Consider the following 72,089-nt stretch of genomic DNA (forward strand, 5'->3'; position numbering starts at 1 on the left):
AAAGCATGGCACAGTAATATTCCGTTACATTCTTTTGTCAACTTGTTTAGTCATTCCCCAATCAATGGACATACACATTGTTTTGAGTCCTCTCTAACACAAAACATATAGCTATGACCATTTGATTATTTGGGTGTATGTGGGATTTTGTTCCTTCAGATAATATAATTCAAAGAAGGAGACTCTGGAATGAGCAAATATTCATTCCAAAAGAGTAGGTCGCAGAATCTCAGAATTTGAAGGCAGTTCAGAGGACATTTAGTCCAACTTTAAAAGTTCTTTCATGTCCAAAATATGGGGCTCTTCTGCAGATGGAATTAACGCACACACACACACACACACACACACACACACACATGCACACACACTCATGTACCCCTCAAGTTCAATCTTTACCCACTGCCCTACTTATTAAGAAGCAAGGAAAAGTATCTGTCTTTGTCTCTCTGACTCTCACTCTCTGTCTCTCTCTCTGTTTCTCTCTCTTTCTCTCTCTCTGTCTTTATCTCCTTCCACCAACTTAAAGTTTTTCAAGACAAATGACCAATTTTCCCATTCTTCAGTGCCATCTTTGTAAAACAAGGGCAAAACCTATGGTCTTCCTCTCCTCTCAGTTGGCCCAGTTGGCGACCTCTTCCCTCTTTTTCTTCTCTAGTATCTACTATGTACCAATCCCAAAAATCACCATGCCAGACTTCAGGTGACAGTCCCATTTATTCTCCCCATTCAAATGAGGAAGGTCGTAGAATGGGAAATCATCTCAGGACCTACCACATTGATTTCAATCATCAAAGCAATCCTCCATTGCCAAGCAAATGTTTTTGTCCCCACTTTATAGATGAGGAAAATGAGGCTCAGCACAGTTGAATGACATGCTTGAGATCCCAGAGCTAGTGAAAATTCCTCTCAGCATCGTGCTAGTAAACGTTTAACATTCAGCTCTCAGGGTAGCGATGGTGGTGGTGGTGGTAGAATGTACATTCAGCACACTTTTAAGTTTAATCTGCATTATTAAAATTTTCTCCATCACTTTCTTAAGTTTAAGCAATCAAGAAAACAATAAATCAAATCCTAATATATAGTGTTGTTAATTTCCAAAGTGCAAACACTCACACTGAAAATTTAACAACCAGCTCTCCCCAGCTGGCTCTAGCATATCCTTTATTCCTTCCATTCTACCTAGGTGGAGGGCACCCTCCAAAACAAATGTCTCCACTGATTATGAAAGTCCTGCCAAAAGTATTCCTTCCATTCTACCTAGGTGGAGGGCACCCTCCAAAACAAATGTCTCCACTGATTATGAAAGTCCTGCCAAAAGTACATTAGCTCCTCAGTGTTTCGCTATTTCCTTCTTTTAAAATGCAGATACATATTAGTGGGAAGAGCCATTTTTTAGCATTAATCAGTTCATTCAGAAGTATGTTCCCTGTACCTTAAGCCACTATGGCCTAAGGTTGACTGGAAAGACTAGCTCAGAGCCAGAAATGGATGACAAAATTTTTCTACTTCACAGCATTGAATGAGCTAACTTTAGCTCTCACCCGGGGGGATATCCAGGGCCCCCGGGTATTTTCTGGCACAGCACCCAGTGCCTTGGCAATTCCTGGCAAAGACTGTGACCAGAGAAAAGAAAAGATGGCCCAGAACCAAGACCAATAGCTCAGATATTAGAACTTCCTCTGTGTTCATTGTTCTAAATATGGTGCCCCAGATATGTAAACCCAAAGAGGAAAGACTGTTGATGCCAAGAAATTCTAAATATTTACAGGGTATCAAAAATGCCCCTGAGAAAGAGCAGTCACCATGGATTTGATAATGCGTTCATTCCCACGTACTGTGGAGCTCCGTTCAGTCTGCAATTTAATTTAAGGAAGGTATTAGGAGGTAAAAGGGCTTTGCAGAGATGCCCTCTGGGCAATGTTTGTTGTCAATCAATCAAGAAGCACTCATTAAGTATTTATTATGTGCCAAGTATTGTGCTAGGCACTAGAGATATACAGAAAAAAAAATGCCACCCCTGCCTTCAGGGTGCTCACAGTCTAAGGGGAGGAGACAACGCACAAGATATATACAGTATGATCTTGGTGGAATCCCCACTTGCAATGGGGAGGCCAAGGAAAGATCTCTTGCAGAAGGTGGGGCTTGGGTCTACTAAGTGCAAGGCACTGAAAATAGCCAGCATTTATGCAAGGGCAGCTAGGTGCCACAGTGGATAGAGTGCTGCATTTGGAAACAGGAAGATTCATCTTCACGAGTTCAAGTCCAGCCTCAGACACTTACAAGCTGTATCACTCAGGCAAGTCACTTAACCTTGTTTGCCTCAGTTTCTTCATCTGTCAAAATGAGCCACAGAAGGAAATGGCAAACCACTCCAATATCTTTGCCAAGAAAACCCCAAATGGGACCACAAAGAGTCAGACACAACCGAAATGGCTCAAGAACAGTTATTCGATAACAATAGCATTAATTTAGCACTTCAAGGTTTTCAAAGTACTTTTTATGTGATCTCGTTTGATGCTCACAACAGTACTGGGAGGTGTATACTAGCATCATCCACATTTTATAGGTGAGGAAACTGAGGCTGGGATAAGGTAAGTGACTCGTCCAGAGTCACATAGCTAATGCCTGAGGCTGGATTTGAACTCAGATCCTCCTGGCTCCAAGTCCGGCAGCATGCACCATGTGGCTGCCTAAGTGACACTTTGCAATTTATAAGGCATGCTCCTCTTTTACTACAGTATCTAATTGGATCCTCAAAAGAACCCTATGAGGTAGGTACTACAGATGTTATAGACCTACTTATTACAGACAAAGAAACTGAAGCTTAGAAAAATTGAGTGATTTGCCCAGTCACATAGTTGGCAGGGTTTGAATCCAGGTCCCTCCTGATTCCTGGTTCTGCACTCTCTGCTCTAGAGCAGGAAGGTGTTACTTCCTCATGCCATGTTTGTCAAAAGGTCATGAAGCATGTGTGTAGAGCTGGCCTGTCTGCCTCCAGCCAGAACTGAAGAACTCTGCTTCAGTGATGAAGCAATCCCCACCATTGGCCAATGAATGGGAAAAACTGCTGACTTAGTGGACTTTAAAAGGGAGTGACCCAGGCCCACACATTCTCCTCTTCCTAGCTGTCAGTCGTATCAGGACTGTGCTAGCCTCCCCAGTAAGGAGTGGGGAAGGATTGCTCTTCCACCCAATGGTAAGGAGAAGGACAGAGGAGCCACTAACATACTTGGGAGAGCCAAAGACCAGGCCTCAGGGGCCTAGCTGCCTCTTCTGCTCTGTGTGCCTCCTCTAAACATAGGCGCTAAAATGTGCATCTCCACGTGGATGTGTCCAGGCTGGGAAACAGCCTTTTGAGTTCAAGAAACTAGAGCTCTTTGGTCAGATTTATTTGGCCGGTGACAAGAATTTCTGAATTGTAGATGACCACTAACAAGAGGATGAGTGTAAATCCTGGCCTGACTTGTAAGAAGACATGGACCTGGAGGGAATTGTTTGGACAGTGCAGAGCCGAGGTGAAATGGAAATTGTCTCTTCAGCAAAACCAAGAAATGATTTATGTTTTGAGGGTTTTATATCACCATCTTCCAGGGGAATATAACAATACTTACTAGTTATTATGTCTTCTTTGGAGTCTTTTTGTCACTATTTACCTATGGCCTTTATGTGTGTTAAGCATTTTTTGTGTGTATAGAGAAAATCAATAATATTTATTAAGCACCTCCTACATGCCAGGTACTGTGCTAAGCTGGAAAATAAATATTGTCCCACACCTCATTCATACTGTTCATTGAGTATCTGTTTTTCCCCCAAGCCCTTTATAGAGTCCCTAGACATGAGCCACCCCTAATCTATAAATAGTTTATTTCCCCCTCACCCAGCTTGGAGGTGTAATGGAGAAAAAGAGATCACCCCCTTCCATTACATTCCTTACTGCCTCTTCCAGAACTGAACCCTATGACTGTATGTGGGTCTAATGCCAAGGGGCCCCTTAGTAGAGAGGAAGAAAGCACAATATTACAGCCCATGGGCCCAGCAACAACAGTGCTTATAATTGTTGGGCTTGGGTTCTCTATCACCCAAATATTCCACAGCTTTTTTTTTCCTTTCTGAGTCTGCTATTAGTATGTTGATTAATAATAATGTTAATAAACATAATATAGGGAGAAGAACGTTGGATGTGAGGTCAATGAATCTATGTTGAAATAACAGCTGTGTCTCAGTCAATATACTTTGAGGTTTCACAACTGAGCCAAGGGACATGCCACCATATTCATTTGTTAACTAGTTATATTGGCTATTTATTAAGAATCCATGCAAGATATCTTTCCCTCAAAGCTACCCCTCAGGTTCCTGGACTTCCAATCCTGGGATACGCAGCTGAGAATAGTAGAACCTTAACCAATGGGGACAGGTGTGGTCATGCTCAGGCTGTTGGTCCTGGCTGAGAAAGGCTAAGGATGGATGCCGGTGTAAGCTTTTTATAAAATTAGCAGTATGACTCGATGAAAACACATTGATGGGTTCAGGGCACTGAGAAATAACCCAGAAGGGATTAAGCTTTGTAGAGCAGGTAAACATTGCTGTTGTTCAGTCATGTCCAACTCTTCATGACCCCATTTTCTTGGCAGAAATACTGGAGGGATTTGCCATTTTCTTCTCCAGCTCATTTTACAGATAAGGAAACTGAGGCAAACAGGGTTAAATGACTTGCCCAGGGTCACGCAGCTAGTAAGTGCCTGAGGCTGGATTTGAATTCTTGAAGATTAATCTTTCTGATTCCAAACCCAGTGTTCTACCCACTGTGCCACCTAGATGCCTGTGATGTACTTATCATGTCTTGCTCATAACCCATTCTCCACATTCTCTTAAAACAGGATCTCTGAACTCATATGGATCTGAGTTCAATCTTATTGATTGCCGCATCTTGCCGCAGGGACCTCTATAGTAACTCCTAACTAGAGTGCTAGCCCAAGATTGAAATTGCACCCCCACCACCACCACCACCAGGGGAAGAAGAATTCAGCATCTCTGGAAAGTTGACCCTGCTCTTCCAGGCCTTCACAGTCTGGCTGCTCATAGTTCCAAGTCTGTTCTTCCACATCATTGCTCCTTGGTTCCAGGCTCTCTTCTGGCCACTGGGGCTGAGATTTCCCGTCACGTTGGCTTCCCTTTCTCCCTCAGTCACCCTCCTTCACTCAGCTATTGATGATTCGCAGACCACGAGGCATTATTCTTTCTCTTTGGCCCATTTGTTGCTTGGTATCATCTAGTCTCTCCCTAACGATGTCACTGCTGTCTACTTCACACTGTAGTAACTACCAACTCCATCTTTACTCTCCTTAAGGAAGTATGTAGCTCCTTTCATATAAGACATACCTCTGGGCCAGTTACGACGCCCTAGCTCTGCTTGTGCCCCAAAGCCCTCCCACCCCAATGACTCCAAGTTCATCTCAATGAACAGTTTCTAGCCCTCACTCCTAGCTGAGTCCAGGCAAATGAAATGCGTCTACCTCTTCTTTCCTGAAGGAGTAGGCACCGTGCTCCCTACCCAGCTTGCACCTGCCTGAGTCTTTTTTTTTCCCTAGGCTAAGGAAAAAATACTCACACCCCCTTTCATTTAGCTATCTGATTCTCAACACCAACACCCTACTATCCCACCCCCATAACTGCTGTCAGGCCAATGCAAATTATTCTGAGGCTCAAGAAAGTTGCTATAACCGGAGAGAAAATTGTAAATCTGGCAGCTGTGTAAGTTATATGCATATGTCTCATCCCCTATTGGGCTACAAGGGGTGGGCCACATGGCCACATGTGGCCTCGAGACCTCAGGTTCCCCACCCCTGCACAAGCTCTCAAAAGGCAGAGACTCCAAATTCTGACTAAATTCATTTTTACCACCTTGACTTTTAATAGTTAACAGCTAACATTCATATGTCACTATGTGCCAGGCACTGTGCTAAGCATATTACAACTATATGATCCTGCAGCAACCCTGGAAGTTGGTTGCTATGATTATCCCTATCTTACAGGTAGGGAGGCAAACAAAGGTTAAGTGACTTGCCCAGGGTCACACAGCTGGTAAGTGTCTGAGGCCTCATTTCAACTCAGGTCTTCTTGACTCCAGGCCCAGAATTCTATTCACTGAGCCTCTTAGGTGACTTACATTAACTCACTTTCCTCTATTTGACCCAGGTGATATACGTCAAATAGAGGAAAGATCCCAGACTAGAAGTTAGGAGATGTGAGTCCTGGTCCTGATTCTGTTACTAACCAAATGTGTGGACTTAAGCAAGACTCTTAATAGTCATCGGGGCCTTAGTTTCCTCTTGTGTAGAATTAGGCAGTGGTGCTATCATGGGTACCAGAACCTCTAGACTGGATGTTTCCTAAGGTTCCTTCTAGCTGGAAAATTCTAAGATCTTAGTCCCCTTTAGCCCTCCCTAGGTTCAAGTGGTTGCCTCTTATGGAGCTAACAAAGTTATTTCCCTCCTGGAACCATCTCTTAGGAATTTGTGCAACAGGGATAAGTACCAAAACTGCCCCTGGGGAAAGCTACAAAAACCCACCCAGAGTCATTGAGACACTAGCACAAGATTGCTGATCAGATGACCCTAGCTTGGGGAAGAGAGGCTGGGAGGGGGAGAGCTTGCCATTGTAGTCTAGAGCTAGCATGGACTGGCCAGGGAGAGGAGATTATTAAAATTTCAGTGTGAACATTGGCACCTCCGAAATCACTGGGTAAATGCTACAAACTGGGACTTGATTTATTCTTTTGTTTATTGTCTAGACTTAAGAAAGTGATGGAGAAAACATTAATAATGCAGATTAAATTTAAAAGTGTGCCATGTTTACATTTTAATTTTCCAGTTAAACATTCACCAGGAAAGTCCTGAATTTCCCCCCAGCCTGCTATCAGGTAATTTTCTATGTTAACTAAATATTCTTGTTAACTAGGTGCTAAGCTCTTCTGCTTTCTTGCTGCTAAAGAGTTGCCAGCACACTCTTAAATTGGCATCCTGGTGCAGAGCCCAAACCTCTCAGCCCTAGTTACATCTCTGATTTCCCCTGTAGCAGGAGTATACTATACTATTCCTTTTCCTTCTGCAATTCGTTCCATTACTATCATTTGTAGCTACTTTTCTTTCTTCTTTCTACTTTGTGTTCATTCTGCTCTCCTTTGCACTCCATCTTCTTCATTTAACCCCTTTTCTGCTTGAGGGCCCCACCTTCAATTTTGCCTAATTCTTCCGCCCCTCAAGTGGTCTTCCTATTTATTTAGCAAATGTTACCACTTCAATTTCATTTCCCCTTTCACTCTGGGACCCGGAGGCTGACCCAGCTATGCCTTGTCTCCAATTTGTTATGACTTGATTTGGGGCAAATTATATATGTCCTTATTTGAAAGAGAATAGACATTTCACTTGCCCCCCTTTTTTTCTTTTTATAGAAGCCACCACCGGATCCCAAGTTTCCACTCCTCAAATCCTATTTCTGGGACCCCAGTGCTCAGAATCTTCAGCCATCTTTCATATCAGCAAAACTCTGTTTCTGGAACTGAATGAAAAGCACCCTGACTCATGGTTAACCTTGCTCTCTCCTTTTTTTTCTTTCTTTTTTTTTAAGGCAATTGGGGTTAAGTGACTTGCTCAGGGTCACACAGCTAGTAAGCGTTAAGTGTTTGGTCTGAGACCGGATTTGAACTTGGGTCCCCCTGACTCCAGGGCCGGTGCTCTATCCATTGCGAACCTTGCTCTCTCTTTGCCATAACTCTCATATTAAGCCAGAAAGCTCAGCTATTGTTTGTTCAATTCAGGTTTGCATAGGGCTTTCCCGGGGCTTGAACCAAACCTGTCCTTGTCTGATTACCACCTATCTCTTCCTTCTGGAATAGAATGTCTCCTTCTGCTTAAGACAAAAGCATCTGCAAGCTATTTTTACCTCCTCTGACCAAGGGATGCCCCCAGCAGCTCTGACCCTTTCCCCAGGGAAAGCCTCTCTAGGCTCATTTCTCAGTCACCAAGGCACTCAGTAGTAGCTTCTTTCTTTTCTAGCAACGGTGATCTTGGTTGGCAAGTCTTACAGAGGCAGCTTAGGATAGCTGAAAGAAACCTGGGTTGGAATGTCACCTCTTAGAGTTCCTGGCCATGTGACCCTGGGCAAGTCCCTTTACCATTTCCTCATTTGGGAAATGGGGCCAATAGTTCCTATCTCAGGGTTGTTAAAGTGATCAAAGAATATAATGCATGCAAAGTATCTGGTGAACCTTAAAACACACTGTAAGTGCCCTGCTGTTGTGATATCAGACCTGTAGTTATTGTGTTATTGTATTTTGTTGCATTTTATCTTTGTTGTCCAATTTATTTTCACTTCTAATTCACAGGAGTTGCCATGAGGATTGGACAAGAATTGGTGTGTTTAGCAATTTAGCAAATATCAATCCAGAGCCTTCTGTGTTCGGAATACTGTGCTAAGATCAGGGTATGGTGGAAAGCTTGGAAACAACATTGTCTCTGATGTGTCAGAGCCTGTGATCTGGCAGAGAGAGAGAGCACCAACACAAAAATTATAATACAAATTAATACGTTAAGTCACAAAGATGGGTAGATAAGATGTGTCATGTGAGGGCTCAGGGAGTCCAAGAGGCCTAAGGATCATGACACATGAGAGGCCTTGTTGAAAGAGATAAAGTTTCATCTGGCCTTCAAAAGATTGGTAGAGGCCAGTCATCCGAACCTGTGTCTTGCCACTGGACTCTGATGTCTCTGGAGGAGAGAGTGAGGCTGGAGACTTTACATAGCTCTGCCTCACTTAAATCCAGTTCACTTGCAAGTCAAGACATCACCCTCATGATGACATTGGTCCTCGTGGAGAATGAAGGATGAACAACAAACGATTGGTAGGAACTCAGCAGATAGAGGGAACAAGGCACCATTGAAGGTAGAGGGAACAGCAGAAGCAAAAGCTCGGAGATGGGAAAGTAAGCAGTGGTCTGGCTTGGCTGGAGCATGCAACATCTGGAGAAGAGAGAGGAGATAACAGCTGGAAAGGCAGGTTGGGGTCAGATCTCAGGGGCCCTTAAAGTCCAGACTGAGGAATGTACAATCGTAACTCTGACATGCTGTGGTTTTGATGTAGGAGCATAGATTTGGAGCCAGAAGGGACCCCACAAGTCCAATGCCTTCATTTTACAATGAAAGAAACTGAAGCCCAGGAAGGTTGGGACTCAGCCAAGGGCACACATCTGACATGCATCAGAAGCAGATTTTGAACCCAAGTCTTCAGACTCCAGAGCCAGTAGACTGACTCTCCATTGCATCATGTTGTCCCCTTGAAGCAGACCAGCCTCAGAGGAGTTATAATAACAGTGTTAAAGATACTCTATTTTGCCTCTCCTCAAAAGGTCCTATAGCAGGGATTCTTAACATCGTGTGTGTGTGTGTGTGTGTGTGTGTGTGTGAGAAGTCTATGGACCTCTTCTTGGAATAATGTTTTTAAGTGCATAAAATAAAATACATAAAATTAAAAAGGAAATCAATTATATTGAAATATATTTTGTTGTTGTTATTCAGTTATTTCAGTCATGTCCAATTCTCCGTGACTCCATTTGGGATTTTCTTGGCAAAGATACTGGAGTGGTTTGCTATTTCCTTCTCCAGCTCATTTTACAGATGAAGAAACTGAGGCAAATAGGGTTAAGTGGCTTGCTCAGAGTCACACAACTAGTAAGTGTCTGAGGTCAGATCTGAATTTAGGAAAAGGAGTCTTTCTTACTCCAGGCCTGGTACTCTATCCTCTCTGCCACATAGCTATGAAATATAATTATCAAAATATTTTTTAAAAAAACAAATTCAGAGACCCTCCTGAAATCTACTGATGGACCCCTTGGGGGTCTGTGGGCTGCAGGTTAAGAGCCCTGCTCTATAGGCAGATTGAATAGTAACAAGAAACAACTGAAAGGCTTTGATCAAATGGGTGACGGGATCACATAAGATCACATTGGCATCTCCATGTATAAGAGGTCAAAAGTGGAGCTGGGGGGCAGCTAGGTAGCACAGTGAGTAGAGCTCCAGCCTTGGAGCCAGGAGGACCTGAGTTCAAATCTGGCCTCAGACACTTGACACTTACTAACTATGTGACCCTGGGCAAGTCACTTAACCCCATTGGCTAGCAAAAAGAAAAAAAAGTGGAGCTGGAAAGCTTCTGCACCAAACTAGTGTCAACGAGAAGGGAACAGAGGGCTTGGGGGGCAGAATCAATGCCAAGGTAGAATCATAAAGCTTGGAAAAAGATCAGTGGATGAAGGGTGAAGGAGAAAGGAGAACCATAAGTAAACTTGTTTTAACTGTGTACCATACAAACGCAAGTTATTCTATCATTATTATCATTATTTAATTTTCAATGATTAATCCTTTGAAATAGAGATCAGAAAGTAGCAGCATCAGAGTTACAGGGCAGCAGACAGTCTATGCCCCTAGAAGGTGAGAGGACCCTTTCTCCCTCTAATTAACTCTGAAGACTCTTTAGTTTCCCAAAAACAGGGCTTCCTTTTTAGCCTTAGATCTCGATGAGATCTCCTCTAGGGGAGGATGACTGTCCCCTACCTGAAATCACAGCTCCTGGTGAGACGGAGGAGGCTGACACCCTCTCTCTCCTTCTCCCTCAAAAGGAAGAGTGAGCTAAGTCTCAGAGATAGAAAAAGTCAAGGCAGCTAGGTGGCCCAGTGGGTAGAGTACTGGATTCAGAGTCAGGAAGATTTGAGTTCAAATCTGGCCTCCGATGCTTACCAGCTGTGTGACCTTGGGCAAATTACTTAACCTGTTTGCCTCAGTTTCCGCCTTTATAAAATGAAAATAATCAAAAATTTCCTCAACTGTAAAATTGGGGTAACAATAGAACCTACCTCTCAGGGTTGTTGTGAGGCTCAATTGAGATAATATTTGAGAAGCAGTTAGAGCACATGGCACATAGCGGGCACAATAAATATGTTAGCAATTATGTGAAGTCATCTGTAAACTCACGTCCAATGCATCTGTAACTGTCTGAAGTTAGCCATTCAGACCACAGTAAGGATTACATAAGAAGTAGGTAGGAAGCCCTCCTCAGAGCTCTCCCCAATCCAATTCCTGCACAAGCTTAATTTTAGAAAATAACCCAGGGACTCTTGTATCTTCCTGGAGGGCATTTTGGAAAGAGAAAAGGTAGTAGATCTGTACTTTGTAATTATAATCCCTCTAATATTGTCCACAACTCAGCATGGTACACTAGAAATAACATTGGTTCCAGAGTTGCAACATTTGGACTTCAATTTTGTCCTTGGTGCATATGATGTCTGTGATGTTGAGTGAGTCATTTAATCAGGTAACATCAATGGATAGTGTTATTAATACATTGCTATGTAAAAATATATTATATGTAATAACATAGTAATGGATAATGTTCATAGAACAGGAACGTATTTCATTCTGATCCAGTTTTCTGTTAGGATTGACATGATTCACACGATTTAATAGGAGAGACTGTCTTCTTATATACATTCTCATCCCTCTCAGGTCTAGAACCAATAAAATTCTATTCAGGTACTTTCTATTTTCTAAGCCTTCTTTTGCTGACATTAGCATTTTGAGAGATTCAAATGCCAGGATCAGCAAAGCTTCTTCCAAAGCTTCAGCCATGGGAAATCTGAACTGGGAAGATTGCTTCCCTATGGATTATTCTTTCAGGGGATTAGCTACTCAAATCAAAGAGGAAAGTATCTAGTCCAATTTATTTATCATCACAATCTAATAATATTAAACTACAGCCTCTGGGAGAAGCTAGGGGAAATTTCATTTGCTTTCCTCCTCCTGGGCTGGCTGACATTTAAAAGCTAATGAAGCAGGATGAGAAAGACGCTCAAAGGCAGGGCCTGGAACTCTGATGGCTTCCTCACTTTTGCCTAACAGAACCTCACAGTGATGGAACCCATGAAACAATGGTGTTATATACAGTCCTATCTCCAAACCCTATGCCCAAGTTGGGTGTTAAGACAGAATGAGGTGCTCTGGGTTGGGGTAGGAGGATAGAATACGGTAAATCAGCATAGAGAAGTTTGGGGGGTGGTTTGCATGTACTTAAAAGAAGCACCTAAGAGACTGGATTGGATGGAAGGAAAACATGATGGGGCACTGGGCACACTGACCGTAAATCTGCTGAGCGTTCAAACCAAGCACTTCCTCTTCTTTCAGACCTTTTTTTAGTTACTCTGGCTGGGTTCCTAATTACCATCAGAGCAGAAGAGGAAGGAAACAAGTACTAATCTACATGGGTGGACGTGTCCTTTTAGATCAGATTGGTTTTTGCCTACATTTTAATATTTTCTTTTCCTCTTATTCCTTTTGAGTTGCATGCAAATTTAATTAACTGACAAGTCCCACATTTCTGAATTTGGTGGCATAGAGCCAGAATACATGCAGAGCACTTGGAACTTCAGCGTTTCTTAAATGCTATCTGATTTTTAATTAAACAGAACCTGTTCCATTGTTTTGTCTCCTTTCCTGGCCACTGCTTCCTCTCAAATCTGATTTACTAGGAAATATTCAAATTCCATATCTTCTCTGGTTCTTCTTTTAACTAGGTGGTATACCATTGATTAAAGCTAAGGTGACTTAAAACTTTTCTTTCTTTCTGATATGCTGTCATTTAGGCAAGCTGACTCTTCATGAACGCTTTTGGGGTTTTCTTGGCAAAGATACTGGAGTGGCTTGCCATTTCCTTCTCCAGCTCATTTTTACAGATAAGGAAACTGAGGCAAACAGTGACTTGTCCAGGATCACACAGCTAGTAAATGTCTGCGGCCAAATTTGAGCTCAGGTCCTCCTAATTCCGAGGCTGGCATTCTATCTACTGTGCCACCCAGCTGCCCCTCTTTCTAATAGTATAGGAGACTAAATAGCCATTTCTGTCTGACTAGTATAGGTTTGTGCCTTGGGTTCAGCATGCCTATCAAGTCAAAAGTTAAAGAAAGTGAAGAGACAGAGGAGGATATGACATAATGTCTCAGCCACCAGAAGCTTGGACTGAAGGTTTCAAGGTCAGAGACAAGAGGACCAGGAGAAGTCAGATAATGAATAGGGCAGAAAGAGTTTTTCTCCAAGTTTAATTTACCCTTGTCTATTCCCCTGAACTCCATAAGGAATGACTTAGCCATGTCAAAGAGCCATCAGATGTCTCTGAATATCAAAAGTAAAAGCCTTGGTTCTGTAGCTACTGGCTTCTCCCAAGCCCATGTCCTGTGCCTCAAGGAAGAGCTGAGACCCAGATCCACAATTCTATGTTGTTCTTAGAAACACCAGCCCCTATATATCCTGTAAGTTGAGTGTCAACTGTGTTTCTTACGTCCCTTTGCCTATTCAGAGGGTAAGTGGTTGGGATCCTAAATAAACAGACCTATGTCTTTCTTAGAACCAATAAGGTATGCCTGTATTATTTAGATGAGCTATCTATATGAATAGGTATAACTAAGTCTTATTTGTATCTGTATCTAGATAGAAAAATATCAATATAGATCAACATTTCTATGTAGATATACAGCTAGTTCTATATAGATGTCTATAGAGATATATTTATAAAGCTATATATAGTTCTATTAGTTATATCTATATAGAACTAGCTATGTATCTAAATATGTAGACATATAAGTATAGACATGTTTATATTTATTTTACATTATATAATATATATTTTATGATATAATATATAAAATGTATGATATAATATCTTATATATTTATATACATATAGAAATATAGACATTTCTAGAGCAATATATAATTCTATGAGGTATATCTATATAGATAAATGTAGCTCTATAAAGATATCTATAAATATATGATATCTGTAGATATTTATCTTATGTACCTATATATATATATATATATCTATAGAGATGTAACTTGTCTAAATATATATGCAATATATAGAAATAGATATATGTATAGGTGTCTACAGATATCTATAGAGATATCTATAAATATTTATCTATCTTTATTTCTATCTACATATATCTATATATACATATATATAGATACTGTTTGTCTAAATATATGCAGGCAAGATAGATATAGATACATATATAGATATCTATATATTACCTATATTTATGGATAAATGTAAATAAATAAGATATATTTATACACACACATATACATATATCTAAATATAGACAGTTCATGGGTAACAGTATAATCTCTGTAAGTTCTGGGGGTCCTTATCCCAATTCACTTTTATACACATGACTTAGCTCACACACACACACACACACACACACACACACACACACACACACACACACACACACACACCCCTTCACTCCCCAAGCATGGTGTGCTATAGCCTCCTGCTCTTACTCTTTTTCTTACAAAATCTAGCAAGGTGGGTCCTCAGAGCAAGACCACACCTTCCTATCAGGGGTCAGGCGTGAGTATCTTTGTCTTACTGGCTTGAGTCTGATTCAGATGTGTTTTTACAGTTACTATCTCCTCTATATCATCAATACTCTCCAACAACTAATACCTCCATATCATTTGACCAATTAACATCCATTAATTAGCTTTTCCAAAGGGATATTTGCTGAGAAACTATAGCAAGAGCAGAAATAGGAAACATCCCCCATGGATTAGGGCAACAATCTTCCCTATACCACCTCTGTCCCTGTGGAAAATGGGCTTAAGCTTTCTGGTTATTGACTGATCTACCTGGCTATGTTGGTAGGCTGAGTTCAGCTTCTGGAAAACTATGCACGGTTTCCAGCTCCCAGATCTCCTGAGGCTCTTTGAGCTTTTGAGCCTGTGGCCTGGGAGAACACACTCAATCATACTCTAGTATGTCCCTCGTCTGATACTCCTTCACCTCTCCCAGAAAGAGCAGGGGTTTTGCTCCTGACATCATACCAGCTACTGGTATGCTCCATGACAGCTACAGGCGAGTGAGAATCTGATGACTTTCTCTTACCTAGAGCCCCACAGCAGCTCAAACTACTCACTTGAATGACAGGGAAGGAAAAAGACAGAAAGATCAGCCATTTGGTGCCTTTCGAATGAATGCCCAGTTATGACTCAGCAGCCAGTCAAAAGTCCTTTTCTTCACCCTGCAGGAAGCAGATATTTTTGAAACTGTTATGGAATGCCTGCATGTGCTTTGCAATGGAGAGCTGGGCCCCTCTAGTCTGCATCATCAGATCCTTCCAGAAACTGGCTCACCAAATGTACATGTTTCACATCCCTGGTACCTAGGGATAAATAAATACCTGTTAACCAAATAGCCTACATGTCATAATGAGGCACCAGTGAAAAAATATGATCCCTACGTAGACAGCTAAGTAGCACAGTGGACAGAGTGCCAGGCCTCAGGTCAGGAAGATCTGAGTTCAAATATGGCCTCAAACACTTACAAGCAAGTCCTTAAACCTGGGCAAGTCACTTAAACTAGTTTATCCCAGTTTCTTCATCTGTAAAATGAGCTAGAGAAGGAAATGGCAAACTATTCCAGTATCTTTACCAAGAAAACCTCAAATGGGATCACAAAGAGTCAGACGTGCCTGAAAAATAACTGATCATGAACAAAGTTCATTAAGTGAATGAACCTCAGAGAGGTTAAGTGACTGCTCAGGGTCACATAGGCAGGATTAGAACCTTAATTTCTTTTGAACTCCAGGTTCAGGGATCCTTTCATAAAATTGCCATTATTGAATTTGTTTAACTCATACAATAAGAATTTGATGAAGAGGAGATATTCTAACACACGCAGTTTTCAGAATTTTACTATCAACATAAGACATACTCTAGAAGACATGCAGATGTGCTCCAGGATCTGAATACACTCTGTGCTGTGTCTACATGGGCCCCCTCCTTCATTCCTTTTTCTCCTGATAAGGCAGTCTACATCTCCCTAGTCCTTTTGGCCCAAACTCAGTCTTGACTGGTTCACAATTTCTCTCTCTCTCTCTCCTCTCTCTTTGTGTGCGTCTCTCTCTGTGACTCTGTATGTCTCTGTCTGTCTGTCTCTCTGTGTCTGTCTCTCTGTGTCTCTGTCTGTTTCTGTTTCTCTCCATGTATCAGTCTGTCTCTCTCTCTGTGTCTCTGTCTCTCTCTGTATCTGTCTCTCTCTCTCTGTGTGTCTCTGTCTCTCTCTGTCTCTGTCTGTCTCTCTCCTCTCTGTGTGCATCTCTCTGTGACTCTATGTTTCTGTCTCTCTGTCTCTATCTCTCTGTGTCTCTGTCTCTCTCTCTGTCTCTGTCTGTCTATCTCTCTGTCTCTGTCTCTCTGTGTCTGTCTCTCTGTCAGTCTCTGTTTCTGTTTCTCTCTGTGTATCTGTCTGTCTGTCTCTGTCTCTCTCTGTCTCTGTCTCTGTCTGTCTGTCTCTCTCTCTCTCTCATAGGTGCTCTACTTGGTCACGGAATAAGTGGCTCCTCCCCAACTCAAAAGTGAGCCACTTTCTGCCAGCCCCAGAAGTATCATCACCCAGTTGCCATCTGGACCCATGCTCTTCCCTATTGAAGTCAAAGGCTCTGCTTCCTCCTTACTACCTGTGTGCCCTTGGCTAAGCAATTTTGCTTCTTTCTGGAACTCAGTTTCTGTAACTATAGGATGTGAGGGTGAACTCCATCCTCTCTGAGACTTTCCATTTCTTGGTCCTCTTGTAACACCTCATTACAACCATTAGCTCTAAGCCTAGAGGCAATTAAATAGTTCCTAAGGTCCGCAGGATTCTTTCCTCTAAGACTTGAGGGAATTTATTTCCAATGAAATGTCATAAATTATGTAATTATTCTGAGCTCCCAGTTTAAAAAAAATTCCTAATATTAAGCAGGGGTTGGGCTCTCTATTTAGATTTATATTTCTATCTATCTTTAGTTAACCCTTGGCTTCCTTGTGGTTGAGGAAAATGTCAGATTATTGATAACGTTTGGCTAACAAAAGAAGAGATTATATTATGGTGTCTGTGGAGAGGCACTGGAAGGGGAAATTGGTGAAAGAGCCAACATTTCCATGGGATTCCTCTAGGTCCTTACACTGATGAGTACATTGGCGGTGGCAGCCCAGGTCTTTTGCTCTTATATATGTCCCTCCTTGATATTTCTGTTCTCTCCCATAGTTCAGCATTCACCTTCTCTTTCTCCTTTCACTGATTGCCTTGGGACTAACCCGTTCCTAGATCAGTTTTGCATGGTCCCACTCCCTCACCTTCCAAACCCTTGGAATCCCTGGTTCTGAAGTAGCTCCCTCCTTTTAAGATAAACTTCTTGGAGAGTGGCCAAGACTTTCACCCACTGGCTTTGTTTGAGTCATCTGAGAAGTCTTCTTACCCAGCAGGCAATTACTTTTAAGTAGAATAGAATAATAATGGATCCCTACCCTCCCATTTTGACCAAGGTTAATTCAAATGTAAAATGGTGGTTACCTACTCCTCCTCTTCTCCCTCAGCCCTTGACACCAAGGAGGAAATTAGGACTTCCCTCAAATCTTGCCACCTGCAGCCCAGCTTTGTTAAAAGAAGTTCTCTTTGTAGATCATAAAAAAGGGAAAAGGACCCACATGTACGAAAATGTTCATAGCAGCACTTTTTGTGGTGGCAAAGAATTGGAAATTGAGAAGATACCTATCAATTGGGAATGGCTGAACACATTGTGGTATATGAATGTAATAATACTATTGTTCCATAAGAAATGAGCAGGTGGATTTCAGAAAAACCTGGAATGACTTGTATGGACTGATGCTGAGTGAAGTGAGCAGAACCAGGAGACCTTTGTACACAGTAACAGCCACATTGTGCTATGACTGACATTGATAGGCTAAGTCCTTCTCAGCAATGCAAGGGCCTAAGACATCTCCAAAAGTCTCATGATGGAAAATGCTATCCACATCCAAAGAAAGAACTATAGAGTTTGAATGCAGATCGAAGCATACTATTTGCTATTTTTTTTCTTCTGTTTTGTTTTGTTTCCTCTTTCTGATAGTTCCTCCTATTGGGTCGAATTCTTCCTTACAACATCACTTATGTGAAAATATGTTTATTAGGAATGAATATGGATAGCTTATATCAGATTGTGCACCATCTTGGGGAGGGAGGGGGGCAGGAAGGGGAAGAAAAATTTAAAACACAAAAGCTTATGGAAGTGATTGTTGATAAATCAAAATAAATTAATTTTAAAAAAGAAAAGAAAAAAAAAAAGAAATGATGAGCAGGCAAACTTCAGAAAAACCTGGAAGGATTTGCATGAACTGATACTGAGTGAAGTGAGTAGAACCAGGAGAACACTGTACATAATAACAGCAACGTTATGCGGTGACTGACTTTGTTAGACTTAGCTCTTCTGAGCAATGCAATGATTTAAGACAATTCCAAAAGACTCATGATGGAAAATGCTATCCACATCCAGAGAAAGAACTATGAAGTCTGAATGCAGATGGAAGCATACTATTCTCTGTTTCTTTTGTTGTTTTCTGTTTTTTTCTTTCTCATAGTTTTTCCCATTTGTTCTGATTCTTCTTTCACAACATGACTAATGTGAAAATATGTTCAATATGATCATACATGTATAGCCTATATCAGATTGCATGGTGTTTTGGGGAGGGGAGAGTGGGAGTCTGATTTAGAACTCAAAATCTTATAAAAGTGAATGTTGAAAATAAAAAATTAATTGATTGATTTAAAAAAAGAAGTTCTCTTTGTATCTGGAGGAATTAGTCATCAAGGGACTGTTTCTGCACCACCACTACCACTAACCCCTAGATATACTCCCGACCCCACTGACACATTGCTGGCCCTCAATGAGCTATATCTCTTATTCCTCCCTCCTCATAACTTTGCCGTAGTTTTCCTTCCACCAAGATATCATTCTTCCTTCCTCTTTTATTTTTCTGTCGAATTAATCCCCTCTGTGGTGATCTTGTCCCACACCTCCTTCCACATGTCTCCTTCTTACGTTCCTATACCATATCCTATGATGTCATCCCACCTCCAATGAAGCCCTTGGAAGTGGTGGGTGTAAGTTCTGGGAGTATGATGGGGCACGAAGAGCAATAGATCCAGAGGAAATGGAAATCCTGCCTGCCATTTCTCTCTGTGTGACCTTGGTTGTATGCTCTGGGACACAGATTCCTCACCCAGAAAATAAAGTTGGTCTTAAACCAGGGGTCTTAACTTTTTGTATATCATAGATGCCTTTGGCAATCTGATAAAACCTTTTCTCAGAACATTTATTATTGTTTTTAAATTCATAATTGAAGAAGATGTTTAGTGTTGGTTAGGAGTTAGTGAAAATACAGATGCAATTTTTTTCTCATCCAAGTTCACAAATTTCCACACACTCCCCTTCCCCCTCAAAATCCTTTCCTGGGTTAATGAACCCCGAGTTAAGATTAGATGATTTCTATGATACTCTGTGACTTAAAATCTATGCTCCTAAGTGTTAAAAGTCCTTCTTTGTTTCTGCCTCAGGATTTCTCAGTTCATTGTCTGTCCCTAGAAGCTGTGCCTTGGAAAGAGATGGAAAACAGCAGTGCGTTCCAGTAGTACATGGATTTAGGAGTCAGACAGCCAGGGGTCCAGTTCTGATTCTCCCAAGAATCTCTGCTACTCTTTGTGAAGTGGCTCTTTTATGGCCAGAGTATTGGATTGGGACTGAGTGAGAGCTGGGTTCAAATCTAACTTAGATACTGACCAGCTATGTGACCTGGGATAAGTTACTTGACTTCTCTGAGCCTCATCTGCAAAATTAAAAGGTTTTACTGAATCCTTTGAGATCTTTTCTAGTTCTAAATCTATGATGCTAAGCCACCAGTTTTCCATCAACCCACCATAATTCACCTTTTAGCTACTATCAGGTCTGCTGGCACCATGCATTAGCCATCTAACCTTAGGCAAGTCACTTAAACTCTTGTGACTTTCAGTTTCATAGAACATGGAAGTGGGGGAGAATTTAGAGATTATCTAATCTAATCCCCTCATTTTACAAATGGGGAAAGTGAGGGCCAGAGAGGTTATGACCTACCCATTATCACATGGGTAGTAATTGGTAGGACTTGAACCCAGGTCCTCTTATCTCCAAATCCAGTGCTTTCCTTTTCTGGAAAAGGGGGAAAAGAGAGACAGAGAACATTTTCTGAGTAAAATATAGCTACAAGTTGCAATTGTTATTTTTTTTAGAAGGAAAGCAAGCACTACAAAACGGACATCTCCAGTATCGTGTGCAATCCTCTATTTCTCTGCTATGCATGTGACAAAGCCCATTTCATTTGGTGTTTGCGACATTCTGCATAAAAATCCATTTTCAAAAAGAGAAGGAAGCATCATACAAGTATTAGTCTGAATAAAACTTTTCCTTCTGAAACCACCCATTAAGGAACATTAAATGAGACATGCTATGGTGAGTTGATGTGGGTGGGGAGTGAGGGGGAGGGAGAAGAGAAAGGAGGGTTTTAGAAAGGAAGGAAATACAGAACATCTATCCTCTACACCCACCAAGGAATCCCCCAAACAAATCTGAGGCCCAGACTGGGGTCAGGCAATAGCTTTCCTTGGATCTAGAGACGAGTGAGGAAAAAGCAAAGGAGAAATGAACTACCAGGCCAGGAAGGCCTCTTTGCCGCCTGCTGCTCAACCAGGCCTGGAAACCTCTGGGTTCCAGATGAATGCACTTGTAATAAAGTGTACTGCTTTTCTTTCTGTTTCACTATGTAAAATGCTTCATTAGGGAACAACATTGGGTGCCTGCTTGCTTGCTACTTGGGGCTGGCAAGATAGCAAAAAGCCAGGAACAGGAAGTAGTGAGTGAGCTATAAGGAGGCCTCCACTGTTCTGACTCACCATTAACCTTTTCCCTCCATCCTTTTGGCTGGTAAGAGCAAAAACTTTGGTAAGAACAAAATTTCCACACGGAAGAAATGCCCATGCCAGAAGGGGAGATGGGAAGTTATATGTGTGTTAGCCTTATCACAGAAGTTGAAAAGTTGGCTAAAGGCCATCCTTGACACCGAAACCTGTTTTAGGTTGTTGCATTTTGTTTTTTTTTTCTTCCTCTTGGAATCATTTGCTTCTCAGGAGTGACTGTTTGCATTCAGACCATGGCATGTGTGAAAAACAATCTTGAACCAAAAGTGATTGGCAGTTCCTTGGTTTAAAAATTCATAAACTGCAAAAGTCCTTCAGGGGTATCCATTAAGGTCTTCATATCCTGAAAGTGCTTTTAGAACTTTGAAGCCAGGAGATTGGCTAGATCAGGGATTCTTAACCTGGAGTCCATGAACTTATTTTTTAAATATTTTGAAAATTATATTTCAATATAACCAATTTCCTTTGTAGTCCTTTGCATTTCACTTTATGCATTTTAAAACATGATTCCTGGTAAGGGGTCCATAGGCTTCCTTAGCCTGCCAAAGGGGGTACAGGACACAGAAAAAAAGGTCAGGAGACTCTAAGCAGGATGGTCTCTCAGATTGTTTCTATTTCTAAATTCTGTAATTCCATTAATCCCCTTATTCTACATATATGGAAAGATTGTCCCAGGCAAATTGAGTTATTGAAAAATCTCATAGCTTTAGTGAAATGGCCTAAATCTCCTGTATCTCAGTCCACTACTCTTTTTATGGCACTATTTTCTTTAATGAATCGTACTTTGATGCCTTTTTTGAGATGCTAAGCATTATTGCTAATTATGAACATTTTATTCAAGTCACTATGTATTTGTAAAGTAAATATTTATACAATCCCATCTCTGCCACTTACTACCTTGATATCCTGTGGCTAATCATTTAACTTCTCTGTGACTCAGTTTCCTCATCTGTAAAATAAGGAGGTTGGTCTAGATGGCATCTCTTGTCCCTTTCAGTTCTAGATAAATTATACTAGATGCTACCATATTCAACATTCTACATGGCATTAGGAAAATGTCTAAGATATATTCTGCAGCTTTGTAGGACTTGATAATTTTGTCGGAAGCCTGAATGGGTAGAAGGTCTCTACAGAAGTCCTAGGACTGAAAGGCAGGGCCAAGATGATGGAGTACAAGCTGGGACCCAGCTGACTTCTCTCAACATTCCCCTCCAAACAACTTGAAAATAATACCTTCAATCAAATGTGGGAGTGACAGAGTCAACAAAAGGTCAGAGAAAGACATTTTTCCAGCCCCAGACCACTTAGGAGGTCTGCAAGAGAAGTCTACAGGCATTAGGGTGGGCACAGACACAGGATGTGGCAGAAATACTAGCGGTGGGCTTGGAGGTGACAAGGACAGCAGCAGCAGCTTCAGGTGCTCTCAGCCCAGAGATGGTAAGGGGCTGGACAAGCGATCAGAGAGATATTACAGGGGATCCTTCACTGGCACTGGGTGCAACTGGCATTGATTGGCAACTCTATTGCCCATAAGCAATTCTGGGTTGTAGTTCCAGGGTGGAAAGGAGCTCTGGGGGTCCATCACAAGGGAGCAGAGGCCTTGGTCACAGTTCTAGAGCCAACAGGAGAACAAACACTCATGGCTGCAGAAAAGTAGCCTTTTTGTGTAAAGACCAGAGCACAGACCAGGAGAGCAATAACCACACCTCTCCCAGGATCACACATCATGGAAGCATGAAAAATTTGCAGGACCCTGGAACTAGTTCTGAAAACAGCAGCACAGAAAAGCCTGAAGCTTGACACAGTGTCTTCCCACCCTGAGGTAAGCAGATCCTAACTTTATGTTAAAGTTCAAAGTGAAGAAATAGGACGGGAAAATGAGCAAACAACAAAAAAAGAACTTGACCATAAAAATTTCCTAAGGTGGTAGGGAATACCAACATATAAACTTAGAAGAAGACAACAATGTGAAAATAGCTACAAACAAAGCCTCAAAGAAAAATGTTAATTAAACCCAAAGCCAGCAAGAATTCCTGGGAGACTTTAAAAGAGAGAGAGAGGGGCAGCTAGGTGGTGAATGGATAGAGCACTGGCCCTGAAGTCAGGAGGCCCTGAGTTCAAATCTGGTCTCAGACCAGACACTTGACACTTAACTAGCTGTGTGACCCTGGGCAAATCACTTACCCCATTGCCTAGCAAAAACAAATGAGAGAGAGAGAGAGAGAGAGAGAGAGAGAGAGAGAGAGAGAGAGAGAGAGAGAGAGAGAGAGAGAGAGAGAGAGAGAGAGAGAGAGAGAGATGAGTAGTAGAGGAAAAATTGGGAAAAGAAAAAAAGTGATGCAAGAAAATTATGAAAAGAGAATTAACAGCTTGGTAACAGAGGCAAAAAAAAATACTGAAGACAATAACACCTTAAAAAAAACAGAATTAGCCTAATGGTAAAAGAAGCACATAAATTCACTGGAAAAAAAAAACTTCCTTAAAAGCAGAATTGGCCAAATGAAAAATGGGATACCAAAGCTCACTGAAGAAAATAATTCCTTAAAAATTATAATTGGGCAAGTAGAAGCTAATGACTCCACGAGACATCAAGAAACAATCAAATAAAAAGGAATGAAAAAAATAGAAGAAAATGTAAAATATTTCATCAGAAAAACTGACCTGGAAAATAGATCCAGGAAAGGTAAGGTAAGAATTATTGGACTCCCTCAAAGCCACAATCAAAAAAGAGCCCAGACATCATATTTCAAAAACTTTTGTGAAGGAAAACTGCCCTAATATCTTAGATCCAGAGGGTAAAATAGAAATTGAAAGAATCCACTGATCACCTCCTGAAAGAGATCCCAAAATGAAAACTCCCCAGAATATTATAGTCAAAATCCTGTACTCTCAAGTCAAAGAAAATATTGTAAGCAGCCAAAAAGAAACCATTCAAATATTGTAGAGCCACAATCAAGGTCACACTAAATTTGGCAGCTTCCATGTTAAAGGGATGGAGGGCTTAGAACGTGATATTCTGGAGGACAAAAGAGCTAGGATTACAACCAAGAATAACCTACTTCGCAAAACTGAACACATTCCTTCAGGAGAAAAAAATGGATATTTAATAAAAAAAAAGAGGACTTCCAAGCATTCCTGATGAAAAGACAAGAGCTGAATAGAAAATCTGACATTCAAATACAAGACTCAAGAGAAGCATAAAAGGGTAAGTATGAATGGGTAATCATAAGAGACTCAATGGAGTTAAACTCTTTACATTCCTATATAGAAAGATGATATATGTAACTCCTAAGAACTTTATCATTATTAGGGTGGTCAGAAGGAGTCAGGATAAAGAGAAGGCATGGGTGTAACTTGATTATGTCAGGATGATCTTCAAAAGAAAAGAATGTAGGGGTAAGAAAAAGGATATAGTGGGAGAAAAGGGAAGGGAGAAGTAGAATGAGACAAATCAAATGTAAAGGAGGCATGCAAGTCACTTAACTCTGTTTGCCTCAGTTTCCTCATCTGTCAAAATGAGCTGGAAAAGGAAACGGCAAACCACTCTAGTATCTTTGCCAAGAAAACTCCAAATGGGGTCACGAAGAGTTGGACATGCCTGAAATGACGCAACAATAAGAATGATGATCATGTGGCGTAAAGTATAGAGGAGAAAGAAGACCAGTCAAGGGAAACCTAACAGAAAGCTTTAATGACCATACACTTACCTTACTCACATATCTACTCCTCTGTGAGGCCACAAGATGTTAACAGAATCTCATGAAAATAGCTCTTGTGCTCTGAGCAGACAGGTACTCCACTCATTATCACTTCCATCTCCATAATATGGGGTGGCCACAGATTTCTCTGAAATCTCTGCATTTCTCTGTTCTCAGAAGTCTTCCTAGGACCGATACTATATAGCCATATTTTGGCTATACAGCTACACAGCTATACAGGTGGCCACCCAGAAATGTGCCTGGTTTTTGCTAGGATGTAAGGTAGAAGCAAAACAAACCACTTTGCATGTATCTCAGCAACATGTGGAAGAATAAATAACAAAAACTTTCTTATGAACCTGTGGAAAGGAAAAACATTGGATGCCGGGGTACCCTTGGTTGCCACCTGATGCCTGAAGGTCCAAGGCACTTTGAGTAGAGAAGAGCACAAGACAAATGAGTGCAGGGGTTTGGAATCAGTGAATGTGGGTTCAAACTTCAGCTCTGCCATTTATTTACCCTTTGACCTTGGCCAAATTACTTAATCTTTCTCAGCTTCAGTTTCTTCCTTCATACAACGAAGAGATTAGATTAAGTGATCTCTAAGGTATCTTGCAATTCTAAATATATTACCCTTTGCCCTTTTCTCCTAAGAATTTATTTCTTCACATTCTGGCCTGAAACTGGTCAAATCATTAGGGCAGAAATGAGAGTCAACAAGAAACTGACAGAGGGTGCTAGTATGGGCATTGTTTCAAAACTGACTCTCTGGGGGTAGAGCCAAGATGCCAGAGTAAAGGCAGGGACTCACCTGAGCTCTCCTCCAAATTCTTCCAAATACCTGTAAAAAATGACTCTAAACAAATTCTAGAGGAGTAGAATCCACAAAAAGACAGTGAAACAAATTTCCAGCCCAAGACAACCTGGAAGATCAATGGGAAAGGTCTTTTGCACCAGACTGAGAGAGGACTGTAGTCCAACACAGTACGTGCCAGCGTGGTCCGGAGCCCCAGCAAACCTGAAGCAGGGCTCAGGGACTGAATGTCTGGCAGCTGTGGTGGTTTCTATACTTCTTAGCCTATAGATGCCAAAGACAACTTAGAAGGTCAGCAGGAAAGGCCTGTTGGACCTGGGTGAGAAAGGAGCACAGTCCAGTACAAGCCCAGAAGGAGATTACAGGGGTCTCTTTGCTAGTGCTGAGGCAGGACTCTGTTGCTTTGCCCATACTTGGATCTGGGTCAAAGTCCTGGGTAGCAGTCCTGGGGCGAGAAGGGCTACTAGCATAGCAGAGCTTGTGGCAGCAGTAGAGAGGGTACCCTTCTCACAGTTCTAGGGCAGAAAAGAGTGCTTGTGGTTACTCACAGACCAGAGCACAGGCCAGGAGAGGAGTAAACACCCATCCTTAGATCATACCACCTTGGAAGAACTGAAAACTTACAGGTCCCTAGAAGTATCTCTGAAAACAGCTGCACAAAATCCCTGAAGCTTGGGACAGTGTACCCTTCATTCTGGAAGCAGAGTCCTGCCTTAACAAAGAGTTAAAAAGTCAAGTAATAGGCTGGAAAAATGAGCAAACAATGGAAAAAGTATCCTAACTATAGAAACTTACTTTGATGACAAATAAGATCAAAACACACACTCAGAATAAGACAACAAAGTCAAAGCTCCTATACCCAAAGTCCCCGAGAAAAATATGAATTGGTCTCAGGTTGTGGAAAAGCTCAAAAAGGATTTTGAAAATCAAGAGAAGTAGTGGAAAAACTGGGAAGAGAAATGAGAGTGATGCAAGAAAATCATGAAAAACAAGTCAACAGTTTGCTAAAGGAGACCCACAAAAATGCTGAAGAAAATAACACCTTAAAAAAAATAGCCTAACCCAAATGGCAAAAGAGGTCCAAAAAGCCAATGAGGAGAAAAATGCCTTAAAAAGTATAATTGGCCAGATTGAAAAGGAGGTTCAAAAACTCACTGAAGAAAATAATATCTTGAAAAATAGAATGGAGCAAATGGAAACTAAAGACTTTATGAGAAATCAAGAAATTATAAAACAAAACCGAAAGAATGAAAAAATGGAAGACAATGTGAAATGCCTCATTGGAAAAACAATTGACCTGGAAAACAGATCCAGGAGAGATAATTTTAAAATTATTAGACTACCTGAAAGCCATGATCAAAAAAAGAGCTTAGACATCATCTTTCAAGAAATCATCAAGGAACACTGCCTTGATATTCTAGAACCAGAGGGTAAAAAGAAATTGAAAGAATCCACTGATCACCTCCTGAAAGAGATCCCCAAATGAAAACTTCCAGGAATATTATAGCCAAATTCCAGAGTTCCCAGGTCAAGGGGAAAATATTGCAAGCAGCCAGAAAGAAAGTATTATGGAAACACAATTAGGATAACGCAAGATTTAGCAGCTTCTGCATTAAGGCATCAGATGGCTTGGAATATGATATTCTGGAGGGCAAAGGAGCTAGGATTAAAACCAAGAATCGCCCACCAGCAAAACTGAATTGTTCAGGGGGGAAAATGGAAATTTAATGAAACAGAGGACTTTCAAGTATTTTTGATGTAAAGACCAGAGCTGAATAGAAAATTTGACTTTCAAACGCAAGACTCAAGAGAAGTATGAAAAGGTAAACAGGAGAGAGAAATCATAAGGGACTTATTTAAGTTAAACTGTTTACATTCCTACATGGAAAAATTATATTTGCAACTCATAAGATTTTTCTCATTATTGGGATAGTTAGGAGTTTATGTAAAAGGGATGTATGTGTGTGTGTGTGTGTGTGTGTGTGTGTGTGTGTGTACATACACATTATACATATAAAGGGATGATATCGAAAAAATAAAATTAAGGGGTGAGAGAGAGGAATGTACTGGGAGAAAGAGAAAGGGAAACACAGAATGGGATAAATTATCTCACATAAAAAAGGCAAGAAAAAACTTTTACAGTGGAGGGGAAGAGAGGAGAGGGGAGAGGGAGTAAGTGAAACTTAACTCTCATCAGAATTGGCTCAAAGAGGGAATAACATACACACTCAATTGGGTGCCAAAATCTATCTAACCTACAGGAAAGTAGGGAGGATGGGGATAAGAGAAGGGGAGATTTGTAGAAGGGAAGGCAGGCTGGGGGAGGGGGTAGCCAGAAGCAAACACTTTTGAAGAGGGATAGGATGAAAAGAGAGAGAGAAAATAGAATAAACAGGGGCAGGGCAGTCAGGATAGGATGGAGGGAAATATAGTTAGTCTTTCATCACATGACTATTATGGAAGTGTTTTGCATCACTACACATGTATAACCTATATTGAATTGCTTGCCTTCTCAATGAAGGGGGGGTAGGGAGGAAAGGAGAGAATTTGGAACTCAAAGTTTTAAAAATCAATGCTAAAATTGTTTTTACATGTAACTGGATAAAAATAAAACACTAAATTAAAAAAAAACTGACTCTCAACCTCCCTTCCAATCACCTTGTTTGTGCCTTTTAACTCTTAGCACAAATATGTTAACTTGAAGGGCATTGCCATGTTTTAGTTTTCTAATTGCTTTTTATGAATACACATTTCCAAATCCCTTGAATTGAATGCCACTCTGAGCTAGGGGTCTGTGCCAGCAAAAACTCACTTGTTAGAAGTAAGATATTAGGACAACATAGGGAATGGGCTTTTCATTTCATTGGCATAGGGGACTGCCAGGTGAGGAAGATCAGCACTTTCTCTGTGACTAAAAAAGTCTTAAGGAGTTGCTTGGAACATAAGTGACTTGTCCAAGGTCGCACAGCTAGTATATATCAAGAGTTAGGACTTGAACACAGGTCATCCTGACCCCATGGCCAGTTCTCTATTATACCATGCTACAAATTCTACAGTCAACACATCACATCAGGAAGGTACTTTAGGATGAAGTTGCCTCATGGTATAAAGAAACTGAGGCTTAAGGAGTCAGAGACAGCCTTAATTCTTTACATTTTTTGTTAAATGTTTACTTGCCCGAAATTAAATTTTTTGTAGGTCCTGGGCTTACATCTGTTAGAATAGCCCAAGAAAATATAGCCTTTCCTTCCAGGAAGGGTCTCCCCTTATCGGGTACAATTTGTTGACTTCTTCCTGGAGAGAAGCTGCCTCTACAAGCAAGGTCAGGCTCCTATACAGCTTTCATTTACACAACAAGGTAGGCAATGTTGTTTTAACATGTAATTGGGAGAAACATAAAATACTATTTTTTAAAAAAAGAATATCGGCAACCTAAGCAACTCCACAGACTTGTAGGAGCACACTTGCAGGTAAGAAGATAAAGATAACCAGTGCTAATTGATAGTGCTTCCTTGGATGTCAATATCCCAACCGTGGTCAAAGAGAGATTGGATTCATAATTTCTTTCATTCCTTGACATTAGAATTTTGGTCTTCTGGTCCACTCTCTCAGTGGTTTCCAGACCAAGTGTCTGTGGGATGGTGAGGAGAGATGGTTGGCCTTGTGATTTGTTTAATCTTGAAAGGGTTGAAGGCTGAGTAATGATAGACATATACAGGGTTAAGAAAATTAATTCTGCTACTTTTAATCTTTCTTTACTTTAACTTGGGAGAGATTAGTGGGCCTTACCTAAGTGATTTGGCTCTGAACACTGTGCCTGTTAAGACCTAAGATAGAGCTGGGGGAAAAAGAGGAGGGGGAAAATCTTTTTAACATGAAATTACAGAGGAATAAAAAACCATGGAATCTAAAATTTATTCACATTTTTTGTTCATCTACTGAACATTTCAGTAATAGCTATTAATAAAGATGCCCTTCAATGATACTTCACTGCCAAAAATTGTTACTCAAGGTAGAAATTTTATAGGACATAGAAATGTTCCAAAACTGATTCTCTCCCTAAGAAGCTTTAGCAAAGAAGAGCCAAGATCCTCTGCTTCTCTTGGTCTATTCTAGGGGGCTTTCCCTCCTTCTCTTAGGGCATTTTCCTGTTTAGCAAGGCAACCCATATTCCCACTCCCAAGCACACAGGTCTTTCCAGTCTCAGCTTTTCCTCTTTCTTGAGCTGGAACTGGGCCCTGCCATGATAACATCATTGTCTCCTTCTTGGCCACTTTCACTGCCAACCTGTGCTGAAGGAGTTGGAACTTCCTTAATTCTCTTCCTTATCCTGGTCAATTTTAAGAGGTTTTGTTCCCATCTTTCTTCTCCTCCTGTGTCACTTCCTTCCCTCCATTGCTCCCCAAGTTTTTATTAACTGTACTGAAATCATAGCCGGTACTAGATATATTTTAGCCTTATATATCTTACAGAGAAATAATAAAGATATCTAACAAAGCTTTGACCTCAAAAACAGAATTCTTAAAGACTAGTACTATCCCTTTGTGTATAACAGATATTCTCAAAGTTATTTAGGGGGCAGGGTGTTTCCAGAATTGATTTGATCCAACAGCTTTCATTAAAATCTGGTGCTCAAGATCTCAATTTGAGTTCTTAAAAGACAGAGTGGTATCTTGTGTCTCCAGATGAATGAAGGAGAAAGAGTAACAGAACAGATTCAAGGGAAAAACAGGCATAAAAGGATATGAGATGAAACAATCATAGTTAAAAAGAAAAACCACATACTATAGCTAAGACAAAATATGGAATTTATTCAGAGATTTGACCAGTCCACATTGGGCAAAATACTTTGTTTCATCTGCATTACCCGAAAACACGTTTTAATAATATTCTTAAATATTTTACAATGTCAAAAGTACAGGATTGTTCTTTAAAGCATTTGATATATAACATACACAGTATGCTCTCTCCGAACTCAAATGCTTAACACATTTGAGCATTACAAAGGTTTCAGTTTTTCCTAGAAGTTCACTCATTCATCCCATTGGATGTACAGAATTATGTGGTTTACACAGTTTTGCCAACATCCAAAACGTTGTGTTTTAAATGTATTAAGCATAGCATGTACAATAAGAATTGTTTCCATAGGAACATAACAGGACTTGTCATCAGTGACAGGTAGCTAGGGATACATTCAATCAGCCATTCCAATACACTGGCCAAGTTTACTGGTGGTTAAAACAGTACTCTGGGCCTTTCTCACCCCTCAAAAAAGTCAATGCAATTTTTGCCAGAATCTAACGTCAATGGCTCAAGGAAATACTGTTTAAAAACAACAAACATTCTCCAATAAATGAAGATTTCTTATCCAACTGAGAAACAAAAGTAGTAATTTCTACATTAACATATTCTTATAATTGTCCAAAACTGAAAATACCAAAGTGCACAACAGATGGAACCAATCACCAGAAAGTCATTCTTCTAATCTTCTCAACTTTCTTATTTGGGGGTTATCATCAGGGACATGAGAACATTTCTTCTTAATGTGTACCAATCTAGTTTCAAAGATTAACTGCATATGGGTGCCGTAGAGCCCATACCATCCAGCTAAAAGACTTGTGGTACTACCGACGTAGTCACTATGTAGAGTCATTACTAAATCTCCTAGGAGGAGATTTAGTTAGGAGACCCTAACTTGGAGCAGACGATGCTGGCATTCAGCCATATTCTAACGTAGGAGGCCCCCGGACAAGGTTGAAATAGCCAGCCAGGGCTCCGAGGTCGATATAGAGAGATCGTTGCCTCTTCATTGCTTCAGATTCTTCTGTGCTCCCAGTGCATGAAGAGGAATCTGTGAACACAACAATTGGGGGACTGTCAATTCGCCATCCAGAACAGATCGGATGCACATTTAGCCAACAAACACAATCACTTGGGGTCTGCTGAGAAGTCTTTTAAAAATCTTATTTTATTCCAAAAGCTTGAGTATTCTTCCTCAACTATCCATCTCAGATGAAACAGACCAAACGGCAATTCAAAAAGCAAATGGCTATGAGATGGTCTAGAGGAACCCACCATGCAGAGACTTCTTAGAAGAGTAGTGGGGGAAAAGGTCAGAGAAAAGTCCATGGGACTTTGAGGAGAGGCACATGGGGACAGAGTATGAATCTCAGTAGCTTTTAATACAAAGAAAATGATAAACACACACTGTTCTTAGAACAGTTTCTAAATTGAGAAGTTCTCTGTCAGGGGAAAAGATTTTTAGCAAAAGATCAAAAATGCCATTTGAATTCAAACTCTGCTTTGTAATCATGGGCCACTTAGGATATTATCCCATGGGTTAGGGCCTGAGGACATTTACTGTGAAAGCCTATAATGATACTTTACCAAAACCCAAACTATTATGGCTCATTTACTTAAAGTGAACAAGTGGACTATCTGTTGTATGAAGTCAGAAACCACTCAGGACAGGATTGGAATATCCAGACGTATGGACCAACCCACAGTGACCATCTACCAGAGATGCACATTGTGATTTTCGAGTAAATTGATTCTCAATGAGAAAAAAAAAACCTGTTTCTAAAATCCTAGCTATGGCTACAATAGCTCATGTTCTGCTTTTATTCCACAACTTCAAAGAAAGAAATCTAGAAGCATCCTTAGAAGAAAAGCAAACTTGCAGGCGACACCCTCCTATAATGTTCTCTGTACCTGTAATGTTCTCCGGCAGCTCCAAATCCTTTCTCGTTACTCTTTTCCTCTCAAAAAGGGCTGAGTCCAGACTCTGACAACGTGGCTGCTCTTCTCGGGGAGGGTTCAGGGCCTCGTGCTTCAGTAAGTCTGCTGCAGTTGGACGATGGTTTGGGTTCCTTTCCAATGCTGCTTCTATCAGCTCTCTCATGCCTGGGCTAGAGTCCTGAGCAATGTCTTCCAAAGGGGGTGCTTGCTTATGAATCTAATAACAAACCAATTTTTTTTTTTTAGTTTCTAATGAGAGAAAATGCTCTAGGGACTAGTCATTGGAAATTACATTCTGTCACCAATTTCCCCCCCCTCACTGCCAACAAAAACAACAAATATCACTCCCCAAGAGCATAGGTTTAAATTCAAACACTGGATTCATCATCTAAAAGCACTGAATTTACAAAGGGGACACCTTGTTTCTATGCTGTCTCCAACACAGCCGTGGCCTCAGCTTACCTCTGCTGCTCTGGCAAAGTCTCTACACTCTTCTCCTTTGAGAAAGGAGGGTGGTATTGTTTCTCCTGGATCCCAGACCATCAAGTGGATCAGCAGTCTAACCTCTATATCACTTATTAGCACAGGGCTTAGTAATCTCTTCTGTGTCATAGACCTCTTTTGCAATGTGGTAAAGCCTACAGAGCCCTTCTCAGAAAAAATGCCAGTTTCTACATTTATAATTAAAGGAAATGCTGAATTTCAGTTATAGATTGGTGAAAATAAGGTTGTCTTTTTTTTCCCATCCAAATTCATGGACCTCCTGAAATCTTAGGTCCCCTTGATCTCAAGTTAAGCACCCCCAACTTGAAGAGTTCAAAGTGCACAAAGGACATCTCCGGCTTGGAGACTGGGGTCATTTCAAGGTTGCTGCCAAGTACTTTAATTTTGTGGGATAAAAAGAAATGATCTTTCAAGGATGGCTGATTCAGGCCCAAGAGGCCCTTCCCTTTTATATTACTTATTACTATTATTATTAATTTTCTCCAACATAGGACATGCTTGTAGCTCTCTTAACACCATTTCAATACTCTATGACAGCCTGGGAGCTTGTCTGAGCAGGAGTTTCCCAGCCCAGGCCGAACCATGCCTCCCGTGGCTGGTTTGATGGTGTATACTTACTATGTAAAGGTAGGATGGGTAGGCAGAGCGAGGGTAGCGTTTCACCCAGGGAGGGGTACCCGTCTGCATGTGAATGAGGGTGGCCCCCAAGCTATAGATATCGGCTTTTGTTGAATGACCTCTGCAGAGAATCACTTCTGGGCTCATGTAAATCTGGAGGAAAAAAAAAAAAAGGAGGGGGGAAGGTGAGAATCAGCCCGATGTTCCCTCATTTGGTTATTTTAGTATTTATTTCCCTGCTCCATTTCTGGGAATTCCCCCGCCTTATCATTTCTATCAACCCTCTACCCTCTGCAAAAGAGACAATGCTTGCTTCTTCTAGGTAAGGAAAATAAGAGACACACTTTATTTGGGAGCCAGGCAACCTTGGCTGGAGGGAGTAAACTTAGCCTGACAAAGAATGTCTTTCAGCCACATGCTGAAAGTGCTGCAGATTGGGTCATGAAGACAGCTGATGCCAAGCAAAGGACGCAGGATTTCCATCTTGCTAGAAGCAACGACATACTGCACTTTATGGTTTTCTTAATGAGTTGGGGGGCTTTTTGTTTTTTATTTAATTTTTTTTTAAGACTTGATCTATCTTAGCCTGCTACTTTTCCCACTTGGATTGGTTCAACACTCCTGAAATATCCCACCCACCTCTTCCATCATGCCTAGGGGCTCACCATAGTAATATTGAACTTTTATTATCAATTACATAATTAATATTAATACAGAGTCAGTAGACTCAACCCACTGCAGCTCAGAACTCCTGAACTTAAGAGATCAGCCAGTCTCAGCCTATGGGATAAAGTATTGATTACAGGTGAGCTGCACCACCACACCTTGCTTTCTGGATGGGCTTTTTAAAATTAAAATATGAATTTCAATTCTTATTTAAAGTGGATAACCCACAAATCCTTCTTAGACCAAAGCTTAACATTAATAGCTTTTTGATTACTCACACAGGGATATGAATGCCCCTAAAGTTAGATAATCCTTAAATCATTTCTACTTGGCTTGAAAATGGGTTTTTTATTTACATTTTAATATAAATGTGTCTAATGTTCTGGGAATTAAGTTCTATCAAAGACCTAGCTCAAGAAGAATGACTTTTCCCCATCCTGACTCCTGCTCAACTGTTTCCTGAGGCCAAAACACTGAGATAAAGACAGTCTTCTTTGAGCACCCAAATTAAACAGAATCTACAGTGATTCCAAATAACCTGGGACAAGTACTGGTGAGTTAATGGATTTCAAAGGGCTTCCATATCCTCTAAGAAATGAGCTTGAAAGTATACGATGATTTTCAATAACAAAGCCAAACTGTCTGGGGCTGGGGATCTTAGTAAGATCCTATAGATGTCAAGAGGTCCATCAGCTTGGATGGAAAAAACAACATATACCCTTATTTTCACTAATCTTCTGTTTCTTTCGTAAATCCTACATATTTCACTTTATGTGTTTAAGAACATTATTCTGAGAACAGCTCCATAGGCTTCCCAAGATTGCCAAAGGGTTCCATGACACACACAAAGTTAAGAACCTGTGGTCTTAGAGTTGGTCCTTATCACACTTTAATGATGGCTTAGTGACTGCACTGTTGGTATAAGAGAGTCACTGCACTTTGGGCTACAGTTTGGCCTGGAAGCTGGGAGGCTTGAGCTCTAGCAATGGCTGTCTCTAGTTGTGAGACCTTGGAGGAGAGAGAACCTCTCTGGGCCTTGTTTGCTCATCAGTAAAATGATAGGATTGAATCAAAGAGAAACTACTGGAAGGTCCCCTCCAGGAAAAAAAAAATCAGATTCTTTAAAGTAAATTCTTTCATTTTCTGTGTTTTTGGAACGGAGAAGTTGTGTCTATAAAAGGGAAAGGACAAATAGATGCCACCTCTAAACCACAGTGAGTCTGCATTCCATGGGTATTCTTCTGGGCCCTCCACGCAGTGGTCCACAGAAGGTGACTTTTGTTGCTTTGTTTCATTTTTTAATGATCCTATGGCCAGCCTTGACTGAATTCTAATATAGGCCCTCTTGTGCAATTACACACAGCAAATATAGTAGCAACCTACTACCTAGTTGTGTGCTAGGCTAGATGCAGGGGGATAAAAACATTCAGTAGCCATCCTTGTCCTCAATGAGCTTATTGACTAGTAGAGGAAAGGACAATTGTTGGCATTCATTGACTAACTTAAGGTTTACAAAGGACATCATACATACATGATTCCATCTTCATGATTCCTTTTCATAGATGAGAAAATGGAGATAGTTTAGAGGGGTTCAGTGACCACCATGGTCACACCAGTCAATGTCTGCTGCAGGTTGCTCACCCACTCAGTGATTTTATGAATCAAGGTACTCAATGCTCATTCTACTACGCCACTCTGTGCTGCCTCTCCCCAGCACAAATATAGTTATAAACACCAACAACAATCTGTTTCCTCTAGGATAAAGATAAAGTATAACTTCTGTTTGGCTTTGGGAAGAATTTTAGACTCTTCCCAACTTGGCCCCAATCCATCTGTTCAGCCCCATTTTACATCATTTCCCTGCCTGTACTCTGATCCAGCATAACTGGTCTTTCTGTTTCTCATAAACAGCACTCCATTTATTTGTATTTATTCTTTTTAACTTATTCTGTAAATTATTATATAAGTGTTATTCTCTCTCCCATTAGGATGTAAGACTTCTTGAAAGTATGGATTGTTTCATTTTTTGTCACTGGCACCCCTAGCAAAATACACAGTGCCTGGCACATGATAGGGACATAACGAATGCTCAGTGATTAATGAATTGATCCACCACATAGGTTAAAACCAAACAAAACATTTTAACCAAAAAAATATATAATCTTCTAGAAGAAGAAAAAGGTGGGATGGCTTCAAATTAATCATCCTAATGCTGATTAATTTCTCTCACATATTTTAGCTTCTGATTTTTTTCCCAGTTTTTTCACTAAAATGGAATGTTGATCAGGATAACTGGGTGGTGCAGTGGATAGAGCACCAGCCCTAGAGCCAGGAGGACCCGAGTTCAAATCTGGCCTCAGACCCTTGATACTTGCTAGCTGTGTGATCCTGGGCAAGTCACTTAACCCAAATTGCCTCACTAGAAAAAAAAAGACTATAACTATAGTTAGGGGCAACTAGGTGGTGCAGTGTATAGACCTCCGGTCTTGGAGTCAGGAGGACCCGAGTTCAAATGTGGCCTCAGATACTTGACACTTACTAGCTGGGTGACCTTGGGTAAGTAACTTAACCCCAATTGCCTCACCAAAAGAAAAAAAAAAGAAAGAAAATGGAATGTTACTGTCCAGATATATTATTTCTTCAACTTCAAACTTTCCCTTCAGAGTCAAAATTTGACAACTGTAGTTTTGATACTCCCAAGATACAGACTAGTTCTGGCATTTGGAGCTGAAAAATCTTCAAGAAGTTTTCTTGCAAACCATTCTAGCCAATCCATAAGAAGCAATTTACTGTTGCAGAAAAAAAAAAGATAATCTAAATACTATCTAGTAGCAGAACACTACATTGCTGGATTTCTAACTCAGACAGGCATTGCCCTTTTTCACAGAAGATTCCCAGAAAAGGTCTGTTTTTTTTTCTCCAGCATTGCAAAATATTTAATTTAATCACACTACTGGGGAGAAATAGTAGGAGGGAGGGGAGCAATGTGTGTAATTGAAATCTAGAGGTTTTTCCTATGTTTAATACCATAACTAGTTTGGTTTTTTAATTATTTTTTCTTTACAAGTCCAGAGAGAGAAAAAGTTTATGAGGCTTCATATTTTTAAACTAATAACAAGATATCCTGAAGCATTTTCCAAAGATTTGCCCAGGGTCAGACAGCAAGCATCAGTCAGAAGCAGGAGTTGAACACAGGTCTTCATGACTTAAAAGATAATTTTCCATTCATTTTTTTTTTCATATTAGGTTGTAAAGAAGAAGAAAAAAAAACTTGCACCAGGTCAAGAACCTAAAAGCTTCCTTCTCCTCTAGCTCACAGACATCCATGCACAAGCTCAAAGATTTTATCGTTTAAAAATAGTCCCTTTGGAGTCCAGCATGATGGTGCATACCTGTAATCTATATTATTAAGGGAGGCTTTTGCTAGGGGGATTGCTTGAGTTCAAGAGTTCTGAGCTGCAGTGGCCTAAAGCCCATGAGATATGCTCCCTAAATCTGCCACCCATATGACAAGCTGCCAAGAAGCCATCAGGCTGATGAAATAAGGACAGCCCATCCCACCTCCTAATGAAGAGTCAAAGCTTCCATGCCAATGAGTCATGAGTTGAGTGACCACTACACTTTCAGCCCAGGGGAGAGAGACTCAATTGCCAACAAAATAAAAATCCCTCCTTAAAAAGGAGGAAGAAGAGAGAAGGAAGAACATCTCACTAGGAGATACTCAAAATGGTTATGGCCCATTAAGAAATTTATTAATGGCAAATCTAAGCATTGTGAGATATGAAAGACCCTGAGGACATGTCTCCAATTTAGGAAATTCTGTTCCTTTTTGCTTCATGGAAACCTTAAATATTGTTGCTATTTTGTTTTTGGCTCAGATTTGCTCATTATTCACTATTTAAATTAAATTCAACCATAATCCCACATGTACTTTAAAGAAAACTAGTGATATTATCAACTTACAGAACATTATTTCACAGGCTTTTCCTGCCCTTTACCTTCTTTCACAGGGATTCTAAAACCTTTACCAAAAAAAAACATCAGAAAGACAAAGTTATTTTCCTGGATATGTAATTACCTCTGTTCCCCGAAGATCCTTAGGAAAATAGATCTCTTCTGTCATCTTAACACTCAGTCCGAAATCTACCAACACAGCCTTCGTTGACATGAAAACGATGTTGCTGGCTGCAGCAGAAACAAAATATCTTTTTAATCTGAAAATGTACACGTATGTTATGATACAACAGTACCCAAAGAAACATATCATAGAGCAAACAAAAGACATGGGCATCTGGTGTAGTTGTCAGAAAAACGCAGGTGGAGGGGCAGCTAGATGGCACAGTGGATAGAGCACTGGCCTTGGATTCAGGAGGACCTGAGTTCAAATCCGCCCTCAGACACTTAACACATACTAGCTGTGTGACCCTGGGCAAGTCACTTAAACCCATTGCCTAGCCAAAAGAGAAAACAAAACAAAACAGAAAAACGCAGGTAGAAAAAAAAATTCAGATTCTAAGCCAAGGAGGAGGCCATTTTGTATGTAAATGACCAACATACACCAACAAAGTGGTCAGCGACTCAAGCTTCAGATTCTCAGAGCCAAAATGTAAATATGAATGGTGTCACATTGTGATCTTATCATTCTTCTGAAAGAGGAAACAACAATCCCAATTCTGACCCTATAAAAGCTGAGCCTGGCAATGGAGCCTTACGCATACATCAAGTTTTACACTGGTTCTTTTTCAGATTTGCTGATTAATGTTGCTAGAAAATTTCAAGGATCTATGATGTTATCCACAAACCTATTCCCTTTACGAAAACAGATGATAAGCCTGCTCTGCCTTAACAGATTGTATTCATGGGGTTTGAATTGTTATAGCCAGAAAAATATCTGTGCTTTAATGGCAAGCTCTCCAGCAACGAGTTAGATTGGGCCGTGGACAACATCACCTGTTTTGAGGTCCATACTCCTAAATCTTGCCAGAGCTTGTGCTCCATTGGCATAGTCTTCAGGAATCCAGGGTCACCTCCATACCACAATGTGGTTATCAGAGTAGGACATTATGAGTTCTATCTAGTTCTAGATATTATTAGGAGAGTTTCAAACATTGAATCTATTTGTTTTACATGGCCCCAAAAAAGAGAGATGAGAAGAAACCTCTCTTGATTCCTCTGCAAAGATGAGAGATCCACAGGGGTGGAATGATACATAGATTTTCAGATTTTTTTCCTGATGTATCAATCAGTTTTGCTCATTTTTTCCCCTCCTCCTCCTATTTTTCTTTTTAAAAATCCTTTGTCATATGTGATGGCTCTTTAGGGCTGGAAGAGCAGGAGGAATACAGGGGGAAAGGCAGTATAAAAATAAAAGATACCAATTTTTTTTAAATAAAATTTGTTTGGGGGTTGGGGAGGCATATCTCTTAAGGACATTTAATGACTGAAAGAGTAGTAGAATAGTGGCTAGGGTGATCTTCTTTATGTCTTATCAAATTTCTAAATCAGTGCTGTGGCATTTTTTCAATGTGGAAGAGCTCCATGGAGGAAAGGGGGGAAAAAAATCAATGGAAACATATCTATTACTGCTACCAGCTCTCAGAGAAAATGCTAGCTCTGCCTTTAAGGGACTTAAAAATTTAGGGGTAAAAAAAATTTGTGTCCTGTCAGAGTATTATGAGACCAACCCAACAAATATTCCAACAAATGATAATATATTAAGTAAGGCAATATGAGGCAGAGCTAGACGAGGAATCAGGAAGATGAGAGTCAACTCTGGCCTCTTGACACATATTAGCCATGCAATCCTAGGCAAGTTATTTAACCTCTCAGTACCTCCAAGCAGTGTTCCAAGATTATTGCAGAATTACTTCCAATAAGTAAGGGTAAAATAGATTTTGTTGGAAAAATGAAATCACAGATCCAGTCCTACCTCTCCCTCCCAAGCCCGTCCCCCGACCCCTTCCAAGACTACAAAACACAACTTACGTTTAATATCATGGTGTATTACTTTCTTTGAGTGAAGAAAATCAAGTCCCTTCAGGACATGCTTCGTGACCCAAATAATTTCAAATTCTCTCATAGGTCCACAGCTCTCCAACTTCTCCATAACAGATCCCCCCTCACCTGCTTCCATAAAGAGGTGGATAGTTTCACCCCACAAAACAGCACCATATAATTCTGCAATATTTTCATGATGGAAGCAGGCCTGAATTTCAACATCTGATGGTTTGAACTGATCTACTGGGATCTAAATGACAAAAATAGGAGGCAGATTAAGGACAGTATAATGCTAATTTCTTCACTTCTTGCAATGGGGATCTAGCAGAGAATCAATCGAGATAAACTAGGTAGCCAAAAGGCTATATTTAGATGGCCAATGAAACAGGACAAATAATTATTATTATAATTATAACAATAATGACTAAGGCATAGGCTAGCCTCCACAGAGCCAGACGGGAAAATCCACATAGTGCTATGCAGCTAAGTCAGACTTCCCACGAGTGATGGGTCACTGCTGTTTATCTCTCCCACCCCCTGAAAAAGTGAAAGAGTGGTCATCCTCACAGTTCATCAGACATGCTGACTACCCTCTAGGATGGTCTGAACCTGTGTGGAATCCCATAAGGTCTGAGGGAAAGTGTTTGCTTCAGGTAACATTGACCTACCCTGTAGGTCAGGATTACATAGAGAGATATAGATAGATAGATAGATAGATAGATAGATAGATAGATAGATATAAACATATAGATTTATATAGATATAGATTTTTATATTACATACACACACATATATGTATGTATGTATGTGTAATCCTGTTTTTGAATACATATATATACACACATATACATACATGTATGTGTATATACACACACACACACACACACACACACATATATGAGCTGTGTAATTTTCTGACCTAGACTGTAATCTTTCATGATTAAATATATGGGTACTCCAGCAAAGGAGGACTTTTTCTTCTGTGCCACAAAAGTATATTTTGATTAGTGGGGCCAGAACAAGAAATATTACTGTTAGATTTTAGATAGAACCCTAGATTTGATGCCCTTTTCTAATTTTAGTATAACAAGGGGACCCAAATCAAATCAATTGCTTCCTATAAGTGTTGGGCTCTCAAATGCTAGCGGAATTAGACAGTCCTTCACTGGCTTTTCAGAATGATGTGAAGATGTGTCCCATACAATAGGGCAGCCAACAGCTCCAGTCACTGGTGTTTTATGGTGATATGCTTCTCAATACAGAGAGAAACCAATGAGGCTGATCACATCAATTTCATATCTTAGCATAAGTTGGGGACTTAAGATACATTTACAAATTATGTCTGTATTTATAAAAGTATTTATACATATAATATATACATATATAATATAAAATTTAATCTATAATATAGTTTAAAAGCATTAGATAAATAAAAAGCATAGATAAAAATATGACAACAGTCCCACTATTAAGCATTCTCGTATACATGCATCCTTTTAAAGTTATCTACTTCTTTGACACTAGCTGTGTGACCCTGGGCAAGTTACTTAACCCCAATTGCCTGAAAGTAAAACAAAAAAAACCCCCAAAAAATAAAGTTATCTACTTCTTAGATGGGCCCAAGTTTTGAGAAGTCCTACAAATTGAGGAAAACAGACAATCCAGTGAGTTTATTCTCCCAGCCTCTGATTATTTCCCTGCCCAGTTCTCATCCTCAGAAAGAGGAAGAAGGGGTCTGTGGGCTCAGAGTCATGGAGTCAACCACAACTTGTAATTGTCCTACGCCTCCCCCCAAATGTGGGAGTAATAACAGCACTGAAGCTGTGGGTAAACAAGTGAAATCCCAGCTCTGGGCTAGCTGCAGGCCCTTTCTTTTTGTCACAGTTAGAAGCACACAGATTCATAGTCTGCAAGAATTTAGGTAGCGAGTGAATACAGATGTTTTTAAATGGGTCATCTCATAGATGGGATCCAGCCAAAGAAACTACAATCCAGTGAAAATATTTGAAACACGCAAAGGGGGAAAATGTGAATGGGAAGGAGTATTTTTTGCTATAAATACATACCAGTTTACATGCCATTCTTTTTTTTGTTCTCCTATCTTGTGCTAAGTATACTTTTCCAAAAGCTCCCCGGGGAATGAAATCAGAGCCAATATTCCTGTAAGTTAGTTTCCACGGAAAAAGGAAAACATCAGCATCGATCTGGTACCTTCCATTTTGGGGGATGATGACCTGTTAAATGATTTTAAAAAGGGCAGAGCTTCAATTAAAAAGATCCTTTTGGATACATGCTACAACGTACTGTATGTCTGAAGAGATGCCACTGACCATATGTGATCACCATGACACACTGTATACAGAAAGCTATATTTAGAACCATTGACAAGGCAAAGGAAGCATGTGAAAACTCATTCCTGGTGAAACCTGCTCAAATTTCCATCTAGCATGAGTAAGCTCTTTTAAATTACAACCTATAAAATTATTTTCACCATGGAACACCACTGCCATACCACGCTGATTGGCTTGAAACAATGACTGCATAAACAGAGCTGCAGGTTGATTTGTTTTTAAGTAGAATATGATAACCTGTTAGTCTACATAGCTATTACTCACACATGATGCACACTTCAGAGATTAACTAATGGTCACAGAGCATTCTAAAAACAGTAGATCAAGGTGAGACTGAACCATTTTAAGAAAGGCACTACCCTAAAGAATGTTATATAGAACAATAATGTAAAAATATTCCCAAAGGGCGGTTTCTGCATAAGCTATCTCCACCCTCTGGGACATGAAAGAAGACAGCCATTTCTGCACCAACACTGGGAACCAAATTTGAAAGTTAAAATCAAACCATAACAGGCTACACATGAAGCCTTTAGTAAATGGGCCTAAATACACTTCCACTCTTCCCAAAAATCAACCCTGCCATAATTTTTCCCAAATGTAATGAATTTGAATCAAAATATTATTAAATAGGAGTCATTATCTTTCATCATGACATTTGGATTATTTAGCTCCAGTAGAAGAAAGATTGTAGATGGGGGAAGGGGAAAAGGGTTTGTGACTAATAGTACTAAAAAGCTAATGAATAAGGGAGAGAGAATGAGAATTCAAATTATATTTCACTGTGTCTAACATTCTCATGATCATGACTTTGGCCTTCTGTATGGGTACACTATTAAAAACAGTCGAGACCAAATAATTAACTTTAGCCAACATTCTCCAAATGATGCACCTACTGGGGCAGAGAATAAGTCTAACACTATAGAAATCAACATCTATTGAGCACCTGATGTGTGCAAAACTTTGGATCGGGCCACTATTGGGGTTAAAAAGCATAAAACACAACCTTGGCCTCTTGGCAAAACCAGATCCTTCCATGTTATAAAATAGTATCTTGGGGGCTGGCAGGAGTTTTAAGAAACCATTTAATACTATACTAGGAATACAGTAAGTGATTAATTTACTTCATCTTACAACTTCATACAGAATAATTCTTGCCACCTTTATTGGAGGTGCAGTTTTCCTGTTCTTAAAAAATTAATAATAATAATAGAAATTCCATAAGCTCCTTCAGTAAATGAATTTGATTTTTAACAATCTTCTCTATCAGAAAAACACTACTTCTATCTCTTCCTAATTCCTTATGCTGTAGTTTAAGTCCATCTCCTCTTATTCTACCCAGAGAGACAGAGAACAAGTAGCTACCACCCTCTAAATAAGAGCCCTTTACTTAACTGAATGCCATCATTAAAGTATCAACATCAAAATATATTTACCAGGGGCCTAACTTTATAAGGTACCAACCACACATCAGCCTTCTGCTCTCCTGGATGAATGATCCAGGATGTGTGAAAAACACAACCACTTTAAATTAATGCATATTTTTAAGCATTTTCTTATTTATGCAGATTGCTGATATACATACTAAATTCTAGACTCAGGATGAATTTTGAAGATGACTTTGAATATCATCTCTTCAAAAATCTTGGAGAAAACTGAGCAAAAACCTTGGTTGAGGGGCAGCTAGGTGGTACAGTGGATAGAGCTCCGGCCTTAAAGTCAGGAGGACCTGAGTTCATATCTGGCCTCAGACACTTGACACTTACTAGCTGTGTGACCCTGGGCAAGTCACTTAATCCGAATTGCCTCACTAAAACAAACAAACAAACAAATTTTTAATAACCTTGGTTTGTTATCTATACGCTACACACTTGTCTGGGTCAGGGATGTCCAATTCAGTCACTCTCTGTCATGACATAATTATAACATCTGCCATTTATAGAACACCTTAAAGTGTATAGAATTTCTCTTTATTCTCTCACTTGAGTTTCATGAGAGCCCCACGAGATAGGTACCAAAAATATTATTATGCCCTTTTTATGAAGAGAAAACTGAGTTTTGGAGAGGATAAGTAATTTGCCTATGGTCAGAGGGCTAATATCTGGGTACCTAGATAATGCAGTGGATAAAGCACTGGGCTTGGAACCAGAAAGATTCATTTTCATGAATTTAAATCTGGTCTCACACTTAGTAGCTGTGTGACCCTGGACAAATCATTTAATCCTGTTTGCCTCACTTTCCTCATCTGTAAAATGAACTAGAAAAGGAAATAGCAAACCACTCCAGTATCTGTGCCAAGAAAACCCCAAATGGGGTCACTATAGAGTCAGAAATGATGGAAATGAATCAACAACGACAACCCAGAGAGAGAAGTGTCAGAACTAAGGCCATGTCATTCACAACATCACGCTACCTCCCAAACGTAAATAAATATGATATTAATCTTTGTTTCTCTTCAAAAAGACTGACTAATCAGAAAATACATGTTCTGGATCAAAGGGTCCATAGGCAGCAATATCTAATTTGGGCTACAAAATCACAAGCATCCAGTCTGTTTCAGATGATATCACCACAGTTTGCTATGCTGGAATAGGTGAAGAGTAGGGATCAAAAACCTTATTAACAGAAACATATGTTCCAGAAATTATATTTGCTTTCCATGTGCAGAGTCATGAAGGTTAAAGGAGACATTCTGAAGCAATCTGTGAACCTTAATGCCCTAAACAAGTTGCACTTGCTAAACAAGGGCTGGCTATCATTTTTATTATTATATCATCACCCACCATCACTACTGCTACTACTGCTACTACTGCCACTAATCACCACCACTCTCACCACCACTACCACTGCCACCACATCTGGCACTAGCATGAAATAATGCTAGTTAATCTATTAGAATCAGCTTATCACAAAATCCTGTTGGGTATCAGGCCATTCTGCTCTTAATAACTATTTAGTGACAACAACAATGACATGTTTAGAACAATACTGCCTACTCTTCTGCTGCCATAACCTTCTATTTGTAATTATGATCTTTACAGGCCTGGAGAACAAATTTTTAGAGGTCTGCATATACCTTCCTGGGTATATACAGGTATATACGGGTCCTGATCCGTCAGCCTTCTCTAAAATCATTGCCAAAACCATTGGAGTTACTTGGGATTTTTTCCCCCACTTCCAAAACCCGCTGCAGATTCTTCGAAATGAGAGCTGATGCTGTAGTGACTTCTGCCACTTCTTTCGGAGGACTAAATTTTGCCATGTGAACCAGCCGTTAACTTACTGGACACCTCTTCTACATCAGACATTGCACAGAGGACGGGGGAAGAAGAACCCAAAGATGAACAAGACAGTGTGGTCCTCTCTCCTCGGGCAGCTTACAGAGTCCAGCAGGGAGAAGAGACAAGCACACAAATAGCTAATATGAGGTAGCACGTCATCTATATCGTAACAGGGGTATAAGCCAATTAGGTTCTATGGGCCAATAGGGTACAGTGGCACTTGGAAAGGGCAAATCAGATTTGTTTTTGAAGGAGAAACTAGTGAATCCTAGAAGACTTTGTGAAGGAGGTGGCATTCAGGTTGGGCCTGTAAGAATGGAAAAGGCTTTGACAGGCAGAGATACTGTCCTCCCTGTCCTAAGTAGAAGGAAATGAATGGCATGAATCAAGAGAAAGAGATAAGAAAAGTATAGGAAGCATTTCAAGGAATGCTAAATAGTCCAACTTGGCTAAAAACATGAGTTAGTGGTAGAAAAAGAGTAAGAGCCAACAATGGAAACGGAGACTGAAGCCAGCAAATGGAAAGCGTCTCCCTTTTCTGCATCAATTTTACTAAGCCATAAATTAAATAAGATATATATGTGTGTATATATAATTATAATATGCACACCTCACTGCAGATATCTAGATCATTTTAGCCTTCAAGATGACTAGCTAGATATTTAATAACAGGCTGCCACTTAATCCTCACCTCTCACCTGGTTGCACTACTTTGGGACTTCTGACTTCTATGCCTTGTCCCCACTTCCTAGCTTCCTTTTGTGTGGTATGCTTCCCCAATAGACTGTAAACTTCTATGGGCAGGAACTGTCTTTTTTCATACTTTAATCTCTAGCATTTAGCACAGTGCCTGGCACACAGCAGGTGCTAAATAAATGTTTATTGACTGATCATAGCATTATACATAATTCAAGATACTTTCCAGAAGAAATTAACACCCAAAAAAAGTGAAGGCACCAGAGGAAGGAACTCTACTCAGTCTATTATTCTACTACTATTCAGCAGAGTTCACAATCGCTATACTATCAGGCAAAGCAAACACAAACTGTACAGATTTATCTTGAACAATGTCGGATTACAGCTGAACATGGCCAGCTTCCAGTAAAGACAAATCATTGAACCATCCAGCTGACCCAAGTGGGAATACTGTTTTTGTCTAAGTGAATGTAGGACAACAGACTTTCAAAATAAAAATGAAAAAAATTATCAAGTACAGATCTTAGGCATGGGCTGTTTTTACTCCTTCCACAAGGGTCTCCTCAAAGTTACCCATTTTGTGATTAAGAGACATAATATAAAAGTCTTCACTTTCAATAAGTGTTATTTATAAGTTGTTGCTTACTACTCTCAGTACTGTGTGGGCAGTTGTTTCTAAATTAGGTTAGGTTCTGATGATGCCTAACCCCCACCTTGCAAATACGAAGGACATCAGTATAACCCTGGCACACCTGAGCACATCACATGATCTTCTCTCGGGGACATCATTTGGTGCCATCATGGTTTAGATTATTTGCATTCTAGGGATGACTAGTAAACACAACATTCATCCCTCACTCACGCTCTGCCCATTAAAAAGGATGAGCCTGTGATTAGATATTTGCAGTCTGTAGCTTATAAGTTGTGTGGCTGCAAAGACTCACTCTAGTTAATGGTAAAATTCCAATGACTTGATGAACCTCACTCAGTCCTCCCTTCCCCCTCAATGACTGAGATGAACAAGAAATTTGGTCTTCACAAATAAAAGTTAGGTACAGTTGTTATTTCTATTGTAGAATAAGAATATTTCTTTCAGAATTCTTACTATCATTTTGCCTAAACTACATAATAAGAGAGAGAAGGAGCTTTTCTCATAAGGCCCCTCATTCAGAATACTCAGACTGGCCACTGATAGAAACACTAGTCTTTGAATATTTAAAAAGAGGTAATAGGGTATAGGGGCTAGCTAAAAGGCATCCTGATTTAGAGTGAGGAAAGATCTGAGGAGGAATACTAGCTCCAACACTTATTAGCTATAAGACCACAGGCAAGTCATGTGACTTGTGTGCCTCAGTTTCCTCGTCTGTAAACCAGAGATAATAATAGTCATACTATCCCCTTTAGAAGGTTGTTGCAGGGAAAGGGTTTTGTACATAGATTCTGGGGATACCCCATAGAAATGTGAGCTGCAATTATTGCTTTTTAGTCTCATTCAGTAAAAATCAAAACTGAAACCTTAAAAGATTTTGTATTGAGCTTTTAACTTCAAGGTGATTCTTACCACATTTATAGGTGTTGTGAAAGCTGGCCAAAGTTAAGCTACTCTTAAGCTACACTGATCTGCTTGCTACCTTTTCTACACTGGGTGATCTCTAGACTAGTCAAGATTTAGCAATAATACAAATGGAAAAATCATGAAAAGCAAAAACTTGGCAGGTGAGTTGCTCACTGTATTTAGTAGAATTCCAGATTCCTGTGGCCGACGTCCACAATAATGCTTTGTGGCATTGGAAACGTGATTAGAAAAAGCAAGCAAGTCCTCCACAGTTCCATATCTGACGGATGATGGCAAAGAAACTTCCTGGCCACTGAGTAAAAGTGATTCCGCACGCTCTTCGTTTTGATTAGCATCCTGGCCCATCTTGACAAGGCTGTGTTCATAAACTGCAGGTTCTCCACTTGGGTAGAGATTTTCCATCATGTCTATGACTTCAGACATATTCAGGTTTTCAATTAACAAGTCAATTTCTTCTTTATCATCACTTCCCGTGCTCATATACTCCATTACTGTTGTGTTTTCTAAATCAACTGCAAAGTCAAAGGACAATTATTGGTTACAGTAAGAAGCATAAATCAGTACTGAAATAAACAAAAAGAAAAAGGCTGAGAATAGATTTCAGTATTTACATCTTTATGTGTAAGTCAAAGATTTTATTGTATGATATAAATGTAACCATTAACTCGGCCCAGCAGGGAAAAAAATAATGTAAGTCTTCAACCAGAGGAGTAAATTATTATTATGTATTTTTAAGTAAGTCTTCAGCCAGAAGGGTAAATTGTTATTTATTGTAAGTATCAAACTTTTGCTAATATAGTTTGTAAGTATCAGATTGGTTGATATTTAAGCTCCATAGGTTTAAAGTTAGAGAAAAATATCATTATGCATTATGGCATTATACAGTTATCCCCTTGAGAAATTATAGGAAAGAAAATTGAGAAGCAAGGTCAAATTCAAGAGAATCAGATTCTATGGAGCACAGATCATTTGAAATAAAGATAGCCTACAGTGCAGGCTAAGTCCTTTCATTAAGGGAATTTGTTCTGTGAAGTTTGGATTCAGTCAAAGGGCCATACTTTTTTTTTAAATAAATTTATTTATTTATTTTTAGATTGCAATATTCACCTCCAAAAGATTTTGAGTTCCAAATTTTCTCCCCATCTCTCCCCCACCCCGATGGCATGTAAATTGACACAGGCTCAACATATACATTCATATTAAACCTATGTTCATATTAGTCACATTGTAAAGAAGAACTAGAATCAATGGGAGAAACCCCAAGAAAGAAGAAACAAAAATAAAAAAAAGAGGAAGAGCAAATAATATGCTTTGATCTGCATTCAGACTCTATAATTCTTTTTCTGGATGTGGACAGCATTTTCCATCAAGAGTCTTTTGGAGTTATCTTAGATAACTTGCATTGCTAAGAAGAGATAAGTCAATTAAAATTAATCATCACATGATGTGGCTGTTACTGTGTACAATGTTCTTCTGGTTCTGCTCACTTCACTCAGCATCAGTTCATATAAGTCTTTCCAGGTTTTTCTAAAGTCCGCCTACTCATCATTTCTTATAGCACAATAGTATTCCATTACATTCATGTACCACAACTTGTTCAGCCATTCCCCAACTGATGGGCCAAAGGGCCACACTTGAAGACCTAGAGGGCCACATGTGGCCCGCAGGCCGCAGACTCCCCACCCCATACACCAACATTTAGGGCAGCTAGGTGGCACCATAGCGCACAGAGCTCTAGGCCTGGAATTGGGAAAACTCATTATCCTCATGAGTTCAAATCTGGCTTCATACACTTACTAGTTGTGTCCCAGAACAGGATTTACTGTGATTTGAGCTCGGGATCCATACCACAAGTGCATAATAAATAAACCTTTCCAACTTGAATCAGTTTTAGTTTATTTCTGGACACCAATTCCTTAAATCTAAGCAACATGAGTGACACAAATTCATTAAATTCAGTAACCATTAAAAAAAAGTCTAGTCCAATTTGACAAACCTGGTAGAAGCTTTAAAAAAAGAAAAAGACTATTGCATAGATGATGAAAGTGCTAGCTAGAGCAAAAACAGGGATCAGAAAGAAAATCACCTACATGCCATGGGCAAGCACTTTTTTATACAATGCACGGGCACATATATCAATATAAATACATAATTTGCGTAATTATATTATGCAGAAAATATGGAAGTAGGAAAACAATCAAATATATACTTTTCCTCCTCCTTGCAGGCTTCTGGAAATGCATTTCCTTCTCAGCTACTCACACAATGGAAAGAAAAACATCTCTCCATTGGCATAGAATATTCAAAGCCTAAATGATAAGAACCTGAAGGAAAACCCAGTAGAACCATGGAAAGCTCAGTAGAAAGGAAAAAGCAGAAGATATAGCTTTGAAATCAAAACCTTGCAGTTAACTAAAACCAAATCAAGGAGGTTCAAAGATCAGAAGTTCTATGGCCACCAGCCCAACATAACTCTAGTTTCAAGCCAAACACCTTTCCTTGGCTCTCACTCCTGAAAAAACAACACCATTCTCCCCACAAGAATCTCTAAATACAAAATCTGCACATCATAAAACAGCTTTCAATTAGTTAACTTGGCAAATGAAATTCACCCTCTGGAGTCAGTCTGTATGCAAATAATTTGGGTTACATTCTTTAGGAGCTCATCAGATGGAACTTCTATTTCTGGGAATAGTTCTGGGTCTAAATGAATAGATAGGTTAAAAAAGATAATAGGGAAAAGGATTATAGTTTCAGATTTTAGTTCTGCCAGTGCCTGTAAGTCTGGAGACATGCCGCTTAACCAGTGAATTAGGCTTTTTTTTTAACCTCTTTTCACCAAAAACATATACTTCCACTGTATTTGGATGCTACTATGGAAGATTATGTTTGTAAGGTTGCTGCAAGCAGCAGTAGTAAGAACAGGTAAAGGAATACAAAATTAGTCTTTCAAAAGTGGAAAATCTGTTAGCTCTTACCATAAAGTTAACCAACACTTATAGTGTAATTTTTTTTTTAGTCAATTGGGGTTAAGTGATTTGTCCAGGGTCACACAAAAAGTCCTCTTGATTCCAGGGTCTATGTTCTATCTAGTGTGCCACCTAGCTGCCTCCATAGTTATAGTATATACATCAGGTGTAACATCTGGGAATTTTCAAAAGAAAAGGAGATAAAAGGGAAGGGAAGGAATTTAACAATCACTTAGTACAAGGGAATATTTCAAGTCAAAAAGGAGTAGAAGGGATATTTTCTTTGGAGAGAAGTAACAAACTGGTGGATAGAAAGTTGAGTTCAAAAGATCTGGGTTCAAGTCCAAACTCGGGCATATACTGGCTTTGTGACTAAGCAAATCACAACCTCACAATGCTCTAGATCAGTGGTGTTCAACTCAGATAGAAACTGGGGCCACTAACCCACAAATACAGCACTTTCAGCCATATATTAACAGTCTTAAAACACAGTATTATCTATATTTTATTATGTTTTTATTTTGTTAAATATTTCCCAATGATTTCTGGATGCGATTAGGAGATTTATGGTTTGGGGATCCCTTGTGCCTCAAAATCCTTTCAAGGGGTCAGAACTATCTTTATAATAATAGACATTTTTATTATGGTAAACATCAATAAACACAACTCACATAAACAATGGTGGGGGGAGGAGGAGGTCTTCAATGTTTAAGAGTGTAAAAGGGGTCATGAAATCAAAACATTTGAGAACCACCATCCTATACCAATGAAATTAAAGGTCCAATTCCTATCCCTATCCTATATTTTCTCTTGCTGGAATAACTAAGGGGTAATAACTAGGCAACACGTCCTAAGAGATGGGCAATGACCTTTAGTTCAGACACGCACTCCTGAAAGGATAACACCTCCCCACCCTGCATACATATACAAATATGTAAGGATCTTGTAACCATAAACTGCCTAACTGTCTTTGCCTAGGGTGAGAAAGATCATAACCTTCTCCTCCCAGCAAACTGGTACCTCAGATCAGAGTTCTGAGAATATGGTACATGGTGTTAGGCTGTGAATGGATGAGCTGAATCTTAGTAGTACCTAAGGCTAGTACCTAGCCTTAGTTACTGGATACATTTCACCTCAGATGCTTCTCTGAAAAATGATGATATGGCCAAATAGCTACCACAAGTGAAGTTTCTAGAAATCAGATTTTTTTTTAAGTATGAAGTACTTTAGCTGTCATATGAAGACAATCTACTACTACAGTATAGTACAGCTAATATGTCCTGATGGCCCTTGTGCAAAGAAGGATGATTACAAAAAAAAAGACAAATCTTGCTATGGATACTGTGGGCATTTGGGAAAAGTTAAATCAATTCTCTCATCCTCACATTATTTTAATTCATCTTCTAGATTGTAGGTTGAACAGCAGAGGCCAATCTCTATTGGAGGAGGGAGTTCCCTGCATGGATGAAGTTATAGAGGCAGTTTAAAAAAAAAAAGGCTCCCCAAAATCTTAATTTCAGATGGTAGGTCTCAGAAGTTAAACAATTTTAGGGTCAAACATTAAATCTTCTGATCAGGCTCACCTCTTAAGTTATTTTGGTGTAAACTCTTGAGACAATCTGCAGGAATTTAAAAAGCATGCCTTTCACATTGGCATCGGCTGAGCAAACTGCAAACTCTGTGGAATTTTCCCCTGCTTCCTCTCTGGAGTCATGTGAACTCATGGACTTTTTTTTTTTAAGAAACATATTTGATTAGTAAGTCAATAAGTCCTCCCGAGCCAACAGGATGCTAAGCAGAGTTACTTTTTGTCACAACTTCTGTTTTTTTAAGTCTGGATTGTATAAGAAGAAACTGCAACTAACTGCTCAATGAAACCAAAGCAGTATCCATGCTCTGTCAGCCACATCCCTCTCACTGACACTCCAGCAACATGGCCCTGAGGACAACTTACTGTCTTAATACTTCTACAGATGCAAGTGGTGATGTTTTCTGAGTTGCTTTTTCAGTTGACTAGACAATCTACTGATACCTTCAGAGCTAATCTCAAGAACACATGGTAGTGCAGGTACCACTAAAATTCTGTCTTACCGATGAGCAAAGTGAGATTCACAAAGCTAAGACAACTTGGACAGAATAAGAACAAGTAGCTACAGAAAGAATGAATTAACTGCAAAGTTGCTCTAGCATAGCAATCAATGTGTTGTAGCATACTAGGCCAAATGCAACGTCTCCACTCTTACTTACTGACACAAGCAACTTACTGACAAAAAACATATCCTTAAAAAAACTTTACACCTGGAAGAGGGGAGTACAAAATCATTTGCCTCAAGTCACCAGGTGAAAGCCCTAGCAGAGGTAACCAATACAATGTTCTAGGTTAATGGAATCAGAAGTCCTGGCTTCCAGTTTCTACCCTGCAACTGGCCAGCTGTCACCTAAGGTTAATGTCCTTATTTACAACTCCCCTCTCTAGTGCCTTAAGGATTATTTTCCTCATAGCAACCTCTTAAGGTAGTAAGTAGTGTAAGTATTATTAACGATGTTTTACATTTGAGGAGCCAGAGGCTCACAATGTCTCACATAGTGTGTATGTACTCTCTCAGGAACACTGTCTCCTGACTTCCGGCCCAATACTTTCACACCTTATTAGCCTTGGTGTATTCTTATCAGTAAAATAATAATAATAATAATAATAATAATAATAATAATAATAATCTATTTACCTCAAAGTCCTGGAGAAGCAAAAGAGATTACCTATTTGGCTTTCAAAACTGCACCCCCTAAAAATATAAGGTACTAAACACCTGCAAGAATCTTCTTGTGGGATGTCGGTTGCAAGAATCCTGATAGAGGAGGTGGCTACTCCCCTTGCAATCAATATTAAGAATCCCTCACTAGTTTGTATTAAACAGAATTTTCCCCTGGAAAGGAGGTGGGGGGAGAAGCTTTACTTAGTGGTCAATTACTCCAGGTGCAAAGATTTCTTGCTTTAATATGCAAATAAAAGGTGTACCCTTTCTCACAGGTAGCCAGCTGTCCAAATAGCATTTCTAATCTCTTAATAGAGACCTTTCAGAATAAAGCCTAAGGATGGTGTATTTTAATTGGGCTGAAGCACTGCATTAATTAATCACAAAAAGCCAAAAGATCTATACTGAAGAGAAAAACTGGTTTGAAGGTCATGAAACAGTAAGCACAATGGAAAATCTTCGGGTGAGATAATCTATTTGGCCTATATAGATTACTCAAAGTAATGGTATGTAAAGCTGATGTATTTTTAGTTTCAAGGAACAGCCCCTTATTTTGGTTCAAACCACCCACCCTCCAAGATGAAAATTAGCAAGAGTTTACATCACTTCACACAGGCCAGATCGGGCTCTACCCTCTCCCTTCCTCACTCCCTTTTGAAAAATCCCATCCAGCAACTTGAAGCATAGCCTTCAACACTTTCAGGTTGAACCTGTCAGTTTGAGCCCATAAGGAATGGACGCTGAGCCTCAGGGTGTCAGAATGAGAGCAGCCCTCAGTAAATACCTCCAATGAAGTTCCCCCCCTCCCCACCCCCCCCGCTTGCTGATATAGCCTTTCTAGCCCCAAAGCCCCGTCTTGATGCCATGACGCAAAAGCCAAAATACTCGGAGCAACTGAGTCGGACTCCCAAAAGCCCCAAACTCCTTCCTCCCTCCCCAGTTCCTGTTACTTCATTAAAATTATCAGTCCCTACAGCACCTGCAGTTTAGGAATAATTCTTACGATTAGATCAACAAGATGCATTAGGGTGATCTGTTAGTATATAGTTATGTCTACTGATGTTTTTGAAGGGGCGCAGAGAGCATCCGGGGCCAGATACCACAGATTCTGGTCTGGGTGGCACTCACCTGGGACAGAGCTCCGCGAGCTCCCCAGCGGCCGTGGGAGAGAGGTGAGGCGTCCATCTCCCCCCTCCCGGGCACAGCCTAGACCTGCACTACCAAACTAGAGCAAGTCTTGCGGACAGCAGGGATCCGGGATTGAGAAGGAAAGGGGCGGGTTCGAATGACGGCCACCAGTTAGAGTTTCGCAAGGTGCTTTCCAGCGGGATCTCGCAGCATCCCGACAGGGTCCGAGAGGAAGGAAACTCGGCAGCAGTGGCCGGTTCGCAAATCCAGCTAGCCCCCGGGGAGTTCCCCTTCTCTTCCCGGCAGCCAGGCGGAGAAGAGGACGCTGCCAAAAATAAAAAGTCCTCTCTCCCCACTCCACCCGAGTCCCCCAATGCCCCCGTGACGCCTCGGCTTCGCGCTTCTTTCCTACCTGGAGTCCCCGTGCAACCCGGCGGACGGGCAGCTGGACCTCTCCAGGGACAGCGCTCCGCAGCTCGCTCACAGCCAGAGTGGGGTCCCAGCCAGGGCCGAGCGCACGCCGAGCAGCCGTCTCGCCTGAAAGGTTCGACAGGAGCGAGGAGGGGGTGGAGCAAGAGCTCAGAGCCGCGGAGAGAGCCAGGGTGCGGGCCCTGGGTCCCCGCCCCAGCAAAAAGTGATCTGGCGGCTTCTAAGTGCCGAGACGCAGCCAGCTTCTTGGCTCACTCACTGCGTCTGAGCCCGGGGACGGGTGGCGCTGCGGAGAAGAGCAGTCGACACCGCCCCCTCCTCTTTGGTGTTTTCCATTTCCCCTTTCTCTGTGTAATCAGAAAGAGGTGGCTCCGGTCGCAAGGGAAGCCTGCGTCCCAGAGGTGGGAAATTCCCCCTTCCCTCTAGGTGCCGAGGCTCTAAATGCACCCGAGAAGAGTTGGGGGCGGGGCTAGGGGTGGAACTTAGGGCCTAGGGAAACCAGAGAGGAGAGAGGCGAGACTAGTTGAGGGGCACGATTTACTGTACTGGGGAATTCCCAAATAATTCTGGAAGGGAGCTGCGAGGCAGGAAGCAGCTCCCCGCAGCTACCCAGCTGTAGTGCCCACTCCCCTCAAAAAAAAAAAAACCTCCCGTGGAGAGAAAGTGAGGACACCCTGGCCTAGCGGGCAGGAGGAGCTGCGGGTTTTGATCTTTTCTCCAAGTGCGGGCTTGGGGAAAAGAACCAGTGTGCAGAGAGTGCATTCTTCCCACCTCGCCCAGCCAATGAGTTTGGAGCAAGCTCTACTATTCGAAGATCATCTTTCCCCACCCTTAATCTCCCCATCAAAGGCTCCTAGCTACTCCCACTCCGAATTGGGCCAAAATATATTCCCATCCCACTTCATTAATTCAGTCATTATATTTTCAGTGGCATAGGAGAGACATATAACTAGCTGGGTCGATCGATCGCTAGATCTAGATGGCAGATAGATAGATCTACCATATACCAAGCAAAAGCAAGCCAGCCTTAACAAGTTTATATTCTAGATCTAGAAAGGACCGGGCGGCTAGAGTCCAGGTCTCTCATTGTGCCCGTCAGAAAACTGAGCTCCACCAGGCAGGTTAAGTGGCTTGCTCAGTGTCTCGTAAGTACTGTTAATTGTCCGTGAGGGATCTGAGCCTAGGTCCTCTGCCTCCGACTACTAGATTTGGAGACAGAGGGTCAAATCTCAGCTCTGCAACTGTTGTTTGTGAGACAAGTTACTTAACGTCTTTGAGCCTGCGTTTCCCCTTTAGTAAAGAGAAGGGGGTGGCCTCTCTAACCAAGACTCTAACATCCTCTCACATGCCACTAGTCCCGTGCGGGAGGGCCGTGGAGGAGTGATGTTAACAGCCTGCCTAACAGTGCTGGGAAGACAGTCGGGCTCCACCCTCAGTTGAGTTCCTCACTGCTGGGAACGGCCTGCTCACTCCCTTACCCCTGAAGGTTTCACCACTATTCCCCCTCTTCCCTCCTCCCTTTCCGCTGGCAGCAGCTCCATTCCTGGGTCGGGGCGGGCGGCTGCGGCCAGTCTTGGCCTCCGTACCTCTTCTACTGAGCCAATTGCCAGTAACCTGGGCTTTCCACGCCCCGTCTTCCCACTTCAGGAATGCAGCAATTTGTATTAATGGTCATTTTTTTTCAGCAACTCTGTGTATGCGGTGGCAGATAACGCAGGAGCCAGCCCGGAAGCTGAAGGGGTGACCAGCTTCACCCCTTGTTAAGCTGAATTAGATCCTGCGGAGCCTGCACCGATAATTGGAATCGAAAGTATTTGGGGGGACTTTAATTAGGACCTAAATTGTGAACATCTGTGATTTGAGGATGGCGTATGATACTTGGTAGAAGGGTTGAAAGCTCTTGACAATATTTTGCTTTTTAAATAGAAAATGCTAAGTATGTTCTGAGAATTGAGGGATTTCAGGGGAGGAGGGCAGTGGAAAGTTCAGCAGAGACTGCATTTACAGGAGCTGTTCATTCTTTCTGGTCTCTCCGTGAAAGAGCTTTGGGGCACTGCCTATCCATTTCCACTTCACCCCGATTCCCTCCCCAAGGGTTGGACAGGCAACTTGCAGTCTGGACTTTCGGTGTGTTCTACCATAAATATTGCTTGAGCTGGTCCTTCTTTCAAACTTCAAAACACGGAATAGGATCCCTTATCTTAGCAACTCCGATATCGTTTGACTTGCGGCTGGCTAGGTAAAAGGATCTGCGAAAGTAACTTGAAAATTACTGGAGCTCAAAGTAGCAAAAATGTACCCCACTCCCCTCTTCGCAGAGGCTTCCCTGGCTTTCTTCAGGACTCTGGTTAGATCTCACCTTCTGCAGGAGGTCTTTCCTGGTCGCCCAGCCCCTCTGACACGATTTCCCATTTATTCCATATATGTTTCGTACGTTCATAATCGTTCACATGTTGTGTCCCCACCGTGTTTTTGCTTTTCTTGTAGTCTTAGCGCTTAGCACTTAGCCTGGCACTTAGTGTTAAATAAATGCTTGTAGGCTGACTGGCTGACTGACTGACTCGAGGATTAAGGGTGTGGAGTATTTCACATACCACAAGATTTTATTGATGTCTTGGTTTTGCTGATTTTAATTTTTCCTATTTTTGTTCTTTGTTGGGATGGTTGTAACTCTCTAAATGGGGACAAGGAGGATGGGGAGGGGACTGGTGGAGGTTGGAGTGGAGATACTTGAAAATGAAGGTCTTAAAAGAGAGCAATACATTTTTAAAGACAGAAGCTAGATGAAACCTTTTGTAAGACTGAGGTTAAAAAGGGGGGGGTGGTTCACAATCTTTTTCTGTATGAACTTGGACAACTATTATAACCTCTCTGCTCTACAGTAAAGTAGGTTATGACTGGGATCATGATATCATAATAAACAACCTCCAAGGAACATTAACAAACACTTTGCAAATACTGAAAGTTACTTATTAGCAGATTGCTGTTATGTGTATGCTATATTTAGCAGTTTGGAATTTGCAGAGTTTATACTTCTTACCTTCCACCCTCAATCACTGAAATTATTAACTGGGAGTTAGAACCATTGTTGGAAATTCTAGGACCGAGGCAAGCAACGTGAAAGGCCAATTTTAAAAGAATAATTTAGTTGGGTGAGGGAACATGTTGGAGGTAGAGGGATCATGGGACACTGAAGCCCCTAGGGTAGAGGGAGTAGGAAAGCTAGGCAGAGGTCACCTGGGATATGGGCAATAGGTGCTTATTCTTGCAAATCAGGTGCAAAGCCCAATTATTTCTGTCTATAGAAAGAATAGAGATTTTCAGTGCCCGAAGTAGAGCCCCAGTAGCCATGGCCCTGCCCTCCTGAAAGGCTATGCTGGGAAATCATACTACAAAGTGAATGCTGTTATGGTAGGTATCAAGAAAACAGTGCAGCTGACCTTGGAGTTGGGAGACCCTAGGTTCTGTTCCTGACTCCGATACTAACTGTGACTGTGGACAAATAAGGTCATCCAAACAATTAGGACAACAACACTTGTCCCACCTAACTCACAGGGTAGTAACCTTAACTTTTCGAACCTTAATGCGCTTGTGTGATGGAGAGTTGTTGTTTTTAGCAGTAGGGTGAATAATCTTAGGACTTCACTTTGTGACAGTAAATTTGAAAAATAACTCATTGACATAGCACTTTACATCTATGATCTCATTTGCTTTTTGCAAGAGCCCTGTGAGGTCAGTAATTTAGGTATTATTATCTTCATTTGACAAAGTGAAAAAGCTTATTGAAAGGTCAGAGAATTAAGTGGTTTGTTCAGTGGCAAAGTCAGGACTCAAACTACATCTATGATTTAGAAGTCATCTAATCCAACCCCTCCCATCTCATGGATGAGGAAACTAAGGCACAGAATAGTAAATGACTTGCTCAAGATCACATAGTAGCAAGTGGCAGTGATTGGATTCAAATTCAGCACCTTCTCTGCAGCCACCCTCTGCCTCCTAGTTCTGGGTTCTTTGCATTCTACCATCCTGCCTCCAAAGTAACAATTGGTGTCCACACAAGGGTGGTGTGTGGACCTGGGGGGTGGGTTAGAAGCCCAGCCAGCAGGCCAGTTCAGGGCCTCTGGTCTACTGTGGAGAGACGCCAGCTCAAACTCATAACTGGGGGATCGATTTGACCAGAACCACAATGGTGACTGAGATTAGGGAAATGGTTTACCCTCTCCATAGATTCTGGCTCCATGGTACTTGGAAATCAAACGTTGAAGTATTCAGCAGTTTCATTTGACCCTGAAACATTGTGCTGGTTTTTTTCTCACTTCCCCCCCCACAATAACCATTTATCATCATCATCATCTGTAGTACACAGAACATCAAGTTAGGAGGGAAGGGGCAGAAGGAACAGGGGCACTTCTGCTTTAGGTAATTTGTAAAATAGCAGGGATTCGGGGTATGTCACACACAAATAGCTGTAAAGTCAAATGGCACCTGATATGTGTTTCAGAGAGCTGTTCCACCTCCTGGCTTCCTTCTATTTTCTTCAAGACTCAGTCCAAATCCTATTTTCTTATAGAGACCTTTCTGGTCCATTCCCCCCCCCACACACACACACATCATAATTGTTTGTATATTGTCTTTCCTATTAGCCTGTAAAACTTTGAGAGCAGGAACTGGCTTTTGAGTTCTTTTAGGTGGGGTTATCTGCAGTGATTAGCACAGACCTTCACACTTAATCGATTATTGGTGATAATGCTGACCAGAGATTTTTAGGTTCTAAGCACTGTGCTAAGCACTGAGGATACCAAAAAAGATCCAAAGAGTCCCTGTTCTCAGGAAGTTCACATCCTTAAGGGGGAAAACAACAGGAGTCTAACTAGCGACATAGATACAAGATTCAAACAGGGTAAACTCAGAGAAGGCAGGAGCGTCTGGGAGAACTGAGGAAAGCAGGATTTGAACTCAGACCAGAAGAAAGCCAGGGAAATGAAAAGGAGGGGATGAGAAGGGAGAGCACCAAGCATGGGAAACAGCCATCCAGTCAGTGCAAAAGCAGGAGGTGAAGTGTCTGCAGAGTTCATGGGAAGGGAGGAAGTTCAAAAAGATAGGAAGGAGCCAGGCTGCGAAGAGCTTTAAATGTTACTTATCTAGTTTTATGTTGTTTAGTCGTTTCAGTTATGTCTGACTCTTTGTGACCTCATTTGGGGTTTTCTTGGCAGAGATATTGGAGTGCTTTGTCATCTCCTTCTCTAGCTCATTTTACACATGGTGAAACTGAGGCAAGTAGGGTTAAGTGACTTGTCCAGGATCACACTGCTGGTAAATGTCTGAGGCCAGACTTGAACTCAGGGAAATGAGTCTTCCTGACTTCGGGGAAATATTGGAGTCTATTGTGTAGGGCAAAGGGTTACACGGCCGGACCTATCCTTGAGGAAAAATTACTTTGGCAGCTGAGTTAGATTGGCGTGAAGAGAGACTTTAAGTCAGGGAGATGAATTAAAAAATTATTACAATAGTCTAGGTGAAACTTCATTCACATAGCTAAATCCAAGATAATCAACCAATTAATTAATAAACATTTATTAAAGTGATTTTTAAATGAGCAAATTGAAACCCTGTACTAAAAGAGGGTGTGAATGAAGGTGAAATGACATATTCAGAATTGTTGACTTGAAGCACCCAGAATTCACTTTCAAAGGGGAGAGCCCCTTCATTGTATACATAAAGAATCTGAAACCCAGAGAGAGGTAAAGTAACCTTAGCTAAGGTCACTCAAGGTAGTAAATCACAAAGGATTTGTAGCCAAGTCCTCAAGACTCCAAACCCCATGTTCTTTCCAAAGCCCTCATACTACCTCCTAACAAACTTCACTGTCATCATCATTATAGAAGTAATTACACCTAGTGGTTCTGTTTCTAGATCAGAACACAGATGATCTAATTAACTTGCAATGTACCTGCAGTGCCATAAAAGAGTTCTAAAGAACCTAAGTATCAAGCATTACAAATTTTTTTCCTATGGGAAAATGCATTCAAAATAACCAATTTGGGATACCATGGATATACTGTCTCCTATTACACCCTGTCCCACCCTGACCCTGCCACCTCCCAAGAACACCTGCCTAGGGGATGGATTTTTTTTCTTCCCTATTTGACTTCACAAACAGGTGCTAGTTGATGGTGAGGGAAAGGCTTTTCTCTTTCCTCCCTCCTCCACCTCTACAAGTACCTTCCTCCCACTTAACCCTACAGATCTCACTATAGAGAAGTGAAAATAAGGAATCAACATTGGGGGAAGAGGAGTACAGCATTGGTAATTCTGGTGGGGAAGGGAAAGGAAAGGGAAATCACCAAAAGCAGTGGGGAGAGACGGGGAGTTTCTGCAGCCACAGTTGGGTAGATGATTGGTAAGGGTTCTATGCCTAGTGTTCCTAAATCACAGAATCCCAAAGTTGGAAGGGATCTCTAAGTCTAAATACTACCCGCACCTGGGCAGGAATCCCTTCTATTATTGATGAGTTGGCACCCAACCTCTATTTGAAGAACTCCAGTAATGAGTATTCCATTGCCTCCTGTTAAACTAATTATTTCCAATTACTCAGCATTTATTTTCTCTACTGTCATCCCTTCCAGGAAAAAAAAACAAAAACAAAATTCTTGTAACAAATATGCATAGTCACACGAAACAAATTCTCTTATTGGCCACACCCACAACTAAGTGTCTAGTGCTGCATAGTTAGTCCATCACCTCTCTGACAGGAGGTGAGTAGCATTCTACATCATCAGTCACCTAGAAGCACAGTTGGTCAATGTATCCATTAGAGTTCTTCAGTTTTTCAAAACTGTTTATTTTTACAACATTGTTATCATGTAATATAAATTATTCTGGTTCTGCTCATTCCTCATCAACTCATAAAAGTCTTCCCTGGTTTCTGTGAAATTATCCGTTTCGCCATTTCTTCCAGCAAAATAATACTCCATCATATCAATACAACATCATTTATTTATTCATTCATAAATTTATAGGTAGCCCTTAGTTGCCAGTTCTCATTTCAGTCCAGTTTCTAGTTTGTCGCCATAAAAGAGGAGTTGCTATAAATAGTTTTGTAAAAATGGGTCCTTTTCCTCTTTATTTGGTCTCCTTGAGGCATGGGCCTAAATAGGTATAAATATCTATTCATGGAATAGATATAGATCTGTCTGTCTACACTTAGTCTAGCATAGCTGCTTTTCATTTTTACATTCCATGTAATTTCTATTTCCTTTCTAAGGACAACCAGGAATAGGATGTTGGAGAAGTATGGTGGCTCCACTGTCTTTTGGGTAAAGAGAATTTGTTCTAAAAATTCTTTTTTGTTTTAACTTTATTGTTCTTGAGGGGTTTTTGTCTGTTTTCTTTCACAACATGGCTATTATGGATATGTTTTCATGACTACACATGTACAACCTATATCAAACTGCCCTAACCTTTCTCAATGGGGGGGGAGGTGAAGAGAGAGGAAGGGAGAAAATTTGTAATTCAAAGTTTGTTCTAAAAATTCTTTGAAAATTGTTTCCATCTTTTATCTTTTTGTTGTCCTTCCACTCTCATCCTAAAAACAGCCTCAGGCTGACTTTAATTAGTTGGTTCTCTCCCCAAGCCTTCTTTAAAGTAGTCTTATCCTCTATATTCTCTTGCTATTTTACAGGGCAATGCAGCTCATAACTCTTCACCATTCTTCCCCATGAGGCTTTACAACCACGTTTTTATTCTACACCAGTGTTACCTTCGGCTGCCTTATCTCTCTGCTTAGCAAGCTATGTGCTTTATAGGCTCTTCTAGTCACCTAATAAGAGCAGTTGGGTCATGCCAGTTGAACTTGTATACAAAATTGTTATAATCAGTGGCCATGTTCTTTTTTCTGTCTATATTGCACCCTTTTGGGGGGGGGGCAGGGGAAACAGGGCCTGTGATTTCATTGGCATAAAAACTCCTTCTGTCACTGTATATCAGTCACTGTTTTGCAACTTGTAGTCTTAGAGAGCTTCCTGAGAAGCTATCACTTTGCCCAAGATCACACAAGTAGTATGTGTCAAAGGTGGAGCAGGAACCAGGGGGGTGCTGATAAAGTTTAACAATCAGTTATCTAGGGGGACAAAATACACCTAGGATACACTTTTCAGTTGACTTGCATTATTACCATTTTCTCCAACACTTTCTTAAATCTAGACAATCACCAAAACAATAAATCAAGCCCTGATTTGTCTCATTTGCCCCAGGTATAAATGCTCATGCTGAAAATATAACAATCAGCTCTTGAGTTGAGGCGGCTCCAGGACATCCTTGCCTTGAAGAACCCAGATCTCCTTGATGCTGAAATCACTTCTCTCTCTTAAAATATATATATCCCCCCAACTGCATGTTAAATCAAATTTTAAACTTTTAAAAAATGTTTTGAATTCCAAATTCTGTCACTCCTTCCCTCCCTTCCCTCCCCCTTCCCTAAGATGGTAAGCAATCAGATATAGGTTGTACATGTGCAATCACGTACAACATTTCCATATTAGTCACTATCCACTATGTCACATGGCCTCATACACTAGAAACAAGGAATTTTACAATGGAGGACTGAAGTAAAGGATGTCATCAGAAAATATATGACCAAAAAAGAAAAATAACCTGGTCACATGATAAGAGGCAAGGACAAATGGTGGGCAACTTTATGCTCCACCGGTGTCCTCATGAAGCTAACACAAATCAACAAAGGCCTCTGGTAGGTTGAGTAGAATCTTGTGGTGAACTTACATGAGGACATGGACAAAAGTTGAACAGGACTGGCAGGCATGGATAGGCTGTAAGACTCATTGTGGGAGAGACCATCCACACTGATGAGATCACAGAGCCATCTGAGTATTATAACTTTTTTTGGACACTGTATAATAAAAGGATCTACCTTTGTGTTACCTTACTATGTATCATCACTTCCACAAACCCTAGACCTTGGGCCACACTGTCAAACAGAAACCAAAACTCTAATTACTTCTCTGTTCTACCTCCTGCCTCTTGACAAATAAAAACTCCTAGTTCAGTGTTTCTCAATCTAAGGGTGATTATGTCATCAAATACTGTGTTGGGACTATTTCCTAAAGACTATATAGTACAACAGTTGGTCTCTGACCCATTAGGTAACTTGTACTTTTAACATATGTAATGGAGATAAAGTAATAACAGTGGTCTACCATTAGCTCCACCAACATAGAGCACCAATATCTTCCCCTCCCCATCAACCCTTACACATTCACAGCCCTCCAGCTGCCTGGTGGCCTGACATCATGAAAATTCTCCCAGCTGGCTCTGTGGAGGGTGGTCAAGTATGACTACATTATCTATCCTTTACTTGTAAAAAGTCACCACCACGCTTCCATCCCCATTTGAATGAGTGGTCGGAAGTATTTAATATCTCTTAAATATCTCTTAAAAATCTCTTAATGTAGGGGCAGCTAGGTGGCGCAGCGGATAGAGCACCGGCCCTGGATTCAGGAGGACCTGAATTCAAATGCGACCTCAGACACTTACTAGCTGTGTGACCGTGGGCAAGTCACTTAACCCCATTGCCTAGCAAAAACAAAAACAAAAAAAAATCTCTTAATGTCTCTAAAAATAGAAAAAAAACCAAACCTCAGGTCGTGCTTTGTTAATTGTTTTTTACAGCTAATTAAATAAGATGCATTTCTTTCCTTTCAGATGATTTTTTTTAAAAGATAAACCACAATTAAACTCAGATCATCTGGCCTCTGACTCCTCTAAGAAACCAGGAAACTAATGGTATATAGAAAATGGGTTTACCCAATGAATAATTTTAAAAGACTTAAGATCTTTAATCAATACAATGATCAACATGATGATCAACCATGATTGTAAAGGACCAGTGATGAAAAATGCGACTCACCTCTTGACGGAGAGATAATGGAATAAATATGCAGGGTAAGATATAAAATTTTGCACATGGCCAATGGGGTGGGGATTTGTTTTGCTTGACTGCATATTGGTTGCAAGGGTTTTCTTTTTCTTTTTCAGGGGAGGGGGATAGGAAAGTGGGAAGGAGAAAAAAGAAATGCTTGTTAATTGAAAAAAAGTAATTAAAAAGAAAACAAAAAGAAAATTTCTTTAGTGATATAATGATTAACACATTCTAAAACAAAAACAAAAACCTCCTTTAAAATAAGTGAAGTCAGACTACACATCTATTTTCCTAACCCACATGTGCATGCATCTAACATAAGCATGGCTGGATAAACAGATATCTGGTCTGAGATCTGGAAAGCCATGTCATGTCTTAAAAGGGAGACTTCAAATTCCATTTTTGTGGAGAATAGAAGATTGAGCAGCCTAGTGGAGTTGGGAGCAGGCAAGATGGAACGCAGCTAGGAGTGGGTGATAATTCCTTCATTCTTCTATTTCTAAGAGAATTGTCAGTCTAGAATTATATCTATCTACCATGCCTCAAATATTTGTAATCTACGGGTATCACGCTTTCCATTTTAGAGGTTCAGAATAAAAGGTACTTTCCCTGGTTGCTCTAAAGAGGAAGGTAACACTTAGCTTATTCTTAGCAGCTTAGCTCCCTACCATCAAAGGCTGGTTACATGAAAGACAATCATAGAAAACTAGCAAACCTCTTCATCAGAGAAAACATTAAACAGAATCCAGAAATCAGAGACTTTATACAGTAGGCAAATGAATACACAAAAGTGAGTCCTTGGGTAGCAAGACAATAACAGCTCAATTGTGAATCATGATGGGTGGGAAGGATTCTCTCTTCCGTGGTCACTGGAATTTCAGCAGCTTCAAGTAAAGGATCATGTTGGGGTTGGGGGGCAGCTTTCCCACGTCTGCCAGTTACACAGTCAAGCTTGTCTCTCACCCTCTGCCTCCAACTCCTTCTTGGCCTCTCCCTATCCAAAAAAAGTCTCTTCATTCATGCAGGAATGCAGCTTGGAGGGTTTACATGTCTGTCAATCAGGAGTCACATCTCAACTCTCCTCCACTCCACCAGACACCTGTCAGTACCACTGAAGCATTTCTCAGGAAACCACTCCAGGCTTGGGTAGAATAATGTTACAAAAACTATTTGGAAAAACTCTATAAATTGACCATCTCTACCTATCAGATTGGCTAACCTGACAGAAAAGGAAAATTCTCCCACCTGGTTCTTTCTAGGGAGGTTAATTAGGATGGAAGGGATATAGAAGAATTGTGACACTAATTGGCACTGTTGGTGAAGTTATGAACAAATCCAGCCATTCTGGAGAACAATTTGGGAACTATGCCCAAAGGGCTACAAAACTGTGCATACCCTCTCACCCAGCAATACCACTACTAGGTAGGTCTGTATCCCAAAGAGATCAAAGGAAATGAAAAGGACATATGTATACAAAAACATTTATGGCAGCTCTTTTCGTGGCAAGAACAGGAAACTGAGGGGATGCCAATCAAATGGCTGAATAAATTGTGGTATATGATTATGATGGAATACTATTGTGCTATAAGAAACGACCAGCAGGATGGTTTTAGAAAAGCCTGAAAAGACTTATATGAACTGATACAAATTGAGCAGAACAGAAGAACATTGTACACAGTAACAGCAATATTGTAACGATGATCAACTGTGAAAAACTTAGCTTCTCTAATCAAGACAATGATCCAAGATAATTCCAAAGGACACATGATGAAAAATGCTAGAGAGAGAAGTGATTAACTGATTTTTCTTGGGGTTTTTTTGGTGTGTTTTCTTTTGCAGATGTTTAATACACAAACATGTTTTACCTGGATTCACATATCATATTGCTTGCCTTCTCAAGGGTTGGGGGACTTACAAGAAGGGGAAGAGAATTTGGAACTCAAAATTTTTTTTAATGAATGTTACATTTTTAATGTAATTATGAAATATTTAATGAAATACATAACAATATGTTAAAACATACGTAAAATATGTTAAAAATCCTCCATAAATTGTGCAAATCAGCATTGGCATGCAGAAAAAACTAAACAGCAATGTTCTACTTATTAGCATGTATCTAGGCTACCTATATGGCACTAGGACAAAAGTACCTCAGAGCATAGCTTCTATTTCTCCTAACACAATTAAGTAAGAATGACCCCAAGCAAAACTGTGAAGTAGCTGAAATCTTTTGTTTTCAGTGGTTGCCTTTTTAAACACAAAGTAGGGGTGGGGGAAGACTGGGGTAGCTATCTTGATCTCAGACAAAGCAATAGCAAAACCCAACCAAATAACAAAAACAAAACAAAACAAACAACCCCCAAAAAAACCTACCAACAAAAGACTTTAAAGAAATAAACAATGAAACTACCTTATGCAGATAAGAGCCATAGACAATGAAATAATACTATATACATACATACATACATATAATGTCATAGTGTCTAAATACTTAAAAAACTAAATGAGTTACAAGGAGACATAATAAAACATAATAGTGGAGAAACCTCAATGCACCCTTTTCAGACCTAGATAAAGCTAACCAAAAATAAACAAATAAATAAAAGTAGCCTGTTATTCTGTACTTCATCTTTCTTGTAGAGGTGGATGAGTTCTATTAATTAATTAATATCAATTATTAATCCACAATACAGTAAAAATCAACTTTCAAAGTTATCCTTCTGACCTTCCTTCTGTTGTCTTACGTGCATTTAAAAAAATATCATTGCCTCCTTTTTTTTTCCTTTCCTTTTCTTTTTGGGAACTCTATCAATTACACCTTTCCCTATTACCCCCCCAATTAAAAAAAAATAAAAGGCCAAATAAAGCTTTTTTAAAAATCAAGACTACTTTTGGGAATACTTTCCCATAGATTAGCCTTGCTGATCCCTAAAAAAAAAAAAGACACTCAGAATACTATTTGTTAAACTAATAAACTATGCCCTAAGATAGTTGGATAAATAGTATTAGTGTTATTTCACTTCTTGTCTGAAGTTGAAAATACATGAAACTAGTGTGGTAATTGGACCCTACGCTCCTACATTTAGGAGGCTCTTGCAGCCTCCCTTTGGCTCATGCCTATGCCTTAGTTTTCCCCTGGAAATAGGAGATTTTAGTTCTGTTTCTAGCTCTCAGCTTCCCTAAAAGTATCCAGGCTAATAAGGTACCAAATATATAACAATTTTATCTGACTCAACAGAAAATGCAGACTAGACTCATATCTGATCCCCTAGACAGTAAGGAATACTCTCTCCTTTTAGAAAAGTATTATTCTGGGGCAGTTAGGTGACACAGTGGATAGTGCACCGGCCCTGAAGTCAGGAGGACCTGAGTTCAAATCTGGCCTCAGACCAAACACTTGGCACTCACTAGCTGTGTGACCCTGGGCAAGTCACTTAACCCCAATTGCCTAAAAAAACCCCAAAAAAGTGTTATTCCCTAACAGTCCCCTGAACTTCATACTAGTGAAAAGAGAGCCCTGGGTTCCTTTTGCCCATCACTCTTTGCTGGGCTAGTTTTTTGAAGTAGAGCCTTCGGCTCTCCTCAGATCTGAGGCAGATCTCTATCTTTCTCTCATTCCAACTCTCATCCAGGCACAGGAGCTCTCTTTCTTACGTCTCCATTTAGCCCTAGGATTCAGTGTAGGTGTCTCGCTGTAGAGGCTATCACTGCACAGATGTTTCTTCAAGTCCATGTGGCCCGTCTCTGTGGGCCTACTTCTCAGTCTCTGGGCCCAGATTATTTTCTCATGTCTCCAAATGGCAGTGGCTCCTTGGTACATATGGTTCTCATGAGGATTCACAGACCTCCTTCTAGATCCCAGGCTCAATATAGACTTTTTAAAGGCCAAACCCAAGAGGCCACAATAGTTATAGGAACTTGGACTTTTTCTGAGATGTCAAGTCATTAATTATACAATAATGAGGCAGCTAGGTGGCATTGTAGGTAGAGTGCTGAGGTAACTTAATCTTTGTTTGCCTCAATTTACTCATCTGTAAAATGGGCATAATAATAGGACCTATTTCCCAGAATTAAATGATATAACATTGGTAAAATGCTTAGCATAGTGCCTGGCATATAGTAAGTGCATTTATAAGTATATGGGCTAGTTATTGTTATTATTATTATTGTGAGAGGGTTGTACAGAATAAAGAGAAGAAATGAAAGAGCCTCAATGAAACATAAAGAGAAGAGAGCAGAAGGAAATCAGAAAAGGACACGGACAAGGAGAGCAGTTTTGTTACTATCCTGTTAAATTTTATGTGTGTATATATATATATATATATAATATATATATAATATTTTCCCAAATATATATATATATATATATACATATATATATATATATATATATATATATATATATATATAATATTTTCTCAAAACGCTACATAACAGAAGGTTATAGTTTTCTATATCAAAGGGGACCCTGGGCAATGGGAGCACCATTCTCAGAGCATGCCTGCCCTGTCTATTCCCAAACCACATGGGAAGGTTTGGTGAAGCTGCTTCTGGAAGCTTATGATACAATAGAGGGCACTGCTTTCCTCTTCAAAGCTTGTGCAGGTATGATGTTCCAGGTTTGATCACCTGGTGATCATAAGAAACAGATCTGAGTCAGAAGTGAGAGTGCTTACCAGCAGCTCCTTCAGGGGCGTCCAGAAGAGGGACAAGCTGCTGTGAGCCTCTGGGTAGAGACGGTAGATACCAGCTCCCAGACTTCTTTTGACTGTCCTGAGCTTTCAAAGCTCCCAAGGTCACAGCCTAGTCCATTCCATCTCCAATATTCATTGCCCAAGATGGGAAAGAAAAGATACAAGTAGACCCAAGGAAATGGCAGAGCCAAGTGCTTTCAGCTTTGGGTCTAATGGAGGGTAGCCCACTGGTGCTGGCTGCTCCTTCCCTTAACAACAGCAGAGCCATGTGTTGGGGCCATCGTGCCTTCTCCTGGCATGAGAGGGTTTGAGGGTCCTCCCTAAGCAGAGGCCCAGAGCAGCTTATTCTCCTTGCTGGACATTAGGAGAAAAAAAAGGCTGAGCTCCACCTCTTCTCTGTCTCCCCCACTCCCAATCCGTGATCTGTAGTGACCAGCAATCTTCCTTTACCCATTCTTACAAAATTCCAGAAGTAAGCTCACCAAAGCCTCTCCATGAGGTTTGGAGGCAGGTAGAGCATGTTCATCATACTCAGGACGAGATCTTATTGGTCAGTTCCCTAAAACATATAGAATATCCTTTACTGCTCTTTATTGGATTATTCATGATTGTTAGCATTTCTTATATTTATAATAAAAAATTAAAAAAAAAACAGGTGAATCCACTATTTTTCTTCTTGAGCTGACCTTCATGAAACAGGTTGTGTCAGATAGCATCCTGGACCTCAAGTCAGGAAGACCTGAGTTCAAATCAGCCTTAAATACTTACTTACTAGAGTATGATACTAGGCAAGTAAGTTAACCCGTTTGTCTGTTTTCTCATCTGTAAAATAGGATAATAACAGCACCTACCTACTAGGGTTGTTGTGAGGATCAAATAAGATATTTCTAAAGTACTTTGCAAGCTTTTAACACACCACATAAGCACTAGCTGGTATAAAAACTTTTGAGCTTTGAGAGACTCTAGAATTCTAGCCCAGTCCACCCCCAAACCCTAATTGTCCACTTAAGAGAGAGAGTGAGCAGCTCCCCACAATTGCAATGCTGTCTCTTGATGCTCGTTCTAATGAAACTTTCACTGCGTTGTGTGGCTTCCGTTCTAAGCAACAACAATCTAACTTTATACTGTCTTTGTAACTCCCTCGTTATCACCTGTGATTAGAGATATAGTATCTATATAACTTTCGTGACTTTTTTTTTACTACCATGAGAGAGAAGCTACAGAATATTTGGCATACATAGTAAAAATATCTCAATGTGTAAGGTAGAAAAAAAGAAATAAAGCTCTGGATTCTTGACCTTGGGTAATCAACAGGTGAATTCTTTTTTTCTTGCAAGTGAAAAGCAGTAAAACTAGAAATTGAAACCTCTACTCAATGCATAGTGAAACCAGGGCAGCCAACTGAACAGACTTAAGTCATATGATTAGTTTCGTTTTGCCCCTATGTTATTGTGTTTGCTTTTTCTATTGCATCATAATTGGCATGGTGTGTGGTGATGCTTCATTTGAGCCATGGAAAGTGGTTCTCCCACTGCAAATTTCCCCAGTCTATCAGCTACCACCACCAAAATCGTTAAGAAAAAGGAAATACTCAATTCAGACAGCCTATTTTTTTTTTCTTAAACCTAGTTGGCAAAGGCCTGACTGATATTCAATGTTATGGAATATGAAAGAAGTACCACAACTAAGTGGAAAGAGTCTTGGATTTGTAGCCAGAGGATTCAGTTCTGTTATGTATCACCTGTGAGATCCTGGGCAAGTAATCTAACCTCTGGAGGAGGGGTATGATAGTTTCCTAATATGCAAAATAATGCATATATAATATGATATATGCATATGTAATATAATGCAAAATAACTTCAAGTCCTATGAATAATAATAAGTAAAAATCTATAAATCTCATGGGTTTTTTTGTTTTTTTTAAAGCGAGGAGAGGAGGATGGACTGACCTTTTCCTACCTTGCCTCTAATGGTGTAGCTAGAGTAAAGGAACTCCATTAGGCAAGCTCACACCTGGCCCCCTGGTTGCCTTTTCTGTTTTGTATTTCCTTTCCTGGGTATGTGACCAAGAATCAACTCTGAGGTGAATATATCTAGGCCTGGAAGCAACCTTATGAGTCAGAGATTTTAAGGTCCCGAGTTCATCGAGTAAAGCTGCCTGGTGTCAGGGTAGTTCCTTCACAGGATACTGAAAAGAGGAGGAACCTAAGCCCAGAAGACACAGACTGTGCAGAGAGAGACAGTGCAAAGCTGAGGTGATTTATAAAATTTCTAAGCAGCAGTCCTTTAAACTTTATATTCTGATAAGATTTAAGTATTAGCCCTCTATATCAAAGAATGGAGAAAAGACCCATAATAGTAACTCTTTTTGTTGTA

At 40.4% G+C, this 72,089-nt stretch overlaps 1 protein-coding gene across 1 annotated transcript; it reads right to left on the minus strand.

Moving 5' to 3' along the window:
- Nucleotides 1-30,173: 30,173 nt before the first annotated feature.
- Nucleotides 30,174-55,152, minus strand: MAP3K8 (mitogen-activated protein kinase kinase kinase 8). The gene is made up of 8 exons (XM_020990509.2): nucleotides 55,069-55,152; nucleotides 47,960-48,318; nucleotides 41,972-42,139; nucleotides 39,894-40,155; nucleotides 37,987-38,093; nucleotides 33,243-33,395; nucleotides 32,094-32,337; nucleotides 30,174-31,233 (listed from the first exon to the last, which is right to left on the minus strand). Exons 2-8 carry the CDS (start codon nucleotides 48,293-48,295, stop codon nucleotides 31,100-31,102), a joined length of 1,404 nt encoding a protein of 467 aa, XP_020846168.1. The 5' UTR covers nucleotides 48,296-48,318; nucleotides 55,069-55,152; the 3' UTR covers nucleotides 30,174-31,099.
- Between the last annotated feature and the right edge of the window lie 16,937 nt (nucleotides 55,153-72,089).

This window comes from Phascolarctos cinereus, unplaced genomic scaffold (assembly GCF_003287225.1).
Source record: "Phascolarctos cinereus isolate Bilbo 61053 unplaced genomic scaffold, phaCin_HiC Scaffold_1;HRSCAF=81, whole genome shotgun sequence".
Lineage (NCBI taxonomy): Eukaryota > Metazoa > Chordata > Mammalia > Diprotodontia > Phascolarctidae > Phascolarctos > Phascolarctos cinereus.

What these genes read in the sequence shown, in the direction of transcription:
- MAP3K8 (XM_020990509.2), bottom strand. Translation starts at nt 48,295, where the DNA reads ATGGAGTATATGAGCACGGGAAGTGATGATAAAGAAGAAATTGACTTG. An exon ending in AAAGAATGGCATGTAAACTG is followed by an intron (nt 40,156 to 41,971) that starts GTATGTATTTAT and finishes TTTGTCATTTAG; the next exon opens with ATCCCAGTAGATCAGTTCAA. An exon ending in AGGATCTTCGGGGAACAGAG is followed by an intron (nt 33,396 to 37,986) that starts GTAATTACATAT and finishes TTTTTCCTCCAG; the next exon opens with ATTTACATGAGCCCAGAAGT.